The sequence below is a fragment of the Leucopleurus acutus genome (assembly GCF_964270905.1).
Source record: "Leucopleurus acutus genome assembly, chromosome: 5".
NCBI classification, from domain to species: Eukaryota; Metazoa; Chordata; class Mammalia; order Artiodactyla; family Delphinidae; genus Leucopleurus; species Leucopleurus acutus.
The window spans coordinates 107252598-107324686 of NC_139147.1; the positions used below are offsets into that span (position 1 = coordinate 107252598).

The following is a 72089-nucleotide window of genomic DNA, read 5'->3' on the forward strand; positions in this document are numbered from 1 at the left end:
CTTCCCGCTCCCCTTTCCTTTTGCAGAGGGAGAGCTTCCTGGGGAGTGCTAGGTGGTAGGGGACCAGCTGGGTCCGGGACCTTGGGGCTTCAGGCCTTCAGAGCAGAGAAGCACCACATGCAAGTAGGGCAGTGTCCCTTGTGGGTTCACTGGGGATTCTGGGGCTTGAGGTGCAGCTCCATTTTCTCCCTTCACTGAGCTGCCAGGATTAAGCAATCAGTGGGGGCCGCGCCTGTGCTCATGGTCTGTGTACACAGTCTCGGCCAGTCCTGACCTCAGCCCTGCAATGCAGGATGACGTTCACAGATGCGGAACCTGGGGCTCAGAATCAGTAAGTTCCTTGCCAGAGGTCACCTGGCTTATAAGTGGCAATGCCAAGCTTGAGTCTAGGTCTCTGTGTGATCCTGGGAATGCTGATTCCACTGCCATGGGGGACAGGAGGTCTGGGCTCCACACTGGGAAGCCGTGGTTCCCCGTCCTCTCCACAACTGATGTAGGCAGCTGGGCACAGAGAGCTCGGCCTTTCACCTCACTGGTAAAGTTAATCAGTTCCATTCTGCCCGATGGTCCTTTTATCAGCCCCAAGTCTCTAGTATTTATGCTATGATGCCCAAAGTTATCAACTCCAACCTTTGGCTTCCTTTCCTCCTAACCAACCTCTGAGAGTTTACCCCCATCAGAATGGTGGCCAGTCCTACCTAGGCTGGAGGGACTGGAGCCACTCAGTTATGTGCTATCGTGGGTCACAGATAGACACACGGAGGGAAGCTCCATCCCGTAAGGAGAAGAACAGATTCCCTCCCCTTCTCTCCTGTCTCCCTCAGGAACCTACATGACGCTTACGTCTGTAAGAGCAGATGGGCCACCTCTGTTCACCTCATACCTGAGCTAAAAAATATAAAAACTAGCCACCAGATGAGAAGAATAGCCAATTGCAAAAAAATAAAAAAAAAAATCAGAACAGCTGAATTCCTGCACGCATCTGAAATGACACCCACTGTACTGAGTTGGTACCGTGCATCAGGCAGTTCGCTAGGCAAGGCAGAGCAGAAGCAGCTGATTAGTACCCTCCTCCTGCTCTAAGACCTACGAGGAAAGATGCAAAAGGGATACGAATTACTACAATACAAGGTGGAGTACAGTATCATGTCACTTCCTTGCATCTTAGCGTTTTTCTTTTTCTTTGTAAAACGGGGATAGTAACACCACCTGCCCTGTAGGGTAGGTTTGAGGGTTCAACAGAAAAACCCATACACGTAACACATGACCTCATAAGTTATAATAAATGGTACACACCAACATCCTCCTCATACCAGCATCTGGAGAATGAAAGTGGTGGACTTTGAGTGACATTTGGGGTGAGCTTTGATGGCTGGATTTTGGCAGGTAGAGATTTGTGGGGAGAGCAGGGTGGCATTCTAGGTGAGGGAGCTAATCTGAAAAAAAGCAGGGAGGTGAGAAAGCTCAGGAGAGAAAGTGTTAAGTTTGGGAAACTGTAAGAAATATGTCTTGGCAGGAGGGCAGACCTGTGAAGGGAGTGGTGGGCCTATGGGATGGAGATCCTGCAATTTGGAGACGAGAGTTTGTTTGAATTGATGAGCAATGGAGATCCACCCCGAAGTCTTTGGATGGGGTTAAGATAAAATTGGCCCTTGTGTAAAGAAGGACAGAGAGAGGAAAATCAGGGGATGGGTGGCCAGTCAGGTGGCAGTGATGGCATCTAATGACAGCTAAGCAGATGGATCTGGTGTGGACCGAACAAGATGACTCAGGGGTGTAGACACCATTACCCTCTGTGTTTTCTCCTCTGAAGTGTGCCTTTTACTCAGATGGAACAGTGGGAGTCCCCAGCATCAGAATCTGAACTCACGTGCCCATTGCCCAATGCCCCCCAGGAGAACTTTAATGAAAATCCAAGTTCATTCCCCCTAAGACTGTGATTCGTAGTCCTTCCCAGAGGCCAAGTTCGGATGATGGTTTGTAGAGCACCACCACTGACCTCTCCAAATGCAGTGAGGATTACAGCACAAAACCAGCTCCTTGTCTGAGGACAGTCTGTCTCAGGAGACCCCTCCTCTCCTTTCCCCAGGCTTGTGTTTGCTGGGTGCAGCCTGAGACATGGCTGGTTGGACAGGTCACTTCGTGAGGGGATGGACAGGGGCTTCAGGAGAGGCCAGTCCCTCTGTCTCCCCTCCCAGCTGCCTGGCCATCCTCTCCTCTCTCTCGGTCTTCCCCAGCCCCCATATGGCTATGAGATAGGGAAATGAGTCTCTTGAGAGGCCCTCTTACAGTGCTTACGATGCCTGGGTAGATGTTCAAGGATTCTCATCTGGCTCATGAATGGGATTGGGGTAGGAAACACCTTAAGCCAACATGTCCGTCTTCACATGTGTGTATTGGTTGATTTTCACCTGGAAAGAGTGTCAGTGCCCCCCTTTAGAATGTTGGGATTCTAGGTCTGAAAAATAGGACAGTCAGTGATTATCTTAAATCCCTCCTCCTCCTGTTTCTGTCCAGTAGAGTCAAATAAAGAGAACTGTGACACTGGGCACCAAGCTGGGAGTCACGTGTTGGGACCCCAGACTCTGCAGGTCCCTGCGGTGCTCTTGGGCAAGGCATTTCACTTCCCCAGTTCTCACTTTCTCTTCTGCACGATGGTGGGGTCTGGGGACCTCACAGTCTAAAATTCAGTTCCAGTCTCAGAAAAAGCAAGCGCCAGACATAGTCATATGGTCAGTTTTAGTTTTATTCCCAATCCTTTTCCCTCACTGATAACTCTGGAGGACAGATTCGGGACTGTGGGAAAGAAAAACACGAGTCAAGAGAACAGGCCCTTGGAAGCAGGAGTCACCCGCCCCCCAGGCCCTCTGGGGCCTACGTTCACAGACTGCGTGGGTGAGGCTGACTCCGTGAGGGGGCAGCTATTGGTCAGATGTCTTTTCTCTCTGTTTGATCCCAAACCACAGAAAAAATAAACCTATGACCCTTTGGAAGATTGTTTTCAAGGACAATTATCCTCATCATCAACATCTTTATCAAATAAAGAAACCTCTTTTTCAAATCTCTGTCTCAGACTTAAAATAATCTGTGGATGGCGGTGCCAGGAACTTGTGATGCCCACTGAGCGCACACCCTCAACTGGCCCCCTCTGACATGGTGGGAACCAGGTCTCAGTCTTCAAATCTGCAGGGAATGTGGCAGCCGACGCTTGGCCTGAGGGACACTTTCCCGGAACACGGCACATTCCTGGATATGCGTTTACCTATGGCCTGTCCTGCATCTCAGCAGGGAAAGCAAACCATAGAGAAGGGATACTGGGCAGCCAGCCAGACCCACTCACCAGCAAAAGAACTCATGCCTGCCTCAGTGAGGGGGATCCAAATCCACCCCTCATCAAAATAGGCACGGTCCTTCCGCAGCCTACCTGGTGTCCACCAAAGACTTTCTGCCCTGCCTTACTCTGTGGGCGGGGGCGGCGAGCCCTTGAATATCCTGAGGTCCTTCCCACTGAGTTTGCAGAAGCCCTTGGCTTGCTGGCCCAGAATGTATGGGAAACGTGGTCCACCCTCTGAGCCCTCAACAGATGAGGGAACAGGCTCCGCGGGTGCGTCGTTGGTCCTTGGAGCCCCAGGGGAGAAGTTATGAGTCCCGGGCCTGTAAGAGGCAGCAGGGAGTCACATCAGCCTGTCTGTGTGCAGCTGAGGCCTGGATACAACCCTGGACTCCCGTGACTCACGCTGCTTCGTGGATGCTGATCCGCTTCTGCAATAAGCCTGTTTTCTGAGTATCAGAGCTGAGAGGGTACCAGGAAGATTAGCAGAGCTCCCTTTCATTTCCTTTCCTCCCTCAAGGACACCTCATGCAATAAGAAGCTGTCACCAGCTTTACCTGGAGTACCCTTGAGCAGAAAGACATCTGGTGCTACACCCTCCTTCAGGATAAATAGTTTACCTGACTTGTCAAAGCCAAAACCTTTGGCCTCTGAATCCCATGACTTTGAGCCGGTGTCTATCCTTCCTGCAAATCTGATATTGTATTTAAAATTCATTGCAGCTTCCTTTGTGGTGAGTCTGTGGGGGTCTCAGACCAGAGAGAGTAAGAGAGAGGCCCAGGGGTTATTTTACTTCAACTCCCCTAGAAGGAAGCTTCCTCTCGACTCTCTAGAGAACAATCACTATTGTTTTTACATTTGGGGCCTTAATCAGATGCTCGGGTATCTTTCTTTTATTGCCCATCCTCTTGTCATCCTTCATGGAGGCTGCCGTTGCATTAGATAATTGCATTCTCCCTCTCCAGGCTCACTCTTCACAGACATTCTTGGAAGGCTGAGCTCATGACTCATCCTTCTCTGATATAAAGTGACTCTCTGAATTCATCACTACCTGACAAGGACTGCCCCTGTCCCCATTAGGCACCCCATCATTGACTGGTTGGTTAATTTCAGAATTTGGTTTAGGGTCCTAGGAACGGTTGCAGAATTTTTTTTGACATCAGGCTCCTTGAGCCCATCAGTTTATTCAGAATCCAGGAACAACCCTTAATATTCAGTACAGTCAGTCCCTGCAAATGCCTGGGTGAATAGCACTCACTTGGGAATGAGCCATAAAAGTGGCCGCTGCTTCTCCTAACAAGCACTCCCGACCCCCAGTTCACAAGTTCAGGCGCAGTACGTGCAGGGGCTGCCTCGAGGCTGTGGCCCCTCCTTTCCTTTCTGGAAATGCCTGTCCCTCTACTCTTAGCCAGAACAAACCACTGCTAGAGGGGCCCTCATCTGTCTCAGCCCCCTCTCCCTCTCTCTTCCCATAGGAAGCCACATAATTCTGAAGGTTACAGGTGAGAACCCCAAGGCCCACAGAGGCGGCCTCCTTCGTGTTACTGGTAGAGCCCGGACGCCAGGTCTCTGCTTTCCCCAGCCCTTTTCATCCCACGAGGGCTGTGTGTCTGGAGTCTCCAACACCCCTGCCATGCCACTACCTCCGGACCCTTCCCGAGCTTGGGCCTGCACCCCACACCCCTACCTGCAGGAGCCTTTTACTAGGTGCAGCCCTCCTTCCTCAGCCCTTCCCTGTGAGATTCCCTGGATGAGTTTGCCTTGTGGGACGAGAAAGCCTTACTTTTATAGCGCCTATGGAAGAAGCGAGTTTGCCCTGCACTCCCAGTTCAAATTCAGGGTGTGTCTCTCATAGAGGCAATGTTTTCAAAGGAATGTGGGTTGTTTATTAATATGAGGAATGCAGTTCATCAACATTATGATGTCTGTGGAATGGTCTCGATGGCAGTCCTTCAGTGGGCTGAAAGCTGCCTGTAATACAGTTTTGCACAGGGTCCCACAGTCCTACTGACTGAGCCAAGCCCTGCACCTTAGGCTCGAGATAAACAGCCACCGGCAGTGTAGATGTGGGGTAAGAACACCCTGTGTTCATGAAAGGGGACGGAGTTCCACTTCCTGTCCTGTCCTTCTGGGAAGGTAACCCTGCAGCCCATTCACAGGTTCTCACTGCCGATATGTCAGCACTGACCTCCGTGCCCTGCCTCCCGGCTCTTCGGGAGCTGACCTGTGAGGAGTTGGATTCCAGGGTGTGTGGGATTTCAACTGGCCTAAGGTACTGGGAAGGCTAAGGGCTTTGAAGACAGAGCACCCTGGGCTTAAATCCTGCTCTGTCTCTGCCGTCCTGTGTGATTCTAGATCAACTGAGCTTCGATTTCCTCACCTGGAGCATGAGAGTGATGATGCCTCACTGGGCTGTCGAGTAAATTTCCTGCAATTAGGGCCTAGCAGAGTGTGACCGCTAGTAAAGGGTTTCACAAATCCTTAGCCCCTTTCCTGATTGTACTTTGCCAGTAAAACCCAGGGGACAAGGACGCACACCCTGGTATAATGCTGTCTGTGTACTAGCAGCTTTCACGACCCCTGTGTCTCACTCAGGCTGTAAGTCAGGCAGAGATCTTGTTAATTGATTCAGTAGCCTTGACCTGCAAGCTCTTTCTCCCACCTTGCCTTTGTCTTGGCTATCAAGAAGGTTCTGCAAAGAGTGCCATCAGCAAGGCTGTCCAGCCTTGTTCTCGAGCGGATCACACCAGTAACTTGCTGTGATGGAGAGCGTGCCTCAAACAGTAACTTGCTGTGATGGACAGCGTGCCTCAAACAGCCCGTGTAATTGTGGTGAGCAGGCGGGGTGGTGGAGCCACTGTGCTGAGGAAATTCAGACTTGCAGGGAACACGGCGCTGCCTAAGCCACAGTCATTCCAAAATTAGACCTTTCCTCCACTCCATCATTACAGGGGTAAGCAGTCAGAACACTTCCTGAATAGGAACCGCGTATTAGAAGTGATTTATAGAAGCATCCACATGTGTGTGTATGGGTGGCAGGGGGAGGGAGGGAGCCTTGGGGTTGGTTACCCAGACCTCACTGCCACTCTGCACATCTCAGGCTCAGCTGCAGCTCTGGTAAAACGACTGCACAGGGAAGGGCCACAGTCTACTGGGGAAAGAAATGTGAGGTTCTTTCTGTTCACAGACTTGCCAGGCATAAGGCTCCCTCGTTAACAATTCAGATGCCCTGGATTCTGCCCTAAAGGTATTGATTCAGTGGGTCGAGCTTGGGGCCTGGGCATCTGTGCGGTAACAGGCTCGCTCCGTCAGTGGCTCTCAGGCTATGCTGTGCATTAGATTCATGGGAACTTTAAAGTATCCCAATGCCCAGGGTCCAGCCCAAAGCAATAAAATCAGAGCCATTGGGTGTGGACCCCAGGCATGGGGGCTCTTTAAAGAGGTCCAGGTGATGGCAATGTGCAGTCAAGTTTGAGACCAATGCCTAGATAATTTGTGAATCAGGCGAGTCTGGGAGATAGAGGTTCAGGAATAAAAAACCTCATTAGGAGAACCAAGTGCCTCATTTATTTGTCATCAGCAAACTGGAACTCAGAGCCCCTGATGGTTTAGGCAGATAAAATCATGTTATGGGGCTGTTCCCAAACAGTTGTTCTGAAACCTGGCTCATCATTAGAATCACCTAGTTTGTGTATTTTTCTAATATAGCTTCTCAGACCTCAACTCAAATTCACTGAACCGTTTCTATATTTTTTTTTTAAAGATCCTAGGTCATAGGGATACTCCTCAGGATCTAGAGCCAATGACTTCAGAGAATTTTTTTAAAAGTTTAACCTTTTGATTTATAATTATGCAGGAGGCATGAGGGTTTGAAATCTGCTACAAGGAAATTTAAAGGTAACTGAGCATTTCTATACATATTTTAATTTTTTTAAAAGAAAATAAAATGTTTGGTTGATGAGTGGGAATTGTAAAATAAATGTCACACTCTAAATTTCCAACCTGGTGTTCCCTCAACTCTTGAGCCCTTAAATAAAAGATGTGGTAAGACGACTCAGCCCTTCAAGTTGATTTCCTCTTCTTGGTGCCACTTCTAGCCAAAGCAAGAAAAGGTTCAAACCTCCCTTCCCGGCCCAATCACCACAACAGGAAAGAAAGAGAAACAAATTACTGAATTACAGAAGTTCAGTGAAGTCCCCAGAGCCATCTCCTCGTTGTGGTTGCAGGCTAGCTGTGTCTTGTAGGGGGCTCCCCCTAGTGACAGATTGTGGGATAATTTCTCATTAGAAAAAGCTGTGGGCCAAGAGGGCCTCTGTGCTGCTTGCTTCCTGCAGTGGTCCTGGTGTGCTAGGCCTGAGTCCACCTCAGGGCTTTTCTGAGCCATGCATTTCTCAGCGAGTCCCTCGAATTTTATTTTCAATCCTGGCAAGGGCAGATTAAATGGCTACATGAATGGGAAAATGCAGGAGGCTTTGAAACAGATGGTTGGCTGGGCAGCCTCGGTGACTTGCCAGGCGCTGGATTGTGTTGCCATATGAATGAAAATCCCACTGCGGCTGGGTTTTTATTTCTCCAACCTATGGATGACAGTGGCTCCTGGGTCCCCCTGGCAGTGGGGCCTGGAGCGGTTACCTGCTATTATTCACCTCCCATCAGGGTTCAGTTTATTGCCTCTCTGGATCTTCCTGGTTCCTTTCTCTGAAAAGGAGTGTCATTCTAGACTAATTTCCTGATGGTGTAAATGATTTAGCAGGGCTGATGAATATCAATAGAGCTGCAGATGGGTTTAAGGCTCCTAATGAATGTGACAGCCACCAATGCCAAATATTTTTGCAGCTTGCATTTCCGATGAAAACAAGCTTAAATAATATCCACAAAGGTTACTTCTTTAATTATGCATTATAAATTTTAAAGTCAGTAGTCACGTGTCAACAAATTATGGCACAGATGAGAAGCTGTGTACATGGGCCTCGTGCTGAATGCACAGGAGCCAGAGAGCCCTGGGTTTGAATCCCAGCTCTGCCCCTAACAAACTGTGTAAATTTGAACAGGTTATATAATTTCTCAAAGCTTGATTAGAAAAGGTAGGTAATAATACTTGCTCTTGGGCATTTTAAAAATAATGAGCATAGGGAAATGTAGTGTTAACCGGCATTCTTAAGTCCACAAGTAATTATTTTGTACCTGCTATTCGGAAAGGGCAGTGCTGGGTGCTAGGAATTCAGAGCATTCTGGAAACTCACAGGTGAAAGATTCAACTGGATCAATGATATGTCAAACACAAACCAGGCTCAGACAGTAGGGGGGTGTGTTGTCTGTAGAGAATTTAAAGCCAATAATAAAGCTGACTGAAAGTTGATCTGCTTTTTATCATCAACATGTGCCAACAATTCTAAACAATGTCAGTGTCTTTCCCCCCCAAAAATCTCTTATTCATCTAAGTTCTAGAGAACTATTGTGTTACTATCGGGTTTTAATAATATATATGTAAGCTTCATAGTACCTCAGTTTTTAACTTACTTATCCTCTAACATTGTATTCTATATAGAAGTTAATTTGAAGAATTCCCAGTTATACAATGGGCCTCACCTCCACGCCCAACCCACATGGACTCAAACACAGGAGTTTGTTCTAGAGCAAGTTTGCAACCTTCAAAATTGCTGGAGCAGTTAATTTTGGTGCAGGTTTTGCCCTCAGCCCTGGTGGTACCACCTCTTCCTGCATTTAAACAATAAATTCAAAATAAACAAGAGCCGCTGAGTGATTATAAAAACAAAGAAACAAAGATGTTGAATTACATCTTGAATTCTGTCACTTCTGTGTAACAGCTTGGAGGTTTTATATTTCAAATTTAAAAACAAGAAAACTGTGAACTGGAGGTGTAATAGTTTTGTTTGGCAAGTACACGTTTTAGTGAGACATGAAATAGTTTACTGAGTTTTAGTGAGACATGAAATAGTTTACTGAATTTGAATATCTTTAAAATTGCAGTTTGCTCTTCTTTTTCAAATTGTTAATTATTTGGGTTTTAAAATTTTTTTACTGAAGTATAGTTGATTTAAAATGTTGGGTTGCTTTCTCATGTACGGCAAAGTGATTCAGTTTTATATATATATATATATATATATATATATATATATTCTTTTTCATATTCTTTTCCATTATAGGTTATTACAAGATATTGCATATAGTTCCCTGAGCTATATACAGTAGGTCCTTGTTGTTTATCTATTTTATATATAGTAGTATGTATTAATATCTGTTAATCCCAAACTCCTAACATATTCTTTCCCCTTTGGTAACCATAAGTTTGTTTTCTATGTCTGTGAGTCTGTTTCTGTTTTGTAAATAAGTTCACTTGTATCATTTTTTTTATTCCACATATAAGTGATATCATACGATATTTGTCTTTGTCTGACTTACTTAACTTAGTATGATAATCTCCAAGTCCATCCATGTTGCTGCAAATGGCATTATTTCATTCTTTTTTAAGGCTGAATAATATTCCATTGTATATGTGTACCACATCTTCTTTATCCATTCCTCTGTTGATGGACATTTAGGTTGTTTCCATGTCTTGGCTATTGTAAATAGTGCTGCTATGAACATTGGGGTGCATGTATCTTTTTGAATTAGAGTTTTCATCTTTTCTGGATATACACCCAGGAGTGGGATTGCTGGATCATATGGTAGCTCTATTTTTAGTTTTTAAAGGAACCTCCATATCATTCTCCATAGTGGCTGTACCAATTTACATTCCCATCAACAGTGTCGGACGGTTACCTTTTCTCCACACCCTCTCCAGCATTTGTTATTTGTAGACTTTTTGATGATGGCCATTCTGACTTGTGTGAAGTGGTACCTCATTGTAGTTTTGATTTGCATTTCTCTAATAATTAGTTAATGTTGAGCATCTTTTCATTTGCTTTTTGGCCATCTGTATGTCTTCTTTGGAGAAATGTCTGTTTAGGTCTTCTGCCCATGTTTTGATTGGGTTTTTTTTTTATATATATTGAGCTGTATGAGCTGTTTATATATTTTGGAAATTAAGCCCTTGTTATCCACTCCAGATGTCAAATATTTGAACTATGTCCCTGCAATGGATTACAAAGTATGTTTTTTAAAATTGTGATTGACATAAATGGTGGCCCTTCCTCGTTGAACATGGCACTCCTCTGATTAAGATAGAAGTTCATACAGAAGAACTATAAAACCTTCTAGGCCCAAGATGGAGCCGCTCCTGCTGGGGGAGCCATGTCAGCAAATCGAAACGTAGATATCTGTAGTGTCCCTGTACATACTCTGCTTGACCAGAAACCCGATACATCCAGTCAGCCATTCCCCAGACACCAAGCCAGCTCTGGACTCTTTTTAATTTCCTTCTTCCTTCACACCCCAAACAAAGGTGACTTTGTGCCTCCAGCCAATCAGGTATTTCCTCCTCTTCTCTTTCTTGTTCTTTGGGGTTTTTTTTTTTTTTCCTTTAATTAAAGTATAATTGACCTACAACACTATGTGAGTTCCAGGTATACAGCATAGTAATTCAATATTTCTACACATGACAAAATGGTCACCACTCTTACGTGTTTTTTATTGTTCATCCTGTAAAAGTTTCCCTCCTTCTGCTCCATTTTTCAGTTCTTAAAACAGAGCCTGTCTGCTTCAGGAAGGGTTAAAGTTTGTTTGTATCACCTAAATGATATTCTTTAGTCATTTTTTAACAGTATATAACAGACACAGAGCTGGCATCTTACAAACAGTATTTAGTATTCTCAACAGGACAATGAGATGGGCATTATTACCCTGACTGTTCCAGGTCTCACAGCTTGTGAGTGACAGAGCGGAGCTGACACTGGATTATCTGGTTCTAAAGCTTGTTCTCTTAACCACTGTGCCATCCAGAGGACATTTCAATTCCTGACTAGATTACAGGAGAGGCCTAAGGCCAGTGAGATTCTAGACTTGCTTGTCTAAACAGCCATGCAATTAGATAAGACACTGACACTCGCAAATCAAATCAGTCTCAGAGCTGAAATGCGGCAGAGGGATCATGGAGAACTTCACTCACAAGGAATGAAGCTGAGGCCCTGAGGAATTATTGCACCAGCAATCACACAGCTACTACTGGCATAAGAAACCAGATCGCTGTCTGCGCACACCATGCTACACACCCCATCCCCGCCCCCGGGGCCTAAATTATGCACAATAAGCTGCTTTTCCCTTTCCAATTCTCCCATTCTCTTATTTCCACAGATTTTGGCTTGGAAAGGGGAGGCTCCCGTCGTCGGTTGAAGCTTTAGCCTGGAGGCAACAGGCTGCCAGTGTCACTGATAGAAAGGAGAACTGTGGACCAGAGTTAGTGCAGGTACCCTGGCTGGAATGATTTTAGAAATCTACTGTTCTCCATGGGCTACAATACTCAACTTCCCAGACATAGCTTAATACTGACCTTGACAATGTGCTTACACAATGTGCTTAAAGGATAAAGGCTCACCTTTCAACATCCCCTAAGAAGGGTTTATGTAGAACCATGCTTTCTTCTCTTGAGTTGTTCTGTCCTAAAAGTTTTTCTAACTTTTTTGAAACTCAGTTCATTTGCCTGCCTTTCAAGAATTTGCATTATTTGCCCACAAGTCTGCTTCCCCATGTAGAAAATGTGAGCCCCTAGCTTAATCATTCTAAAATTGTAATGCATGTGACTATAACTAAATGCAGGTTCCTGGACTTCACCCCAGATGGTCTGATTCAATAGATCTGGGCGGGGCCATCTGATCTGCATTTCGAATGAAGGTTCATTGCAGATGTTCTGTAGACCCCACTTTGAGATGCTCAGAAGCAATGTTCTCGATGACATATGTTCTTCAATTCTTCCCAGTCCCTTTTGAGTGACAAGCCCTTGGTAAATATCTGCTGAATGAAAATTAAGGCCACTTCTATCCTTCTACTGTAAATATACACTATTTGGAAAATTTTGTGACTACTGCAGACTAGGCTTATTTTAATGATCACTGGTATTGATCCTTAAGGCCATCTTTCTCAGACATTGGTCATGGTTTTGTTTGTTGTTTCAAGGATCCAAAAGTTGTGTGTTAAAGGAGAAGTTACTTCATAAGCAATCTGTCTTAGAAAAGCATCAGCAATATTTCACAAGTATTTTATATTAACCGTTAGGAAATAAATTGAAAGGTAGACTATAAAAAAAGAATAGTCCATTTGCAGGTGCTTCTAACAACAAAAAAGATACAGCTTAAAAGAAACATTGGAGTTCCCTTTCCTGATAATATAGAAGCCTTTTAATATTTGCAATGTCGAAAAAAGAGTTGATTAGGAAGATTCATAGAACCCAATTTCAAAGGAGACCCAACAGTCATTTTTGCAATAATGAGACCTCCCAAGCATAATACAGATGTAGAAATTGGAATCTGCTAGAGTCTGGGAAATCCAGGATCTCCTCTTAAAATATAAAATAAAATCCTAGGGTTCTTCTGCCGGTTTTCGTGACAGTCATTATTTTTACACTTACACCAAAGTTTTAAAAGATGAAGAAAACAATAGGAAGCATATGTTTCCCTAATATCTTTGACAGTTTGTGAGACCAAAAAAAAAAAAAAAAAACCAGAAGACTTAGTGATTTGCTCTACAAATCATTACAGGGCATCAGACAAGGTATTCGCCAATTACTGTAGCATTTCTTGGAATTAGTTAACAGCTGGAGGGTTTTAGCCATTGTTTTCAAGAAATTCCACCTGGAAATCCATTTGTCATATGTGACTTCATGATCAAATTATTGTACGGCCCCAAACTGAACCACTTGGTAGTTTGGTGAGCAAAAGTAAATGTATTTCCCTTTTTACAAAAAGTTCATCTAACAGTCGAGGCAAATTATTCTAAACTAACCATCTGTGTGAGTCTCATGTACACACTGCTATATTTAAAATGGATAACCAACAAGGACCTACCGCATAGCACAGGGAACTCTGCTCGATATTATGTAACAAACTAAATAGGAAAAGAATTTGAAAAAGAATTTTAAAAAAATAATTAAAAATTCAAAACACTCAAGAGCCCGCCTTACTGTGATCTTCTAACCATGCCCTGTCTAACCATGCCCTGTCTAACCATGCCCTGTCTAACCATGCCCTGTCTAAAGTTCTCTGAACTTGGCATCTACTCTTCAGAGGTGTTGCTGTCCCCTGAAATGTTAGAGACAAGTTCCATCTGCTAGCTCCATCCCAGATTACTCCATCCCCATGAGGAGTCAGGTTAGGACCAATCACATATCTTGAAAAGAAAAACTCTAAATTGAACTCTAAATCCTAAGGTAAAAGACCAAAGACAATATATCATTTTAATTTCCCTTGATGTTAAAGAATATTCTGAAAAGACACTGGCTTATAAATAGAGATGGACTAATGAGTATCCACAACTTAAATAGAGTCACATTGAACTGAAGGAACCCCAGTGGGGGCAGTGGAAGAAAAATCAACTTCAGGACATAATCTCCACAGCCCTCAATTTCTCTAGATCAGATCTACAGAGGTGAGGGGAAATCGCTTAATTTAAGTTTTCCCCAAAAGTAATGCTGGATGTGAAGATCTCTGTCACCCGTGTTTTCAGGAAAAAAGAAAATGGAACAGGGGAACATTATTTTGGGTTTCATTACATGATGACTTGTATTTTAATTTACAGACAAAACAGACCTTTGGCAATTCATTCATCTAAATCAATGAATTGTTCCTACCTTACCTGATCAAAATTAAGTTATTCCAAAAGACTGTACTTTTATTCAGTCTTTAAAATTGAGCCCCAAACGGATATGGAGTTTTCTCTGGGTCTCATGGATGTTTTTCTCTTCCTTTAAGACGTTTAACACACCTTGCTCTTCTCTGGGGGTCTGTAGATGATTAGAGCAGTGCCAGAGGCCTTGCTCAGACAAATCTATAGGCTCTACCTGTCTGGTAAGTTCCGGACCTGGGCTAGTGGAAATCACAGTAGGCTCAGGGCCAGGGGAATTCATCGCAGGCCTTCCAGTTTACCTGTATAATTTTGTCTAAGCCATTTAACTTCCTGGGGCCTCAATGTCCCCATCCATAAAATGGGGGTGATTGGCTCATTCCTTTTAGCTCTAGCTTTCTAGATTGGGTGACATATCACTTGCAAAGTGCCTCCTCCAGTCAAGAGAAAGATATAAATCTCCAAACAACAAGAGCCTCTATGGTTTGTAATGATAATAACTAACTTTCAGTGAGGACCTACAATGTGCCAAGCAAAATGCTAAGTACTTTACACCTACCACAAAATTGGAAAATAGGAAGATTTTTGTTTGCTTGTTTTGGTTTTATTAAATTCTGCACATTTCAGCATAGAATGCCCCAGAAGCTGTAATTGCTTTTGTATATACTGCTGGACTCCTTGTGGATACACTACAAGAGGAATGAAAGTGAATAGGGGTTTTTGCTTCTTTCCTCCAGAACCCACCTGCATAACTCATTGACCATCCACACAACAAAACTACATCAGCTACTCATAGGAAAACACCCATTTGCAAATATGCAAGAGTATCCTACCAGACAGAGGGAGTGAGCCCACCTAATCAAAAATGGACACAGAGCAAGTAAGTCTATCCAGAATCCTGGGAGAATCCATTCATTTATTCACTTTTTAAATTTCAACGAATATTTATTGACTGCCTAGTAGGATGTCCTGGGGATACAACAAATAGACAAAGTCTCTCCCCTAATACATACTAATGGGGACACAAAGGAAATATACATAACCAATGCATTCATGAGAATGAATTGAACCAAGTTAATTTCTCCTATGGTAGTAGTACATTGGGTACCAAGATAGACTGGGCACTTGACCTGAGAAACTGAATATATCTGTGTCCTAATTCCTTGACTTTTCTCTGATCTATGTCCCCTTGGATGATATCACTCTGAAGTTGTGTATTTGCCACTAAGACATATTAGATAGACGTTTAAAATTCTGTGGCAGAATAATAGTACCGGTAGTAGCAAGTATTAATCAATGGCTTTTTCCCTTGGTATTTCCTTTTTTTCACTAGTGGAGAAAAATTCATGTTGCTCTTTAAAACTACTTCTGTTAGGGTCTTGGAGTTCTTCAAACAGGTTATAGGGAGAAAGCTAAGTAAAGGGCTTGATGCTTCTTAACTAAGTGAAGTCAAGGCCCTTATATAAGAATAAAGTAACAGAATGAAGTTAGAGAGGTCGCAGAGCTGGTGTGTACGTTACAACTTCAGGTGAGTGAACTTGATTTCCATAAATAAACATTCCATCAAATTTAATTTCCTTTCACAAACTTAGGGTGAGTAAATGCAATTTCCCGTTCCAAGCAACCATGTCTCTGAGATTAAGGATGTATGTAGTCCATAGAACATAACAATAAAGTTTAGAGTCAGTATTTCTCCAAGGAATTCTTGCAAACTAGTCAGCGAATGATTTAATGATAACAAGATACAGAATAAATATAAACATGGGGGGAAAAAGACCTTGACCCTAACCTTGCTGTTTATATTCTTAGTGTGTTTAAAGTAAACATCTTACATTTTCCAGCTATTATATATTAAGAGGTTCCGGCTAACTGAGTGCTTTGTATTCACCAAGTCCTGTGCCAACATTCTTGACAGTTCTTCATTAAACTGATCACGGAAGCTTATGACCCTCTGGCTTCGGTCACAATTTCAGTCAAGGCCAAATCAAACGAATTTCAGAGAAAGCCTAACTTTCTGTTTGCATTACTCTTTAGCGTCACCCTGATGCTTTCAGCTGGGTGCGTATTGCCTCAGGGAACAAGTGATGGTGCCTAAAGAGGAAAACAAGGCATTTTCTCTGATTTGTTCAAAAGCCCAACCCTCAAAGGAAAATTGAAAGGATGCTAGTGCAGAAACAGAACAACAGAGTTTGTGGGAATGCTTGACTATGTAAATGCAAGGCTTGCTGTCCCGGGAGATGAGAAGAGATTCCCTAGAGCAGAGGAAGGGACATTGAGGAGTAGATGCTGGGGGCCTTGAGGGAGGGGCAACTGCAAAGGAAAACACAGTGGAATGGATGAAACCCATCCGTCTTTCCTGGGCAGAGTGTGGGGAGTGGCAAGAACCCAGGGTAGAAATGGCTGCCTCATATATCAACATACGTCTGCCAGAGGCAGCCGCATAGCTCACCCCTGCCCAGGGTTGGTGGAAGCAGCAGACTCATCTTGTGCCTGGGAGATACATGAAAATTAATAGGTGCCTAAAACCTTGCAGGGGGTATGAGGGTGACACAACAGCAAGGACCAGACAGGAATGAGGACATTTCAGTGTTGCCAGCAGGAACCCATGATGACTCAGGTTAGATAGACAGGCTTCCTGCTGACCATCCACCCCTGTGCCCCTCTACCATTTAAATTCCCAATAACTTAGTGCAGCCCCTGGAAAGGAGACAGAAAATACTCTTTATTGACTAAAACTAAGATTTGCCTCCTATGGAATGGGAGCTTGAAACAGAAACCAAGTTGAGTTATAGAAAAATAAAGTTTCATTTCAGTTTATGGACAATGCATCTGCTAGGTTTTTATAAAGAGTTTGGTATTTCAGCTTAATTGAGCTTAGCTGGGGGTGGTTCTGGGCAGGGACTTGTTTAGGTAAATAGATTTTCTGTCTTTTGTTCAGGTGGTTTTGTTTTGTTTGTTTGGTTTGAGGGAGTCCAGAGAAAGAGAAGGGGATCTCTTTAAATTGGAGTGGAAAGCAGAAGTGGCTGCTTTGAAGTCACCTATTTGGATCCTGGATTGGCAAAGACTTTTTCTTGATAAGCTAATAAAGTTTGATAAAATTAGAAGCGTAAGGATTAAAATTCTTTGGTATCAAATTTAACCTTGCTCTTAAAGCTGTTATAAAAGTTTGAAAAGTTGAATGTAATCAGTGATTTTTCAACCCTAGCTACATGTCACAATCATCTTTGGAACTTTTTATAAATAGACATACCCAGGACTTACCCCAGAATCTTTCCTTTTGGGGCCTTGTACTTAACAGCCTTTCTGGGTAATCATTTTCTAAAATTTCACGAGGCTCTAGAATAGCTAGTGTGGATGGAGGCCTGAGAAACCTCTTCTAAAGCAGCAGGCTACATGCATTATCAAAACCCATGGGCATGCTCATTACTGCATTTATTCACAAATATTAAGCACCAGTGATTTTATAGGCTTTCCAGGAATTACCATATACAGATAAACCGGCTTTTAAGACTCACATGCAAGGTAAAATGCTGTTTCAATTTCAACACCTCAATGCGAGAAGCATCACATAAACCCAAAGATGAATTAAAGTCTAGGTTCTCCCTCATGAGTTAGGCAGTATCCAAGGAGCGTCGTCAGCCACGCCTGGGAGCTGGTCACATTCATACAGATGACAGCCACGAGGGACTTCAGCAGGTGCCCAGCAGCCTGTTCTGACAACTCCAGACTAGCTAACATCTCTAAAATGCTGCTTTGATCATGGCACTGTTCCAAAGCCTTCAGTGAGTCCCCATGGCCCACAGGCGGCCCTTAAGGCCCAAGGCTCTGACCTACCTTTTCTAGCCTATTCTTCTACTACCCTACAGTAACCCTCCTCCAGCCAAACAAGTCTTCTTACTAGATCTCAAATACGTACCCACCTTTAAGCCTTGCTCTTCCATCTGCCTGGAAGTTCCTTCCTCTAACCTTGATCTACTGCTAACCTAACCATCCTGTCAAGCCCACATCATATATTCCCTCCTCCATAGAGCTTTCTGTATTCGTTTGTGAGGGTTGTCATACAAAGTCCCACGGACTGGGTGGCTTAAATAACAGATATTCTGGAGGTTATAAGTCTGAGAACAACGTGTCAGCAAAGTTGGTTCCTTCTGGAGGCTGTGAGGGAAGGATCCGTGCCAGGCCTCTCTCCTTGACTTATAGATGCCATTTTTTCCCTGTGTCTTCATATCGTCCTCCCTCTGTCCATGTCTGTGTCCAAATTTCCTCTTCTTATAAAAAGACCAGGATTAGGGCCCACTCATTTTAATTTAATTTTACAGACCTATCTCCAAATACAGTACAGTCTGAGGCACTAGGGGTTAGGACTTCAACGTATGAATTTTCGGGGGGACACAATTCATCCCATGACAACTGCCTTCCATTTGCTCATTTCAGCCAGAAGTGACCTCTCTTCCAGTGTGCTAATTGTCTCCACTGCACATAACATTTAGCAGCAACTGGACTTCTCTCTTTTTTTCCCAACTAGGGACTGTCACATTGCACTCTGCATGGTAAGAATATACTAGAGTGGAAGCTGCTTAATGACCCCCACCTACAAATTCTGCAGATGAGTGATCACTTCCACCCCTGTAAGCCTCTCTGCTCCTTGCCACCAACACCAAGGGTCAACCAAGAGCAGGCCTCTCCCTGCTCTGACTGGTTGAGTTGTAAATTCACCAAGAATTGATTTTTTTAACTTCAGTATACTTAATTTACAATATTAGTTTCACGTATACAGCATAGTGATCCAGAATTTTGGCCGATTATATTCCATTACAGGCTATTACAAGATAATGGGTATAATTCCCTGTACTATACAGTATATCCTTGTTGCTTATCTATTTTATATATAGTAGTGTGTATCTCTTAATCCCATACCCCTGATTTGTCCCTCCCCACTTCCCTCTCCCATGTGGTAAAATGACAAGTTTGTCTTCTATGTCTGTGAGTCTGTTTCTGTTTTTGCATACACATTCATTTGTATTATTTTTTAGATTCCACATATAAGTGATATCATACAGTATTTGTCTTTCTCTATCTGACTTATTTCACTAGATGTGATATTCTCTAGGTCCATCCACATTGCTGCATATGGTGGTATTTCATTATTTTTTATGGCTGAGTAATATTCCATCATATATATATATCTAGACATAGATATATAGATACATATATATAAATATATATCACATCTTCTTAATCCAATCACTGGTGGGCACTTTCATTGCTTTCATATCTTGGCTATTGTAAACAGTGCTGCTATGAACATTGGGGTGCATGGATCTTTTAAGAATCAGTTGTTTTTGATTTGACACCTGTATGTGACCTGTTGGACTTAATATATTTACACAATTTAACTAAATATTATGTGAAGCCATGAAAGATGAGTGCAAAAGGAGGAATTGTTTTTAGGAAAATGAAGATGGCTGCTTTGGAAAGGCTTGCCAAAAGGGAGCTCCTAAAAATATTGTTATACTATGTGTGAGTGAGAGCTGTAAGACTCCAGCGAAAAAACAACAATTACAACCTGGAGGCCTCTGCTTTCAGAGTATTCTACGAGCATCTTTAAGTTCTTGCTCTAATGTAGCTATAACTTCAAAGGAACCCAAAACGGGGAATTGTATAAATGTGGTTTGTGAAAGACAACTCCAATATCAGAGCCAGATTTAAAGAAAAGAGTTTTCCCCTCCTGCATCAAGTGATTCCTGAATCAATACACAGTTTTATATTTTAAGTTCAAGGAAAATGTTTATAGTATGTATGTCTTAGTTTTCTAAAAATGTCTCTTCATTTTATTTACCGTTTCCAGTCAATGATCCGACTCCCCATCCCTCTTGCACAAGCTAAGAGGGACCCCCCTGAATGAGCTGCCATGTCAGTAAAGGATGGTACTGAGGTGTGGTTTTCATAAACAAAGAAGGTACAACAACTGCCTGCAGGATTTGTAAACTCTGGGCAGCAGCCGATAGACCTAAGGCTTGAGGAATAATAAAGTTTCTTTCCAAACAAAGGGCTCCAGGCCACTGCTGCTGCGGCACAGTCCTGAACAGAGACACACTGTCTGGAGAGTGGCTGCCGTTGTTATCACAGCCCATCACCTCTCTGGCCAGGAGAGGAATGTCTGTACTGGGGTCCCCTCCCAGCCACACCCACGCCCACCAGTCAGTCCACTCCACGGTGTTTCAGCCAGTGTTTATGGAATGCCTGCTCACACCAGCCAATTCCACCTTGAGAACCTTTGCCATCTTTTCCAGAACCAGTTCCCTACACAGTTGTATCAATATGTTACCACAGCATCCCCCCCCCCCCCCCGCCGCGACCCTCCAGGAAAAGAAATATTTTACAATTACCCACAACAGAAGGGATGCCTAATCCTCACTCAACCCCACCCCCTGGCCCCCATCTGCTTTAAGAGAGCAGGGTGCCACACAGAACACATCAGTAATTTTTGTTATTCTGTACATTAAAAGATAAGAACCACTGCTGTGTTAAATCTGAGATACAGGAAATTAATCTGCATCCCACCCTCACCCATTACTTATCTAGAAGCCTATTTCCTTTCATTCTCCAAGCTCTTTCTCATTCTTGTTTCCCTTTTCTGATCTTTGCCTTCCTTGTCTCCTCCCTGGCTTGCTTGCTTTCCTTTATGTCCTACACCCAAAGGAATGAAAACAAACAAACTCTGGAGTTGAATACAGAGAATAGCCAAAGAATTCTAAAGCTGGAAAGACTATTTTAGATGTAATTCAGTTCCATCCATTATTTTTTTTTGAAGTTAATGTACTTTATTATTATTATTTTTTGCATCTTTATTGGAGTATAGTTGCTTTACAATGGTGTGTTAGTTGCTGCTGTATAACAAAGTGAATCAGCCATATGCATATATATGTCCCCATATCCCCTCCCTCTTGAGCCTCCCCCCCACCCTCCCTATCCCACCCCTCTCGGTGGTCACAAAGCACCGAGCTGATCTCCCTGTGCTATGCGGCTGCTTCCCACTAGCTATCTATTTTACGTTTGGTAGTGTATATATGTCAATGCCACTCTCTCACTTCGTCCCAGCTTACCCTTCCCCCTCCCCGTGTCCTCAAGTCCATTCTCTATGTCTGTGTCTTTATTCCTGTCCTGCCCCTAGGTTCTTCAGAACCATTTATTTTTAGATTCCATATATATGTGTTAGCATACAGTATTTGTTTTTCTCTTTCTGACTTACTTCACTCTGTATGACAGACTCTAGGTCCATCCACCTCACGACAGACACCTCAATTTCATTCCATCCATTATTGACAAGCAAACTAAAGTGCTAAGAGATGGAAGCTAGTTATGGCAGAATTCTTTGGCTCTAGGAATTCCTGTTTGCAGCTTTCTGGTTGGTACTGCTACAGGGACTGACTAAAGCAAAGACCATGTTGCACTCTTTGGATTCACTGAGGACCCTTCCTCTGAAGAATAGCAAATCTGAGATGTCCTGTGTGAGATGGCTCTGTCACCCAGAAAAGGTTTTAAAACCATCAGTAGACTGCAGTGACATTCATGTCTCCTCAATTCTGAAATCACATATAGGCACAGTGAGGGCTTATCTGAAAATTTTATTTAATAAGGTGTCTGATGTATCTCCACACCAGAAGAAGTTCAATAAACACCTCCATGGGATGCACACGTTTTACATCCTCACATCTAAAACAGCCCCAGAACTCTCAGGAGAGCACTAATAAAAGACAGAGAGTACCGCTTGCTAGGACCATGTGTTATTCTTGTCAGCACCCTGGATCACATGCAAATCCATTTTCTCTTGAGGAATGGACATTTTTCTCAGTTTAAACAAGAATAAAATTCATCTTTTGAATTCTCTGAAGATTTCCCCTCCTCTGTGTATCTATTTATTATTTGTTTGTTTGGTTTTGTTTCATAGTTGGCCAAAGCACTTCCTGCCTTTGCCCTTGAATTTCTCATCTAAGAGATACTCTACCTTTGGCCCAGGAATTTCTGGAATTAAGTCATGGCTGAGAAGTGTTTTCCCAACATAAAATTCTATATTATGGTACAAGTAATAAAAAATACTAGAGAGAGCTCCTCATTCTTTTTCATCTGGTAATCAACCCCAGGGGATAGCATATTCATTGCTTTTCTTTCTTTTAAATAAAGGGTAAGTTTCGCAATTAAGAAATGGAGTGAAATTGTACTAACTCTCTCTCTCATCTAGGGTCAAATAGACCATGAGGAGGTGTTATGCCACTGGCATCCAACATTAGTTCGGATCAAGGTGACTCAATGAGAGGAAGAAGTGAGGGGAGAGAGAACCCCAGTCACCTTTTCAAGCTGGCTGAACTCAACTTGGCACCTCCAGGGCCTGAAATCGCCCTGCCATTCCTCAGCAGAGCTACAAGATCCAGGTATGATATGGATGTAACATGGGCTCTGAGATTCCACCCAGCGCTAGGGCGTGCTGCCAGCAGAGGACAAGGGAAGCACTAAATGCAGAGATCTGACCTAAAGTTGAGGGAGGAATGGAGTGAACACCCTTAAACTCAGCCATGGAATCAGAAATCAAAGCAGAAAGCTGGGGGTCAAAATGAATCCAAATCTCATTCCCTCTCCATTTAAAAGAATTTTAAAAGAGTTTTCTAAGAGCAGAAACTGCCACCAAGGGTGTAGCAGTCAGGCTGGCTATGGTCTGTGACTGGTCTGACAAAGACTAACTCTTACCCAGATGTCCAATAAAAACACTTAGCAAGTATCATTTCCATAAGGCTTTGTCTACTCGAAACACAAGCCAATTGTTTGGGTCCAATTTATGAAGCAAGGTCTTACGAAGGTTATGGGGTGAGGAGGCCTGATGACAACTAAATTGCCTTAAATGGAGCTCAAAATACCACCTTAAACATTCTCCTCTCCCAAGAAATGCTTAATCATAAATCAAGTGACTCAAAATGTATTAAAAATGACAAATAGAGGAAGCACTTACATCTCATTTTTTTCTTTTAATTCACCAATGCATCAAAGTTTTCTGAAAGATATTATTCCACACACAAAAAGATGAAGTGCACCAGGAATGCAAGATTCCAGGGATAAAAGAGGAGATTAAAAATCAAATGGTGGACCAGGCTTCACGCTGAAAATTATTCTGAAAATAGACATACTCAATTTAAGACAAGGAGATGAGGACTCTCTGCTCTGAACTTGTAAGGAGTGGTGAATCTCACAATAATTGGACACGTGTTTTTCATCTTAGAAGAACTTATGAATCCATTTTAATGCATTAAAGTTCATGGATACTATTTGTCCACAAGTAAGCTTTCTCCTCCTTTTCCCCACTATGCAAACGTTAATGGGGTTTTGATTCAGTGGGGAAAAAACCTCCCCAAACTCACTAATGTTCCCTGAATTGCCGTTAGGCTAGCTCTAGAAGGAATTTTAAAGCATGTGCTAAATGAAACTTTCTGTCTAAGAATATTTAATATTCTAGTACTTTTAAGAAACAAGTTATTTTTATGTGTCCCTACTTTTATTGGTAGAAATTCATTCTCAGCAATAAGAATTATGAAGTGCCTAACTCAAGATGCTTATCTGTCTGGACCTGGAATAGATTAGAAAGTGGATCAGGCAGAAAAGTCCAGCCTGGCAAATCATCATACACCTCTTCAAAATGTACTGATTCTGAGCCCTTGGAGGGCTCCGTGTGGAAGGAAAGAAGAGCGAACTCTCTGGAAACAACTTATTTCTTCTCCCTTCCCATTGATTACAAATACCTAGAATATTCAACTGATTGTCAAGGCAGTGAACCTGATTTTTTTTTTTCCACAATCTTTCAGTCTGATTGGAAACATCTGTTTTTAATTGCATTTGGATTTGAAAACTAATTTCGGGTGAGATTGGGTTCAGGCTCCAATCAAGTTGGAACTGAGAGATTATTGCTTATCCACGCATCCTGAAACTCAGGGAGGCTTGAGGCCAACGATACCACAGTTTCTGAATGCATGCACAAGGCACATGCATTTAGAAATCAAAAAGGAATGGCCTAATTCTCTCAGGGAAACTTCTTTAAGGCCAATGATTTGGGGTTTTAGGTTACAGCTTTTCGACTCAGGATTCGATTTTGGGAAAGGTCAGTTGGAGGACAACACCCTCCCATGCATTCCAATCCATGGAGCAGGAGATTAAGTATTCATATGCTCAAATCAAAATAAAAACAGTATTTTGGGTTGTTCATTGACGAGATATAAATCTAGCCCACTCCCTCAATTTGAAAGACGTTGAAACAAATAACACTGTCTCCTAACACAATGGCATGGGGTTCTCTGCCCTTCATCTTACTAGAAGTAGAAGAAAGGAGAATGACTCAAGAATCCCCCTTTGTGCGGCTTCTGGGACTGCCTTTCCCACTCCTGGGCCTGCTAGGGACAGGGGCTCTGGAGTTGGTCCCAAGTTTGTCACTCACTGAGTATTCCTAGGATCCACTCTCGGCCTCAAGGTATCCAGTTTTAAAATGAGGCTTTTATTTTTCTGCTTCACAGTAAACATTTTGGGAGTGCTCGTTAGTGATCTATGGCAAAGTACTAAAAATCATAAAGGGCTGCTAAAGTGCAAAGAGCTATTTTGATTTTCTTTAATGGCTGGGTCCAAAAAATAACTGTAAAATTCATGCCAAGAATTCTTAAGAGATTATTTGATACTTTGACAACCCCGAATATGAGCCCTAGGTCTCTTACGTTGCAATTCTGAATGACAACTAGTGTCAATTTTATCAAGCTGATCAACAATAAGCACCCCTATGTTTTCTGAAACTCCAACATCAATGAGTAAAAGAACACAAATATTTCAATTTGATTACATAGCTATTATACATTTTAATAAGCTAACATGTTTAATAAGCTAAAATGAAGAGTGCCCTCATATTTGTTCCTTACATTCAAAGGGTGTAGGTTTAAATACTATGGCTAATTTTCATTAAATTCATTACCCAGTTATTCCAAAAGTTGTATTACCATAAACTATTCATTCCTAAGAATCATTTTTATTGACACAAGGAAGAACACTAGTTACCATTTATGAATTCTAAGTGTTCTCTGGAAGGGTTTTCAGCAGTGAAAAAGCCCTTTTTCTTAATACCTGCCATTACAATCTAACAAGAATTTCATATCTAAAATACATCACTTTCAATGCTTAATCTTGGCTCAACTTTTTTATCTGATGAACCAAAGAAAACCAAGGAACTTGCATTTGAATTTGATCTCCTGCTACAATGCTAATAACCTAGAACACTTTGGAAAAAAAGAGAGCTTTCTTTATAAATGAATATCTAGACTTTAAAAATGAAATGGCTATACCATTAGCTATTTACACTTCTTAGAAGAGGCCAGGGCTTCCCTGGTGGCGCAGTGGTTGAGAGTCCACCTGCCGATGCAGGGGACACGGGTTCGTGCCCCGGTCCGGGAAGATCCTACATGCCACGGAGCGGCTGGGCCCGTGAGCCATGGCCGCTGAGCCTGCGCGTCCGGAGCCTGTGCTCCGCAACGGGAGAGGCCACAACAGTGAGAGGCCCGCGTACCGAAAAAAAAAACAAAAAAGAAGAGGCCATAAAAAGTACGTGTTTATCTCCAAATGGCATTCTGATGACAAAGGGTACCAAAAAAAAGTCAGGAAGTAAGACTCCAAAACTCCCAAGAAGCCAAGGAAGATGATGCACAATGCAGGTGCTCCTGTGACACTGGGCAGCTGGTGCCTTTAAACCCACACTGAGTCCCTATGTGCAGTTCCCAATCACAGCCAATGCAAACAGCAAAATGGAGTCCCCTCAGTAGACCTTCTTTGGTACTAATAGGAGTCAGGATGGTTATTAGTTGTTCTTTTCACTATACAATCCATCACCTCACAAAAGTTTTAAATTGTATTTCTTTAGAACTTATGACATCTTTTAAAATCTTTTATTTATTTATTTATTATTGAAGTATAGTTGATTTACAATGTTGTGTTAGTTTTGGGTGTACAGCAAAGTGATTCAGATATATATATACAATATAAATACATATTCTTTTTCATATTCTTTTCCATTATGGTTTATTATAAGATATTGAATATAGTTCCCTGGGCTATACAGTAGGACTTTGTTGTTATCTGTTTTATATATAATAGTTTATATCTGCTAATCCCAAACTCCTAATTTAACCCTCTCCCCCACTTTCCCCTTTGGTAACCATAAGTTTGTTTTCTATGTCTGTGAGTCTATTTCTGTTTTGGAAATAAGTTCATTTGTGTCATATTTTATTTATTTTTTAATTAATTAATTAATTAATTTTATTTTTGGCTGTGTTGGGTCTTCGTTGCTGCACACAGGCTTTCTCTAGTTGTGGTGAGCAGGGGCTACTCTTTGTTGTGGTTAGGGGGCTTCTCATTGCGGTGGCTTCTCTTGCTGCGGAGCACAGGCTCTAGGTGTGTGGACTTCACTAGTTGTGGCACACAGGCTCAGTAGCTGTGGCTTGCAGGCTCTAGAGTGCGCAGGCTCCGTAGTTGTGGCGCACAGGCTTAGTTGCTCTGTGGCATGTGTGGGATCTTCCCGGACCAGGGCTCAAACCCATGTCCCTGGCGTTGGCAGGCAGATTCTTAACCACTGTGCCACCAGAGAAGTCCCCTGTATCATATTTTAGACTCCACATATAAGTTATGTAATATGGTATTTGTCTTTCTCTGACTGACTTACTTCACTTAGTATGATAATCTCTAGGTCCATCCATGTTGCTGAAAATGGCATTATTTCATTCTTTTTTATGACTGAGTACTATTCCATTGTATATATGTATCACATCTTCTTTATCCATTCATCTGTCAGTGGACATTTAGGTTGCTTCCATGTCTTGGCTATTGTGAATAGTGCTGCTATGAACATTGAGGTGCATGCATCTTTTTGACTTAGAGTTTTCATCTTTTCTGCATATATGCCCAGGAGTGGGATTGCTGGATCATATGGTAACTCTATTTTTAGTTTTTTTAAGGAACCTCCATACAAATTGCTCTTGATACAAACTGCTAAAATGTCTTCCAGAAAGGGTATAATAATTTATACATCTACTTAGCAGAGTATGAGTGTGCCAACAAGCCCTGCCCTTATCAGCTTTGATCCCTACAGCTTCTTTGTATTTGCTCTTTGATAGATGAAAATGGTCTATTACTTTTGGTCTATTCATTTTGCATGTGTTCAATTCCTAGAGAGGTTAAATTATTTTCCACGTATATTCTAATTATTTCTATTTCTTCTTTAATTATCTGTTTTTAAGTCCTATGTAAATTTTTCTATTTAACTTTTTTCCTTCTCAGTTATGGAGATTCTTATTAACATTCTGTTATTCACCATATGTATTTCCTAATATGTCCTTTATATTTTGGTTTTATATCTATATTTGATGTCCAGACATGTCAAATATTTATAGTTAATTCTATAAATATTTCTTTTCTCATCCATTTCCTTCAAGATTAAAAAGTACTAAGTTTTAATATTTAAAATGTCTTCTGTGTGTGATACTGGTGTCAGTTAATGCCCTTTTAAGTGTCATTTAGCACCGATCTCTTAGCTCCATTATTGGATCAGGAGTTAGTAAATTACCTACTATGAAGCTGCCTTTGGGCTCATTTTCAAGACAGTTCTGAGGGAGAGACTATAGTAACCTCCTCTGAAGAAAGTTTTGTTTCCATGAAGCTTCTTTATTCAGAGTCTGCAGTGTGCTTCCCTGTTGCTAATTACTGGGTTATTTATTCCTCTTGATAGATATATATATTATACATTATATATATTGCTTTTGCAATACTTCATTTCAAAATATTGACAAACATATAAGAATATTTGGAACACGTAGAAATTCAAATGTATTAGTTAGAGAAAAATATTATTTTATTCCCACTAAGCATTCAAAAATTTAAAGTGTTCAATTTCCAGGACCTGACAGAATGAGAGAATATATTTGAATGGAAGTTCAAATAATCCTTGGATGGTTAAAAAATCGGGAAGATAAAATGCACATCCCCAAGTTGAGTCCTTTTTGGGTCGCCACAATGAAGTACATTAGCTGCAAAACGCAAGGGAATAGTGAGTTTTTCAAAAGTTGAAACAACCACCATATCTACTCCAAATGCTTTGTATAATTTACTGTGATTTCATTATATTGGTGTTAATATGCAAGCCCAGCAAAACAGACCGAGACTAAAATTCTGGTTGATCTGTATTCTGTTGCCTAAGCCGAAAGGAGCTTAACAAACAAAACAATCTGAGCGAGAATCAATTCAAGACTGTGACTTCCATATTTTTGGTCCCAAATGCACTCCTCAGAATTCCAAGTCATCTTCCAAAGGTAGAGAAAGAGATAAGAAGCACTTTTGATTGATCAGAGCATACAGAGCAAATGATGTACTTACATTTCTGTACAGTTAGGGGAATTGAGATCCTAAGTAGAATATACAAGAGAGATGGCCACAAATAAAACCTGCCATTTCAATTATGCCAAGAGCATCCTAATGCAGGAAGAATGATAGCATTAGGGGGCAATTAAAGCACACATTAGAATCTAAGTATTTTAAAGGAAATTGGGAGTCATTAAACAGAACCAGTGTGGAAATTTTTTTTCCGTCTTTGTTATTTTGGAGACCAATGAATATTAAGCATCGTCTTCTAGGATGGGTAGTAGTCCCCAGTCAGGTAGCAAAATCACTCACCTTTCCACTTGGATATGCTAAGTTGTTTTGAATAATGGCAATTAAAATTTTTTCTTAAATAACTTCGATATAGGTTTATTTACCCGATTTCCATGTGGATTTCTGGGTCAGCCCCATGGAACCCCTTCTTTGACCAGTATAAAATCATCTGCCTGGAGGAGGGATTATGTAGGCATGTTCACTGGCAGTTCTACTCACTTTGGGTCAGGCCTTCCTGCCCACCAGCCTCTGTTCCATGAGGGGAGAAGATGCCCTCCGATTTTCACGTATCTGGATTTTACAAAGCCCTGACTGATTTTGGTATACCAAAGTTCACTAGTTGTGAAATCCCAAAGGCTTGAAGTTTCTTAGATGTAATTTGACAAGTTAATAAAAATTATTTCATGATTTTTTTTTTATTGGGAGAACATGGAAGGGGGTGGGGATTGCGTCCTAGCACACTCTCATTTCTTCTTTGAAATAAAATGTTTCCTAGACTAACTTTAGCACATCCACAACATCTTTGCAGAAGTTATAAGATTAACAACAATGAAAAACTCTGCAAAAACATTTCTAAAGTGACTCATAAAATGGATCTAAAGGAAAGAGCTTATCGCTCTCAAATGAAGATTCCCTTTTTCACTCCTGTTGAAGTCCCATGTCGATTCTTCATCAGTAACACTGAGTATTGCCACTGACAGCACAATGAATGCCAGTACCCCAATCACACATAATTCTGCAGGCTTCTACTCCCTAGTGCTTAGAAACAAACAAACAAGGCAATGGTGAACAAACGCCACAAGCTACTGAGCTGATACCCGGCAGCACACTGAAAGGAATTACTGCAGCTAAATAGTCCTTATCTGGTAGTTAATCTCCAGATTACCTGTGCCTCTGGAATGGCTCCACAATAAAAGGTATCCAGGAGAAAAGAAAAGAAAAACGTATGTCCTTTTCTTAGAACTCAGTATCACCAAGTCCATCTGAGACCAGAGTAGCCACTGGTAGAACGTGATGGACTGTGGTAATTGGCTAGATCAATTATAGGAAAGGAAAGTGCTGTTTAATTGCCCAGCTACATGCTTATAAGCTCAGTGCCTCCATACTAGCGCTGGCAGGCCTTGGAAGAGGACAGAAGACAGGAATGAGAACACTGCAGAGATGGAGTGGGAAGACATTGCAGGAAAGGAGAGAGGAGATGAAATGTGGTGTGAGTGGCAGCAACAGTCAACGGAAATTAAAAGCAGTAACAGAGAGGGTGATCTAGGCCTCTGAGAGAAGGAGAGAGGCAGCCAAAAGACCTATTCTTGAGACGGAGAAAAAGCAGTGACCAAGAGAAACCTAGGCACCACTGGAACATGCCACGCAGAGGTCCTGTCATGGGGGAAAGAGGAGTCACTTAATCAACAATTCTTAATAAACACGTACATTTCAAGATGCCAGGAATGCAAAACTGAATACTTCATGCTGGTGCTCCAAGATGCTATAAACCAAGGCATTACATCCTAAGGACCACATCTCCTATATCTGCATCTAGATCACTCAACCTCCAGTCAGCAGTGCCAGCCAAGGTACAGTTTGGAAAGCTCTCCAAGGAAAAAACAAAAAGCAGCTGGTCCATAAACCGTTAACCATACAGAACAGAACGGCTCCTTCTCCATGGGCACTGGCTGGCCCTGGTCTTACTCCACCAGGTAATAATAGAAGCAAGAGAACGTCCAGGAATGAGGATCAAATTGAATACTCTTGTTTAGGGAGCTAGGAAATACTGGGATGTAGAACCTTAACAAATGTGACAGACGACACCAAAAATAAAAACAAACATACAAAAACCTATGTTGAAATAGAAAACTTGGTGCCTTACAAATCAGACTAATGTCCACCAGGGGTTACTAGGGGCAGAGTTAAATCCATGCAGTTTTAACTTCTGCATTCAATTTTTAATTTTGTAGTTATGTTACATCTGTATTAGGGTTGTTAGTATCAAGAGACACCAGACACCCAGATGTCTGACTGCAAGATTCTGGGTAAATCATTCCCACTTTAACATCAAATTGATGAAGCATTTATTTTAAAACATTTGTGGAGTTGTAACTGCAAAGGTAGAACTCACAGTTTTTTACATATTACAACCACATGTTAAGACAATAGACTTCAATAAAAAATTACCTTCAAACACATTTTGTACTTGGGGGATTTGCTTTATCCCTTAACACTCCGGGTGAGAGGAACAATTGAGCCCACGTTCCTTAGCAAAACTTCATTTTCTTTTGAACACTGCATTGACCCTAAGTTTAACATCATTCCAAATTCAGTCTATTTTCCTTGCACAAGATATTGCAACCAAGCAAAACTCTGTCCCAGAAACCTCATAAATTGTATGAGCTGCTCAATTTAGGCCTGAGGGAGTAAACTGAAGAGAGCTTAGCCTGTCATATTGAAATTCAGGATTAGTTCTAGATTGATTGAACTAGTGATGATGGTGACTATGTGTATGTATACATACACACACACCCCTATATCCCATTATTTTAGCAATTTTTTTCCCCAAGTAGTCCTTTGCTTTAGTTCTTGATGCCCTGCTTCATTTAATATATTTAAAGTGGGTTTGGTGTTGGGGGGAAGGGGGAGCAGGGCAGGAAACTGAATGAGCATCCTCTAAGTACCAGCTTTACTGGAAACATCCACATATTTTATAATTCATTCCATTCCACCACTCTTCACCAAATGCCTGCTATATGCTAGGTCCTAGGGACTCAATATTGAACAGACAGAGGCGGGCCCTCTTTTTATGAAGCTGTGATTCATGTGACACCAGTTAAACTGTGAATCAGTCAGATAAATTCCTGATGTCACCTTATTTTGATTTTGAAATCCAACACCTCTACTTACCAGTTGTGTGGCCTTGGTCCCATTTATCCATGCCTCAGTCTGCTCATCTGTATAACGGAGGTTTCTGTGAAGAGTAAGCGAGAGCAGAGAGCACATGTAAGAGGCCTAGCACAGAGCCTGGTGCACAACTGGATGGTGTCCCCTGCCTTCCTCACAATGGTGCCCAGTGGGCTTTGGAGTTGATTTTGCAGATTTGAGTGAATGCTCCCACCTTGTAATAGTTACAGCCACCAGGGGGCAGTAGAAAACGGGCCTCATGAATCCTGAGGAGAGACTGGCACTATTTTCATTGATAGATGGCTAAAAACAAATTTCATTTTTGTATTGGCTCATCAATGAACAAATGAAGAAATGAAAAAACTAAACAGTCATTGAAAGAAACAGTGATCAAAGCAAAAGTAAGAATGATGATATTCAGTTACTTGACAAATATATGCTGAGGGTCTATTCTGGGCCAGCGTCTAAAGATAAAAATAGTACCTGTTCTACCAAGTGGTGTGAAGGTTGTCTGAGTTACAACAGTGCTGACAAGCAGTAAACACTTAGGAGCCCTTTGCAGTTATGGTTTTGGGGAGGATATGTTTTTAGAGTAGGCAAGAGATAAAAAGTGGTACTATTTACCACCTATAGAAATCTCTCTAAGAATGTTTGACTTTTCCTGCCAAACTCTCTCTTACCTAGAGGAACCAAAAATTTTCTGATTTATCATTTCTGTTCATTTTTCAATCACACAGACCAACTGAAATAAAAGATAAAATAGCATGGAATCTAAATGTGTCACATCCCAAAATTCTTAAAGGAGTCATAGGGATGATTAAGAGAAATGTTATGTCTTATCAAAGTCTGCCTTATCACATTGAAAATAATTCTAAAATGTTCTATTGATTTTATTTTTTATTTATTTATCTTTATGTATTAATTGAAGTAGAGTTGATTTACAATTCTGTGCCAATCTCTGCTGTACAGCAAAGTGACTCAGTTATACTCATTTAAACATTCTTTATTTTCAATATTCTTTTCCATTATGGTTTATCACAGGATATTGAATATAGTTCCCTGTGCTATACAGTAGGACCTTGTTGTTTATCCATTCTATATATAATAGTTTGCATCTACCAAGCCCCAAACTCCCAGTCCATCGTTCTCCCTCCCCCTTCCCCCTTGGCAACTACAAGTCTGTTCTCTATATCTATGAGTCTGTTTCTGTTTTATAGATAGTTTCATTTGTGGCATATAAGTGATATCATATAGTATTTGTCTTTCTCTTTCTGACTTACTTCACTTAGTATCATAATCTCTAGTTGCATCCATGTTGCTGCAAATGGCATTATTTCATTCTTTTTTATGGCTGAGTAGTATTCCACTGTATATATGCACCACATCTTCTTTATCCATAGATCTGTCAATGGACATTTAGGTTGTTTACATGTCTTGGCTATTGTGAATAGTGCTGCTGTGAACACAGGGGTGCATGTATCTTTTTGAATTATAGTTTTGTCTGGATATATGCCCAGGAGTGGGATTGCTGGATCATATGGTAATTCTATTTTTAGTTTTCTGAGGAACCTCCATACTGTTTTCCACAGTGGCTGCACCAACTTACATTCCCACCAACAGTGTAGGAGGGTTCCCTTTTCTCCACACCCTCTCCAGCGTTTGTTATTTGTAGACTTTTTAATGATGGCCATTCTGACTCTTGTGAGGTGGTATCCCATGGTAGTTTTGACTTGCATTTCTCAAATAATTAGCAATGTTGAGCATCTTTTCATGTGCCTATTGGCCATCTCTATTTTTTCTTTGGAGAAATGTCTGTTTAGGTCTTCTGCCCATTTTTCGATTGGGTTGTTTGTTTTTTGTTGTTATTGTTGTTGAATTGTATAAGCTGTTTGTATATTTTGGAGATTAAGCCCTTGTCTGTCACATCATAAAATGTTCTATTGATTTTTAAATGAGAAAAGTGTCAATTATGAATAGAAGTATTAAAATGAACTGTTACCGATTTTACATTTTTTTTTCTTCTGATTCTTTAACTTATAGTTTGCAAATTGTGAAGGCATGATCATACTCATGTTCATGTAGCAGAGAGCTGCAAAAATCTGGAGTGGTAAATAAGGATGGACATTCAAAAATGTCAAATCCAAAGCCACCATTATCCAACGTCTATAATATGGTGTACGAAGATGACAAAGTTATTTGCATGATTAAATACATTAACAAGATATTTTAAAAGCTCACAATCTTCCACTTTATTTATTTTTTTCACATTTGAATATTGTCACAGAGAGGTTTGCCTGTAGCCACAAACTATTGGTAATGATTACTCTCTTTGTGGACTACCTGTCAGCATCTGTGGATCATTCTTCAGTCTTAGTATAGAAAAGAAAAGGTATCCCCTAATGGCAGCATATCATGTTCAGCTACCTTGAGGCAAGAAAATATTAAAACTGGATGAAGACAAGAAATTAAAACTGAATATAGATTAAAAACAAAAGAATGTCTGAAAACAGAGTGGCCTCTATTCTTGTCTAAACAAGTTGTAACATTAAGAGTGTTGTCAAGGGGCTTCCGTGGTGGCATGGATAAGAATCCGCCTGCCAATGCAGGGGACACGGGTTCGAGCCCTGGTCTGGGAAGATCCCACATGCTGCAGAGCAACTAAGCCTGTGTGCCACGACTACTGAGCCTGCGTTCTAGAATCTGTGAGCCACAACTACTGAGTCCACGTGCCACAACTGCTGAAGCCTATGTGCCTAGAGCCCGTGCTCCGCAACAAGAGAAACCACTGCAATGAGAAGCCCACGCACCGCAACGAAGAGTAGCCCCTGCTCACTGCAACTAGAGAAAGACCGTGTGCAGCAACGAAGACCCAACGCAGCCTATATATATATATATATATATATAAAGAGTGTTGTCAGGGACTTCCCTGGCGGTCCAGTGGTTAAGGCTCTATGCTTCCCACAAAGGGGGGTGTTGGTTTGATCCCTGGATGGGGAACTAAGATCCCACATGCTGTGTGGCACAGCCAAAATAAATTAATTTTTTTTAAAAAAGAGTGTTGTCAGATAAAATACAGAATTTTCATGTAATATTTAAGGCATGCTTAAAAGAAAAGTTAATTACTGTTTATCTGAAAGTCACATTTAACTGAGTGTCCTGTATTTTTATTTGCTAAATCTGGTAAGCCTATACATGAGGACTTCCATGCACACATAATCTTTCACTCTTTAAAGATTAATGCTGAGAAATGTTTAACTGAATAGGCAGGTAGCAACCTATGAAATTTGTCAGGTCCCCACCAATCCAGCACAGCAGAAGTCTCGGAGGGAGTGCTTCATCCACTTTTCATTTCTGTAGACCACTCAGATCATAGAGCTTAATGAGGCGACTAAGTAATAAGTACCAAAAAAACTGGTGAAGTACAGCATTAAACATCCCATTCACTCCCAGTCAAGACACCCTTGTCAAAAAACAACTGGCCGTAAATGTATGGGTTTATTTATGGATTCTCAATCCTATTCCATTAATCTATTTATCTATCCTTATGCCAGAACCAAACTGTTTTGGTTACTGTAGCTTTGTCATAAGTTTTAAAATTGGGAAGTGTGAGTCCTCCAACTTTGGTATTCTTTTTCAATATTGTTTTGGCTATGCAGGGTCCCTTACAAGTCCATATGAATTTGAGGCACATCTTTTCCATTTCTGAAAAAAGGCTGTTGGAATTTTGATAGGGACTTCATCCACTCTGTAGAGCACTTTGTGTAGTATTGCCATCTTAACAATATTAGGTCTTCCAAGCCATGAACATGTAAGTATTTCCATTTACCTAAGTCTACTTTAATTTCTCTTAGCAATGTTTTATAGTGTTCAGTGTACAAGTCTTTTATCTCCTTGGTTAAAATTATTCCCAGGTATGTTATTCTTTGGATCCTATTGTAAATGTAATTATTTTCTTAATTTTCTTTTTGGATAGTACAGTGCAAGAGTATAAGAAGCATAATTGGTTTTTGTGTGTTAATCTTGGACCCTGCAACTCTGCTGAATTCATTTATTAGCTCTAGTAGTTTGTGTTATGTGTGTGTGTTTGTGTGTGTATTCTTTGGAATTTTCTATTTATAGAACCATGTGATCTATGAATAGAGATAGTTTTTCTTCTCCCTTTTCAGTTTGGATGTCTTCTATTTCTTTTTCTTGCCTAATTTCACTGGCTAGAACTTCCAGTACAATGTTGAATAGCAGTGATGGAAGTAGGTGCCATTGTATTCTTCCTCATCTTAGGGAGAATGCTTAGCCTTTCATCATTGAGTACAATGTTTGCTATTGGTTTTTCATGAATGCCCTTTATCATGTTGAGGAAGTTTCCTTCTATTGCTAGTTTTCTGAGTGCTTTCATCATGAAAGGGTGTTGGATTTTATCAAACATGTTTTCTGTGTCAGTTGAGATGATACTGTGGTTTTTTTCCCCTCACTTGGTTAATGTGGTATATTACACTGATTGATTTTCTTACGCTGACCCACTCTTGCGTTTTTAGGTTAAATCCCACTTTGCTGTGTATAATCCTTTTTAATACGCTGTTGGATTCAGTTTGCTAGTTTTGTTGGTGATATTTGCATCTATATTCATAACGGCTATCACTGGTAGTTTTTTTCCCTTGTGGAGTCTTTATCTGGACTTGGTTTTGAGGTAATACTGTCCTCAAAGAATGAATTTTGAAGTGTTTCATCCTCTTCAATTTTTAGGAAGAGTTTAAGCAGGATTAGTATTAATTCTTTTTCAAATATTTGGTAGAATTCACCAGTGAAGCTGTCTGGCCTTAGACTTTTCTTTGTTGGAAGGTTTGAATACTGAGTCAATCTCTTGTTATAGATCTGTTCAGATTTTTGTTTCGTCTGAATCAGTTTTGGTTATTTGTGTGTTTCTAAGAATTTATCCATTTCATCTAGGCTATTTAATTTGTTGGCCTACAGTTGTTCATAGTATTCTCTTTTAATTCATTTTATTTTCTGAAAGGTGGGTAGTAACAATCTACTTTCATTTTTTATTTTAGTTGTATCTTCTCTTTTTTTCTTGGTTAGTCTAACTAAAGATTTGTCAATCTCATTGATCTTTTTAAGGACCCAACTTTTGGTTTATTAAACCCCTCTTTTGTTTTTATATTCTCTAAAAGAATAGATTTTTTTAATAGTATGAAGGACATAGAGAACAGAGAAATCAAGTCTCTAAGGACTCTTGGGAGGGTTTATTTGAAGGGTTAGAATGTAACTGGGCCATTAAATGCCTAAAAAGCAAAGTTTTACTTCACAACTCTTTCCCAAATTGAGAAAGGCCTAAAACAATTTGCCACTTTTGAAGATCTGCTGGTTTAGGAAAAGTGATGCAGTTGGAGAACTTTGGGTGTTTACTTTACCTTTTATTTAGTGGCTTTTTGGTAGTGGTAAACTTCTAAAACGCAACACTGAGGAAAAAAAAATCATACAAGCAAATCAGCTTACCTTTCTGTTCACTGCTTCCAACTTCCTGATCCTTGACAGCATGGAGCATGACTGTTGGTCTGGAATCTGAAATGATACAGTGGCATATCTTATTTATCAAAGTGCTGTATGCTTAGGTCCTAAAGAATGTGTTTTGAAAATGAGTGTGACCAAAAGAAATGGTATTCAAAAGAGAGCTTATGGGTAAAGCCTACCCACATTTCAGACTTAGGGAGGAAAAACAATTCATGCATAAGAGTCTTGGAAGCTTGTCTTAGAATTTGAACATTGAAACCTCTTCTTTTTGACCATTCCTTTAACTTCTTTTAACACATATATTAAAGAATAGAGTAGAGCAAGGAGGAAAAATCTACTTTTTTGAAAAAAGTAGATTTTCAAAAAGTTTTAGGTTATGTTTCATCATCGTATTTTTCATGAAATTCACTGTCCCCCACACAAAATGCAGCAATAAGTTATTAATTGCCTTAAGAGATGTTATCAATTTTATTAGTAAGAAAATTCAGGTCCTATCTATAAAACCACATAGGATTTTGTTTGAAGCTAATAAACAAAAGTTACATTTTTCTTTTTGAAATCACATTTAGCTTTGAGATACAGACACACACATACACGCACACACATGTCACTCTCCATTTTCAACTTCTCAGTAATCTTTTATTGCAAAACCAAAGCTATTTGAAAACGGAGTCTTCAGTTTAATCTTCTGTAAAGTCTCCTGATTGTTCTCTAAATAGTGTAAAATGAGGAAGCTCACACATCTCACACAACCTGCACGTCAGTGTCTGTCCATCACAGCCAGTAACTGTTAGTCACATGGGACAAGTACCACCCAATGTGTCATTAGTAGGCTCTTACTAATATTTCAAATGTGTGGATCTAACACCAGCCTGTTGTGCTCAGAAGTAAATCCCAGATATAAATTATGCATCAAAGATTATACTTGTCTTTAGCTCAGTTCAGCTTTCTGGCTGACCAGCACCCACCAGGTACGGTGGCCCAACAGATTTTACTGGTGTTGTTGATACTTTAAGTAATCTTCAAGAAAATGGCTGATAGTTAAAGTATAAACACGTTTCTGTAGCGGTCCCCACAGCACTTCTCCCACAGTGATGTACAGCTGTGACACCAGGATTTTCTCAGAGATTCTAAGCAAAACCCAGTCTCAGCAGATTGCAATCATACAAATGATCAAAGCTATTAAAATATCAAAAAAGGTAAATATTACCCACTGGAAATTCTGTACTGATCTTCTCACTTGCTTGAAGAACACACTTTCACAACTCTCTCAGGTCATATAAAAATAGTGAAATAAAGTCTGTTGGATGCAAGACACCAATTAAGACAAAGTTAGAAGTACATATCAGATAAAGAATTTCCATAGCAAAAAATATTTCATACCTTGTTCTTCATCTGAGCTGTGCTAGTCAAATACTTTATCACATACTATGTCCCCTTCTCTCTCAAGAGAGTCTGAAATTCATAATAGGGTACAAATGTTTTTGGCCGCGCCAGGCAGCATGCGGGATCTTAGTTCCCCAACCAGGGATCAAACCCGTGGCTCCTGCATTGGGAGCTCGGAGTCTTAACCACTGGACAGCCAGGGAAGTCCCTAATAGGGTACAGGTTTTAGACTTGGTGGTGTCTGATCACCACATACAAATTGCCAAGCACACAGTTCTCAATGCCAGACAATGTAGGACAGGCATGGTAAACACTTCTACCCCAGCAGTCAGTGATGTGAGGTCTAGGGCCACAGTCTAGGATAAGGGACTCATCCAAACAGATTTCCACTTTCCTCATTTCAGGGCACCCCTGTACCTGCCTCATCACCACCATACAAGGTCCCAGGCCAAAGATTCCAGTTCTTGAAAGGGATGTAAAGATACAACATGTGCCTGAGAGGGTTGTCAGCTGGCTTGGTGCTAGAGGGCTTTATCTAAAGCCATACAAGTGGGGTGGCTTCCCCGGGACCCACCTTGGGGAGGAGAGGTGCTCAGGGAACAGAATCTGGGGCAGAGTGCCCTTGGCAACCCAGAAACAGGCACTGGTGGACCCGGAGTCCCAGGCCACATCGCCAAGGCAGGGCTCCAGCTCACACCCTCCTCCTTGAACCTCTTCTGCTCCCAGCTTCAGTGTCTTATCCTGCTCTCCTAAGATCTATTTTGAGAGCACAATACCAGAGACCTGTGGTCAAATGCAGCCTGGAGCTGGATAATGTTGTGGCCTCTAGTTGTAAAAAGTTTTGAATTTGTTGCCAACATTTAAAACCAAAAATATTTCACACAAAAATAGAGAATGTGGGCTTCTCTTGGAAATGGGGAAATCTGGCAGCTGGAGCAGCTTTTCCTGTGACAGTGGGCTGGAGCTGAGGGACAGCTTCACCTTCTAAGACAGGACAAGCACCCTATGGACCCATTGGCATTTGAGTTGACAGCTGTGGCTCAACAGTTCCCCACAACTTTTGAAACACAGTCACAGATTCTGGACCATGAATTAGATTAGATGTTAGGAAGGTATTATTTTCTGAATGGGAGGCATGGTTTTGTGTGTGTCATGGTAAAACTGGTCCCTTATGAGTCTCTGGTCTCCTGTTCACCTTGTTTGCTCACTTCAAAAAAAGTCTTTGCTATTTTCTGGAGGAGCCATTTTTCTTTTAACTTTTTGCTCCTCTGTTCATTAAAGCCATTTGTTAAAAGGCTGCAGACACCTTTCCTGCACTGCTAATTTCTCTCTTCCCTAGAAGCTTGAGCAGTCTCAGTTTCCTCATCCTGAAAACCTAAACAGTAATGCCCACCGATGGGCAGGTTGTCATGAGGACTCACTCATACTTACATTCATGCTTTCATTCTTGATTAATGTCACCTCCTACCTTGTTGTAGGCATGTGCCAGGGGCTGGATTAAATGAGACACCTATATGTAGGTACAGAGTGTATGAACAGCTCTTAGAACCAGGCCTGTCTGACACACAGATGCTGCAATCATCACTGGAGTCCAGACACTGAACCTCACTTTAGTGGGAATTCACACCAGCACTTTATGGAAAGAGAATCTAAAAGGAACAGTAATGGAAAAAGCTGAAAGGGGCTTCTTACCCTTGGAAAACAATAACTCTTATCTCCACCCTCCTTCAACCCTGGTCAGTTTCCACATTTCCTTCCAGCAATGCTCCCCATGCTTCTGTTAAAGATGGAACCATCCAGAGAGCTGGGTGTGTGATTGACTCCCTGTGGCTCTGTCTGCTGATTGAGGTCATGTTCACCCCTTACCGGAAGCCCAACCTGTGTCCACACAGAGCTAAACCCCTCCCAGGTGGACTCCGTCTTCCCTCTGCTCCCTATTATACTTCAAACAGTCATTCCATCTCTTCCTTGAGCTATTCTCATAATCTAAATTCCCCTAACCTAGCTTGTAAGTGATAGGACATAACTCAGGCAGAAACCTTCCAACCCCAGAATCTGTGCTGCCTCTAAACCACATCTTTTCTCCAGCTGACATGTAAGCACCCCACAGAAGGGACAGCCTTAGTCTACTGTCACACAGGGATGCCACTGGATTTTTGAATGGGAAAATTCTTTATAGAGTCAGGCTGTCTCGGGTATCATAGAACATCTAGCATCCCTGGCTTTGATCAGTTAATTTGAGTAGTACCCCAGTATTCGTGACAATTGAAAATGACTACACATTTCTAGACAGAGGTAAGGGAAGTGAGGCTACGTGGGGGGCGGGATGGGGCGTGGGCAGGGAGCAGTCCTCATTAAATTTCAACATTTCAGTTGAATTTGGCCTCCACATTTTCTTCCCAATAAACTTAATAGTCCCTGGTTTAGCAATAGGTATCCATAATTATAAACAAAGCAAATTCCCAAGAACATGTGGTAATTTTTAAGATACAGAATGTTTCCAAGGAGAACAATGTGCACCACCACTGTGACCTCAGGCAAGTTGCTTAAATTCCCTATGCATCCGTTTCCTCAACTGCAAAATGGAGATAATAAAGGTCCTCAAGGACAGATGATTCTTGTTCCTCTTCCACTGTATAGAATTGTTCTGTGAAGTGGCTTCCTGGCCAGGAACTACATTTCCTGGCCCTCATTGTATCTGGGTGGGAATATGTGGTTAGTTCAGTGAAATGTAAGCAGAAGTGATGTGTGTTGCTTTCTGTTAATGTGGTTTGGAAGTAGGGGCGCCTTCTGCACATTTTTCTTCTTTTGCCAGCTAGATGTCAGTGTCCAGAACATCCTAGGAAGCAACACATTGGAAATGAAGGAGCAACAATGTAGAAAGAGCCTGGGATCCCTGGATCTCCATTTGGAGGAGGATCATATAGCTCTTATGCCAATCAGGAATATTCATTCTGGACTTAGATGAATAAAGAAGCTTCTATGGTGTTTGAGCCACTGTTCATTTTAAATTTTGTTAGAACAGGTAGCATTGCCTTAACTAATACAAATATTTACCTCTTGTGATAGAGTAAATGATGTAGCGCACTAAGGAAAGCCCCTGGTACATAGTAAACATTCAATAAATGCTAGCAATAGTTATTGTAATAATTATTATCGTCTCTCTATATTACTTAGTGGGGCCAAAGGCACTAAAGTTTGGGGGAAATTAGGTGTGTAGGATGCTTTTAGATGCAACAGATAACTCGGTCCAAAAATGGCTTAAATGATAAGCAAAAATATCTCACATTGTAAGTTCAGGGCCAATATTTTCATGATTGGCTAGACCATGTTGTCACAGACGCTAGTGCTGTCCATCTTTTTGCCCCATTATTCTGGTGTGTACTGATGTCTCTCCTCATGGGTGCAAGATGGCTGCCATTGCTCCAGAGATCACATGCAAACAGGACAATGCCCAGTGAAGAAAAGGGGCTTTCTCTTTAATTGGTGAAGAAGACCTTTCTTCCAGAAGACCCCCAACTCCTTATCCAGGATTGGCTTACATGCCCATGACAAAACTAGTCAGTCATTGGTAAGAATAATGAAATCATTATCGTTGGTCATCTTCCCTGAGCATATGGGAGGGTAAGCAGCCAAGATAAATGGAGGCTCTGTAACAGATGCTGTGGGTGCTGTTATTTCCCCAAAGGAATGCTTTATACTTCCAACACAAGGCTGTTCTACTAATCTTGCAAGCATCCTTTATTCATGTCTACCTCTATACTTTTGCTCACATTAATGTCCCCTGGAATGCCATCTGTTCTTCTCTTGTAACCAGTATTCAAGTGGCTCCTCAAGTTCTACTTCTTGTATGAAGCATTCTCTGAATGTGTCCTTCCTCTTCTTGGAACTTCTATAGCTCTTACGGTCAGTATCACATCTTGGTATTATTGTATCATATTATTATATAATATTTTTGTTAGTTTATGGTATATTACTATAGGCTCATTGTTTGTTTGACATATATGGATTTATTCACTCAAAAATTGTTTTTGAGCACCCACTGTATGCCAGGTATTGGGGGAAAAAAAGTTGAGTAAGACATGGCCCTTGTCCCCAAGTTCCTTATAGCAGTAGAAAACCCCATACCTTAGATGCCTACTGTGTCTTCCATGTTGATCAACCCAGAGCCAAGCATAAGGTGAACACTTAAAAATTTACCTACAATAATATACCCAGGGAGGGGTAGGTATATTTGGAAAACAAAGTGTCACCACCACACAAACCCAATTTGTAAAGTGTTCACCCATTATTGTACCTCAAGCCTCCCTATTAATCACCAAAACCACCCCATGTAGAAACCTCATCACTACAATTACACTGTGAATTTAAAAGTGACAGTTTCCCAGCAGTTCAAGAGACCCTGAGACATTGTGAATATCAGGTGTAATCGTGTGTTTCCTTTCCCAGAAGAATGTGTCCCCATTTGTCTCTTCTCTGTAAAGAGATACAGGACATTAAATCACAAAGGAGAGAAAAGACAGGAAGAAGAGTAGATTTAGAAAATCACTTAGTAGTTGCCTTAGGACTTGCACATAGAGTTTACAAGATGAAAGAAAGTGAAGACACAATCACTTTTAATAGTTCCTTGGAAAAACTCCATCCCCAAATGTCCTTCATTCTTGTTGCTATTTGTTGAAGGTTTGCAAAGCTGACTAAGTGTGTTTTATGCTAATTGGCTTTATCTGACATCTCTTTATCATTTGAAATTAATAGACAGCCTCGTAGATACAAGGTTAATGGAATATCTTCTCCTCCTCAGATTTGCAACTTGGCATTTTCCCCAAAACACCACTTTCATCTTTATATAAGCGATCGTGTCTATAAAGTCTTCTTAAAAAGGCATACTGTCTAATCCCATCAACCCATTTGTGAAACGTTCCAGAGGGAAATTGTTACACTGTTATTGTAGAAGCTGTTCTGCTCTTTGCATGCTCCTAAATGCCCAACAGATCTGACATCCTCTTAGCATGGTGGGGCGATAGCAGCTGACGTGCCAAGCACTAAGCAACAGCTGGCCCCATAGCAAAGCCCCTTCTTCTTTGCTTCTTTGGAATGGTGCCACCTGAGAAAAGGAACACTTAATGTGCACTAGAACCAAACTTCATCCCAAAGTGCACAGATGATAGAGGCCCTCTCTCCTCTCCTCCTCTCCTCCTGCTTCTCCCTTTCGAGGAATGGCTGTGGTGACATTTGGAAAGGAGGTGTGAAAATGTTTGGGAAGGCTTCTCTGTGTATCTGTGAGGGACAAGAGGAGAGGGGAGGAGCGGCAGTAGATAGGGTGACCGTTTTTGGCCTTTAGGGAAAAAAGTCGAGGGAATCAGCAAGTTTATTTCTGTTTGTCCAACTCCGGTCACCAAAGGGAATGAGAATTGAGGGAGGCAGATTGCACGCAGAGTCCATAATGATATTTACATGCTTTATGCTCCCAGAGCTCCAAGGGCTCCAAAGTCTTAAATAGCATTATGCCAGCATTTAAGACATGCAAAAAGGTATGAAGAATAAAACGAAACAAAATGAAACCCAATACATGCTGTATATACATGTCCCATCTCTCCCTCCTGCATCCCACCCCAAAAGTAATCACTATCCTAAATTTGTTGTTTACCACTGCATGCTTTCCAGGCTTTTGCTACATACTAATTGCTTTGCATCTTTTGAAACTTTATTTACATCTGTATCAGATGTAAATAGAAACAGATATAACAGAAAAACACAAAATGAAAGCAGCTTAAACAGAATACATGTTTATTCTTCTATCACATAGGAGAAAGTTGGGGGTGGGCCAGCAGTGTCGATACAGTGGTACCCAGGAATCTGTTTCATCCTAGCTCATGGTTTCCACTTTCCAAGGCACCTTAAAGTCTAAAGTTAGCTTCTGGCGTTTCAGCCACTATGGTCACCTTGTGGGCTAGAAGAAGGCGATAAGGCTGAAGGACAAAAAAGGGTCATTAGTGGCTGAGCGCAACTCCTTTAAAAGCTCCTGGAAGTCCTAGTCATCACTTATACTTACAGCTCATTGGCCAGAACTAAATCACATGACCACACCAAGCTGCAAGGTCCCCTTTATCTGGGAAGCAATTTACCAAGTAATATTGGTGTTCTATTGCTAAGAGGGAAACAGGAGTGGCTTAAGCAACTGTAGTCTCTGCAAAGATTCATGGTCTGTGTATGCTTGTTTTGCTTAATTGCATTTGTGAGACTCATCTATGTTGAAAGTTATAGCCCCGATGCATTAATTTTCACTGTTCTATACTATTTCATTTGTGAATAGTCTCCAACTTATTTACCCAGTCTCCTGTTTTGTTCTGTTTTGCTTGTTTGTTTTAATTCTCTTTTGGGGTTGGTGAAAACAAAGGTTTACAGAAATGATGCTATGAGCATTCTCATATGTGTCTCCTCATTCATACATATGAGCGCTTCTCTAGCACTCTTAATGGGCAGTGGAATTGCAGGGTCAAATGTATGCACTTCTCCAACTTTGCAAGGTATTACTGAATTTTTCTCAAGGGTGATAGCACCATTTCATTGACCCCAGTCAATGGTGTCCCTCAAACTCCGCTTTCTCAACAACCCTTGGTATTGAGACTTTTTAGATCTTTGCCTTTGATGAGTGTAAAATAGCTTCCCACTGTGGCTCTCTTTTCATTTTCTTGGATATTAATATAGATGAGTGTCTTTTTTTTTTTTTTGCGGTACGCGGGCCTCTCACTGTTGTGGCCTCTCCCGTTGCGGAGCACAGGCTCCAGATGCGCAGGCTCAGTATCCATGGCTCACGGGCCCAGCCGCTCCACGGCATGTGGGATCTTCCCGGACCGGGGCACGAACCTGTATCCCCTGCATCGGCAGGCGGACTCTCAACCACTGCGACACCAGGGAAGCCCTCGTGGTTTGTTTTTTCTTTTGGATGATCTATGTTTCATCTTCTGTAAACTGTCCATCTCTTTTGTCCATTTTTCAAACATCAAGTTGTTTGCTTTTTTCTTTTTGGTTCTTTATGTATCCTGGCTACCAGTCCTTTGCCAGTTATGTGTGTTGAAGATATTTTTCTCCCAGCTGGGATTTGCCCTTTCACTTACTCTATAGTATCTTATGATTAACAAAAGTTTTAAATTTTAGTGTAGATGAGTTCATTGAACTATTTTTAGTTTTTTTATCTTAAGAAATATTTTCTTCTCCAAGTTCAAAACATTTCTCTATTTTCACATTTTAATCTTCAATTTACTTATACATAAAATTTATTTTCTGAGATAAAGTTCCAATTTTCCTTTTTACCGTTTGACTAATCAATCATTAGCCCTAACACCACTTATTAAGTAGTCCTTATTTTCCTCATTAGTCTGCAATGCCAGGTATGAAATATATTGTTTCCAGATATTGATAGGACCTTTTTTGGCTCTTTCATTCTTTTTTACTAGTTTACTTTTCTGTCATTCTGTCAATAAGATGCTGTCTTAATTAGCACAGCTTTAATCATGAAGTTAGTATGGGATTAACAGCGTGATAGACAAGTGAACCAATGAAACAGAATAAAAGAGCCAGTGTTTTCCTGTGCTCTGTGTCCTTTTATGTGATGGTCAGTCAGGTTCAGCCACAAGAGGAGACACAGGAGACACTCAGGAAAACAAAGTCTATTATACTCACAGGTCCTACAGAGGGGTCACAACAGCTCTCTCCTCTCTGGTATGCAAGATGCATCATCTAGCCACCTTGGTCTCTCTGGATTGTAGCTCTATCTCCTCAACTCAGAGAGTCCACCTGGCTCCCCTTGGGTGAGCATCTCTGAAACTTGGTGTGGAGGCTCTCTCAAGGCAATAATCTGGGGCAAACATAGGGCTCATCTCATTTGTTTTTCATATTTCAGGAATCACTGTCCTTCATTGCCTGATGTCCAATGTCACGAAAACCATTTTTTCATATATATTGTCCATTGTTTTTGGTTTTTCAGGTATAGGATCAGTCTGGTCCTTGTTACTTCAGCCTGACTGGAAACAGTAATCTGGGCAATTCTCATTTTGTCAATATCCATGCAAACTCTAGTAAAGACTGTGACTGAAATAACATTGAATTCATACAGATGGGAATATTGTGATATTGGGTCTTCCTATTAGTGATATGAAACACATGCAAATAACTTCAACACAAATACGGTATATCTCAGACTTCCCTGGTGGTCCAGTGGTTAAGACTGTGCTTCTACTGCAGAGGGTGTGGGTTCGATCCCTGATCGGCGAAATTCCACGTGCCACAAGGTGAAGCCAAATAAAACCAAAAAAAACCATGGTATGTCTCTCAACTTTTAAAGATTTATAAACAAAGTTTTATAATTTTATTCATTAAAGTATTGCACATTTTTGTTAGATTTACTCTTAATACTTTTATCTATCCCTACTATTATAAAAGCTATCTTTTAAAAATTAATTTTTTAAATGTATTTCTATGTTTTCTATAGTGTTTTAGAATATAGTTGACTTATATACGTTGATCTTAAATCTAGCAACCTTGCTGAACTTTCTTATGAATTATAATACCTTATCTAGAAGTTCTTTTGGATTTTGTACATATATAATTGTATCACCTGTATATAATTACACATTTTTACTTCTTCCTAATCTTCATACTTTCTTTTCTTTTCTCTTTTCTCTTCTTTCCTTCCTTCCTCCCTCCCTCCCTCCCTTCCTCCCTCCCTTCCTTCCTTCCTTCATTCTTTCTTTGCTGTTCCCTCTCTTTTTTCTGTCTCATCGTGCCAACCTGAATCTCCAGCACAGTGATCAATACTGAATACAAGTAGTGGTAGCAGGTCTTCCTGTCTCACTCCTGATTTCAAAGAGAATTTTTCTAACATTTCACTAGTTTGAGGTTTGCTGTAGGTTTTCATAAGGTCCTGTATTGGACCTTTTTTCCCCCTCAGTTTAAATATTCATTGAACATTTGCAACATGAAAGGAACTGTGCTAGGCTCTATGAAGTAGACAAGGTTATACAAGACATGGTTCCTACCTCAAGAAACTGACAGGATCATTAGTGATATGAAATATCAATATATATAAATGTAACTTTAATACAGAGCAGGCTAGAAAGTGACAAATGAAAGATACAAACCAAGTGTTTAGATGTTGCATCAATTCCTTTCAAGATTCAGCTCAATAAATAAATTTTGAATACCTACTCTGTGCAAGAATTAAGGAAGGCTCTCTTAGACATGTTTCTAAATTTTAAATGAATAAACTCTTAGGTTAGTAGTAAGTTTAAGCTTGTGTTCAGTATTTTGATTATTTAATGATTTAGCTCTTAAAACCCCAAGGTTTTACGAAAAGGAAGAGGCCAGTTTTACCCCCATGATAGTGTTAAACTCTAAAATGTACAGTAAACCAAAAAAGGGATATCTTATATGTCAGTGTTATGGAAAATATTGTTTTAGGAATGAAAGATCAGCTAAAAAGATACATTTTAGACATAAATTTTAAAGAGATGTAAAAATTGCAATGCTGTCTTCAGAGAAATAAGGATAAAAAATACTGCCCATGAATAATTGCTTTTAGTGCCTTTAGAACTTGATTTTTTGTAATTTTGTAGTTCAATTCAATTCAGTAAGTTACAAGGAAGAAATCCTCTTCTAGGGCTTTGGATAAAGCCATTTTTGTATGTTGTTCTCATTGTATGAAATTAGAGATAAAACATGATTGTACCTGCTTCTCACTATTATAAAAAGAAGTGAATATTCGTATTCCTAAACCATTTGTCCTTGGCAATGTTACATATACACTACCACATAGGAAAAAAAAGACTTCTTCCAACATTTTTCTGTACAAAACATGCACCTACCTTATTATTGTTAATATTTTGTAGCTAATATCTTGCCTGGCTCAGTTGTATATGAAAAGTCAGAAAAACCGGAACCTAATTCTCTGGGGTAAAGGGTCATAACTCTAGAGAAAAAGGAAAAGAATGACAGGAATGATCAAGAATATCCCACACCAGTGAGAGGAAGAAAGATGCCTGAGAAGTACCCATTAGATTGGGTCAGTAAGAAGTCACCAGTGACCTTATGGAGACCATTTTTGGTGAAGTGACAGGAGAGGAAAGCCCTTACTATGAAAGATGAAGGGAAGGTGAGGAGAGGAGACAGGAGTATAGACAACTCTTTCCAGCACTGAGTCGGCTGCTTTGTCTCAAATTCCCTCAGGGGAGTTGGAGTCCTGAAATCAATGGCTCCCCAAAACCAACTGTTGATCCCATAGAGATACATAATAGAATTTTCATAGAGATGCATAATAGAATTTTCACTGGTCCAAATCAAAGTGAAAAAGGTACAGACTATGTAGGAAGTTGTTCATAAAACTACATTTACTCCATTTAAGAAGTCAGCTCTTGCTCTGAGATAAAGACCTTCCGAAGCATCCCCCATCTCTTTTGGAGGTGGGGAAAAACACTCTTTCCTCTAGGAAATAATGGGGAAAGTAGATAGAAATGTTTCAGTTATGACTTCTTTTTTTGTAAAAAGGGACTTAGTAGAATTTTAAAAGTTCGTAGCTGTATATTTTTCTTTTGTTTTTGTTTTGTTTTGTTTTGTTCGGTGGGGGGATTGGATTCCAAAAGTCTTAGAATCAGATTTCTTTACCTGAAGGACAAAATGCCTTGGAGAGACCATTACCACAGCCAACCCACCTGGATACCCAGGTTCCCTCTCAGGTGCCTGTCTTCTTTCTCCTGGAATCCGCTTCCTCAGCTGCCCTGTCCTAGGGAACATACAGGGTCCCACATGGAGGGCCACTTCCTTTTTTTCTCAGCCTAACGATAAGCAGCAGCAACACAGATGAGAGCTTAAACACACCTCTTTAGTTGTAGGATTGCTGACCATCAACTCTGGGCTGCTCAGAGCCCTGCACAGTCTTGACTGGGGTATATGTCTATGCAGCTATGCCAGGTGTGGTAGTACTTTTACAGTCCTGTGTTATGGGCAGTGAATTCCTGTAGAGTTCATGCTATTATCAGTTTGGTAGAACCTACAGGTTCTTTTATTTCTTCTCTCTTGCTAGAAGATGATGATGATGATGACGATGATGATTGTAGTTCCATAGACAGAAAGTCCTTTAACCTTATAAATCATGCCTATTAAATTACTCCTCATTTACCAAAACACAATTTGTTCACAAATGACAAGTAGCAAGAATAATGTGAACGTGTCCTAAGATACGTCAATTTGGAAGTTGTGACAGATTGTATTTTCCAAGGTGGCCACACAAGATCTCCCTTTTTACTTGATTTTCTTATGATGTGATGTTGATATTTTTCCAGCTAAGAGGGGATGTCTATTACCCCTTGAATCTTAGTGGCTTGGGACTGTGGCAGAAGTGATATTTTGTGACTTCCAAGGCTAGGTCATAAAAGATACACCTTCTACTTGCTTCTCTTGAGATGCTTACTCGTAGAATCCAGCCACCGTACTGTGAGGAAGTGAAGAGGCCACAAGTGGGTGATCCAGCCCATAGCCTCAGCTGAGATCCCAGCAGACTACCAGCCTTGACTGCCTGACATTTGGGTGAACAAGCACTCAGATGACTCTAGCCCCCAGCTGTTGTGTCACTCCAAGCCTTCAAATCTTCCCAGATGAAGCTTCAGACATTATGTGGCAGAAACAAGCTGTCCCCACTGTGCCTTGTCTTTGTTCCTGACCCACAGAATCTGTGAACATAGTATAGCTTTGTTTTAAGCCACAAATATCAGATGGTTTTTTATGCAGCAATAGGTAAATGACAAAGATGCTCGTTTCTTGGTTAAGAAGTAACAATAAAACCTAATATTTATTGGTTCTGACAACAGATAAGAAATTTACAGTACTTTCTTATTTAATCCTCAAAATGAGCCCTTGAAATAGGTATTACTTATGAATCCCATTTTATTGATGAAAAACCAATGCAAAAAGGCATGGGTACAACCTCATGGAGTACAGATACGTTTTATATTTTCATAATTAGTGCCATGTTATTTCTCTTCAATATTTCTCTTCTCTTTTTTCTATACACTAGTGATAAGGGATCATTCAATGTGGAATAACCTTTTTTGTTTTAGTTTGAACTACTTTTGGAAAAATCTAAATTCAGAGTAAACCTTGAAGTAAACCTATGAATGCAAACTCATAGTTTGCATTGTCTGTTAGAGACATTATAAAACAAGTTAATGGAAAAATCCTGGCAAATACTTTGATCATGGAGAATAGTATAATAAAATGATTTCTATAAAGAATATAAACCATAACATTCTATTCTAAATGAAGTATAATTGACCTTCAACATCATATTAATTTCAGGTTCACAACACAGTGATTCGATATTCTATACATTACAAAATGATCACCACAGTAAGTCTAGTTACCATTTCACCACACAAAGATATTACAATATTATAGGCTGTATTCCCCATGCTGTACATTTCATCCCTGTGACTCATTTATTTTGTAAATGAAAGTTTGTACCTCTTAATCTCCCTCACTTATTCTCTCATCTCCCCCACCTCCTCCCCTCTGGCAACCATTTATTTGTTCTCTGTAACTAGGGGTCTGTTTCTGTTTTATTATGTTCATTCATTTTTTTTCTTTTTTAGATTTCACGTATAAGTGAAATCATACAGTATTTGTTTTTCTCTGTCTAACTTATTTTACTTAGCATAATACTCTCTAGATCCGTCCATGTTGTCGTAAATGGCAAAAAAATTTTTTATGACTAATATTTCATTGTATAAGTATGCCACATCTTTATCCGTTCATCTACCTATGGACATTTAGGTTGCTTCCATATCTTGACTATTGTAAGCAATGCTGCAATGAATATAAGGGTGCATATATCTTTTCAAATTGGTATTTTCGTGGTTTTCTTTTCTTTTTTTCTTTTTTTTTTTTTTGGAAAAATACCCAGAAGCAGAATTGCTGGATCATGGCAGTTCTATCTGTAATTTTTTCAGGAACCTCCATGGTGTTTTCCATAATGGCTACACCAATTTACATTCCTATCAACAGTGTATGAGGGTTCCCTTTTCTCTGCATCCTCACCAACACTTGTTATTTGTCTTTTTGATAATAGCCATTCTGACAGGGAGTGAGGTGATATATCCTTGTGGTTTGGATCTGCATTTACTTGATAATGAATGATGTTGGGCATCTTTTCATGTGTCTGTTGACCAGTTGTATGTCTTTTTTGGGAAAATGTCTATTCAGGTTCTCTGCCCATTTTTAAATCAGGTTGCTTGTTTCTCTGATGTTGAGTTGTATAAGTTCTTTGTATATTTTGGATATTAATCCCTTATCAGATATATTGTTTGCAAATATCTTCTCCCATTCAGTAAGCTGCCTTTTGGGTTTGTTGATAGTTTTCTTAACTGTACAACAAGCTTTTTAATTTAATGTAGTCCCATTTGTTTATTTTTGCTTTTTTTGTTTTTTTGGGTTTTTTTGGTCTGAGGAGACATATACAAAAAAATATTGTTAAGACTGATGTCAAAGAGTATACCGCCTGTGTTTTCCACTAAGAGTTTTATGGCTTCATGTCTTACATTTGCCTTTTATTCACTTTGAGTTTATTTTTGTATATGGTATGAGAAAGTAGTCCAATCTAATTCTTTTGGAAGTAGCTGTTCAGTTTTCCCAACACCATTTATTGATGAAGCTCTTTTCCACATTATATATTCTTGCCTCCTTTGCCATAGATCAATTGACCATATAAACGTGGGTTTATTTCTGGGATCTCTATTCTGTTCTGTTGATCTATGTGCCTCTTTTTGTGCCAGTAGCATATTGTTTTGATTACTGTAGCTTTTTTTTTTTTAACATCTTTATTGGGGTATAATTGCTTTACAATGGTGTGTTAGTTTCTGCTTTATAACAAAGTGAATCAGTCATACATAAACATATGTTCCCATATGTCTTCCCTGTTGCATCTCCCTCCCTCCCACCCTCCCTATCCCACCCCTCCAGGCTGTCACAAAGCACCGAGCCAATATCCCTGTGCCATGCGGCTGCTTCCCACTAGCTATCTACCTTACTACGTTTGTTAGTGTGTATATGCCCATGACTCTCTCTCGCCCTGTCACAGCTCACCCTTCCCCCTCCCCATAACCTCAAGTCCGTTCTCTAGGAGGTCTGCGTCTTTATTCCTGCTTTACCCCTAGGTTCTTCATGACATTTTTTTTCTTAAATTCCATATATATGTGTTAGCATACGGTATTTGTCTTTTTCTTTCTGACTTACTTCACTCTGTATGACAGACTCTAGGTCTATCCACCTCATTACAAATAGCTCAATTTCGTTTCTTTTTATGGCTGAGTAATATTCCATTGTATATATGTGCCACATCTTCTTTATCCATTCATCCGATGACGGGCACTTAGGTTGTTTCCATCTCCGGGCTATTGTAAATAGAGCTGCAATGAACATTTTGGTACATGACTCTTTTTGAATTTTGGTTTTCTCAGGGTATATGCCCAGTAGTGGGATTGCTGGGTCATATGGTAGTTCTATTTGTAGTTTTTTAAGGAACCTCCATACTGTTCTCCATAGTGGCTGAACCAATTCACATTCCCACCAGCAGTGCAAGCGTGTTCCCTTTTCTCCACACCCTCTCCAGCATTTATTGTTTCTAGATTTTTTGATGATGGCCATTCTGACTGGTGTGAGATGATATCTCATTGTAGTTTTGATTTGCATTTCTCTAATGATTAATGATGTTGAGCATTCTTTCATGTGTTTGTTGGCAGTCTGTATATCTTCTTTGGAGAAATGTCTATTTAGGTCTTCTGCCCATTTTTGGATTGGGTTGTTTGTTTTCTTGTTATTGAGCTGCATGAGCTGCTTGTAAATTTTGGAGATTAATCCTTTGTCGGTTGCTTCATTTGCAAATATTTTCTCCCATTCTGAGGATTGTCTTTTGGTCCTGTTTATGGTTTCCTTTGCTGTGCAAAAGCTTTGAAGTTTCATTAGGTCCCATTTGTTTATTTTTGTTTTTATTTCCATTACTCTAGGAGGTGGGTCAGAAAGGATCTTGCTGTGATTTATGTCATAGAGTGTTCTGCCTATGTTTTCCTCTAAGAGTTTAATAGTTTCTGGCCTTACATTTAGGTCTTTAATCCATTTTGAGCTTATTTTTGTGTATGGTGTTAGGGAGTGATCTAATCTCATACTTTTACATGTACCTGTCCAGTTTTCCCAGCACCACTTATTGAAGAGGCTGTCCTTTCTCCATTGTACATTACTGCCACCTTTATCAAAGATAAGGTGTCCATATGTGCATGGGTTTATCTCTGGGCTTTCTATCCTGTTCCATTGATCTATCTTTCTGTTTTTGTGCCAGTACCATACCGTCTTGATAACTGTAGCTTTGTAGTATAGTCTGAAGTCAGGGAGACTGATTCCTCCAGTTCCTTCTTTCGTTCTCAAGATTGCTTTGGCTATTCGGGGTCTTTTGTGTTTCCATACAAATTGTGAAATTTTTTGTTCTAGTTCTGTGAAAAATGCCAGTGGTAGTTTGATAGGGATTGCATTGAATCTATAGATTGCTTTGGGTAGTAGAGTCTGATTACTGTAGCTTTATAGTATGATTTGAAATCAGGGAGCATGATACCTCGAGGCTTGTCCTACTTTCTCAGGATTGTTTTTGCTACCCAGGGTCTTTTGTTTCCATACAAATTTTAGAATTATTTGTTCTAGTTCTATGAAAAATGTTATTGGTATTTTGATAGGGATTGAATAGACTCTGTAGATTGCCTCGGGTAGTATGGACATTTTAACAATGTTAATTCTTCTAATCCATGAGCATGGTGTATCTTTCCAATTGTTTGCATTGTCTTCAGTTTCTTTCATCAATATCTTATAGTTTTTATTTGTAGATATTCTTTTCTGTTTAATTTGTATATGTGTTAATTCATGTAGTAATGCTACAATGTTTGAATTGTAGTGGCTTTATAGTAAGTTATATAGCTGCCTGTTAATTAACAGATACTCAACTTCTAATAAAATTTATTACATGTATCCGAAAAAAAAAAATCTTATAGTTTTCCCAGTACAGGTCTTTTACCACCTTGGTTAGATTTATTCCTAGGTATTTTATTCTTTTTGATGCAATTCTGAATGGGATTATTTTCTTAATTTCTCTTTCTAATAGTTCATTGTTATTGCATAGAAACACAACAGATTTCTGTATGTTAATTTTGTATCCTGAAACGTTACTGTATTTATTTATTAGTTCCAATAGTTTTTTGGCAGCATCTTTAGGATTTTCCATATATAGTATCATGTCATCTGCAAAAAGTAACAGTTTTACTTCTTCCTGTCCAATTTGGATTATTTTATTTCTTTTTCTTCTATGATTGCGGTGGATAGGACTTCCAATACTATGTTGCATAAAAGTGGTGAGAGTAGGCATCCTTGTCTTGTTACTGATCATAGAGGAAATGTTTTCAGCTTTTCACCATTGAGTGTGATGTTAGCTGTGGGCTTGTTATATGTGGACTTCATTATGTTGAGGTATATTCCCTCTATACCCACTTTGTTGAAAGTTATCATACATGGATATTAAATTGCTCTGTATCATTCAGATACTGTTGATCCCTTAGAGTGCATTCTTTATTTCAGTTATTGTATTCTTCAGCTCTGTTTTGTTCCTCTTTATATTTTCTAACTTTTGTTAACCTTATCATTGCATTCATCCATTCTTCTCCCAGGTTCATTGAACATCTTTATGATGATTACGTTGATGTCTTTCTTGGGTAGATCACTTATCTCCACTTTGTTTAATTTTTCTTCTGGAGTCTTATCTTGTTCCTTCTTTCAGAATTTATTCCTTTGTTGCCTCATTTTGCCTGATTCTCTCTGTTTTTATTTCTATGTATTAGGTAGGTTAGTTACATTTCCCAGTCTTGGAGAAGAGGCCTTATGTAGGTCCCATATCGCCCAGCAACACAGGCCCCTCTGGTCCCCAGAGCTAGATGCTCTAGGAGGGCCTCCATGTGGCCCTTCTGTTGTAGCATGGCCAACTACTGTGAGCATGCTGATAGTCAGGGCTGGCCCCTAGCCTGATTGGCTGCCACGAGGTGCCTCCTGGGGTGCTGCTCGTCCACTGGTGGGCAGGGCTGTGTTCCAGAGCGGCTGGCTGCAGGGCCTGGCATCACGTTCTTATGTTTTGTTATAAGGAGCTCAGAGAACTCTTCTAAGTGGCTGTCATCATCTGTTGACCATAATCCTGTCTCTATTTTGAAGGCTTGGAGTGGTATAATTAATCAGCGGTAGAGGATCAGACACTCAGCCGGAGGGTAAGGAATAGTACTTGTACCTCCTAATTTGTCTTCTGGCCTCTCTATTTACCTAACTGCAGTTTTCTGACCCTATTGAGTATATATTCATTCAGTTATTCATCTATTAATAATTTTCTAAGTTATGAACACCTATTACACACCAACAGTGTACCAGGCACAATCCTAGTGTGATGAAGAAATATTTTTGAAGCATTAGTTTATTTAAAAAAAATTCTGCCAGACTTCCCTGGTGGTCCAGTGGTTAAGACTCGGCACTTCCACTGCATGGGACACGGGTTTGAGCTCTGGTCAGGGACCTAAGATCCTGCATGCCACAAGGTGTGGCCAAACAATAAATAAATAAAATAAAAATAAATAAGGGAGTTCCGGGAAGATGGCGGAAGAGTAAGACGCGGAGATCACCTTCCTCTCCACAGATACACCAGAAATACATCTACGCGTGGAACAACTCCTACGGAGCACCTACTGAACGCTGGCAGAAGACCTCAGACCTCCCAAAAGGCAAGGAACCCCCCCACGTACCTGGTTAGGGCAAAAGAAAAAACTAAACAGAGACAAAAGAATAGGGACGGGTCCTGCACCAGCGGGAGAGAGCTGTGAAGGAGGAAAAGTGTCCACACACTAGGAGCCCCTTCGCGGGTGGAGACTTCGGGAGGCGGAGTGGGGGAGCTTGGGAGCCGCGGAGGAGAGCACAGCAACAGGGGTGCGGAGGGCAAAGCGGAGAGATTCCAGCGCAGAGGATCGGGCCGACCGGCACTCACCAGCCGAGAGGCTTGTCTGCTCGCCCGCCGGGGCGGGCGGGACTGGGAGCTGAGGCTCCGGCTTTTGTCGGAGCGCCGGGAGAGGACTGAGGTTGGCGGCGTGAACACAGCCTGCAGGGCGTTGGTGCGCCGCGGCTGGCCGGGAGAGAGTCTGGGGAGGGGTCTGGACCTGCCGAAGAGGCAAGAGACTTTTACGTCCCTCTTTGTTTCCTCGTGCACGAGGAGGGGGGATTGGGAATGCTGCTTGGGAGAGCTCCGGAGACGGGCGCGAGCCGCGGCTAAGAGTGCGGAGCCCAGAGACGGACATGGGACGCTAAGGCCGCTGCTGCCGCCGCCAGGAGGCCTGTGTGCGAGCGCAGGTCACTAGCCACACGCCCTTCCGGGGAGCCTGTGCAGCCCGCCGCTGCCGGGGTCCCGGGATCCGGGGACGGCTCCCCCGGGAGAGCGCACGGCGCGCCTCAGGCTGCAGCGTCACGCCGGCCTCTGCCGCTGCAGGCCCGCCCTGCACTCCGTGACCCTCCCTACCCCCCGGCCTGGGTGAGCCAGAGCCTCCGAATCAGCGGCTCCTTTAACCCCGTCCTGTCTGAGCAAAGAACAGACGCCCTCCGGCGACCTACACGCACAGGCGGGGCCAAATCCAAAGCTGAGCCCCTGGGAGCTGTGAGAACAAAGAAGAGAAAGGGAAATCTCTTCCAGCAGCCTCAGAAGCAGCGGATTAAAGCTCCACAATCAACTTGATATACCCTGCATCTGTGGAATACCTGAATAGACAACGAATCATCCCAAATTAAGGAGCCCTGTGGATGAAAGGCTCTTGGTGCTGCAGCCAGGACTCAGTGCTGTGCCTCTGAGGTGGGAGAGCCAACTTCAGGACACTGGTCCACAAGAGGCCTCCCAGCTGCACATAATATCAAACAGCAAAAATCTCCGAGAGATCTCCATCTCAACGCCAGCACCCAGCTTCACTCAACGACCAGCAAGCTACAGTGCTGGACATCCTATGCCAAACAACTAGCAAGACAGGAACACAACCCCACCCATTAGCAGAGAGGCTGCCCAAAATCATAATAAGTCTACAGACACCCCAAAACACACCACCAGACGTGGACCTGCCCACCAGAAAGACAAGATCCAGCCTCATACACCAGAACACAGGCACTAGTACCCTCCACCAGGAAGCCTACACAACCCACTGAACCAACCTTAGCCACTGGGGACAGACTCAAAAAACAACAGGAACTACGAACCTTCAGCCTGCAAAAAAAAAAAAAAAAGGAGACCCCAAACACAGTAAGATAAGCAAAATGAGAAGACAGAAAAACACACAGCAGATGAAGGAGCAAGATAAAAACCCACCAGACCTAACAAATGAAGAGGAAATAGGCAGTCTACCTGAAAAAGAATTCAGAATAATGATAGTAAGGTTGATCCGAAATCTTGGAGATAGAATGGACAATAGAATGGACAAATTGCAAGAATCAGTTAACAAGGACCTAGAAGAACTAAAGATGAAACAAGCAACGATGAACAACACAATAAATGAAATTAAAAGTACTCTAGATGGGATCAATAGCAGAATAACTGAGGCAGAAGAACGGATAAGTGACCTGGAAGATAAAATAGTGGAAATAACTACTGCAGAGCAGAATAAAGAAAAAAGAATGAAAAGAACTGAGGACAGTCTCAGAGACCTCTGGGACAACATTAAACGCACCAACATTCGAATTATAGGGGTTCCAGAAGAAGAAGAGAAAAAGAAAGGGACTGAGAAAATATTTGAAGAGATTATAGTTGAAAACTTCCCTAATATGGGAAAGGAAATAGTTAATCAAGTCCAGGAAGCACAGAGAGTCCCATACAGGATAAATCCAAGGAGAAATACGCCAAGACACATATTAATCAAACTGTCAAAAATTAAATACAAAGAAAACATATTAAAAGCAGCAAGGGAAAAACAACAAATAACACACAAGGGAATCCCCATAAGGTTAACAGCTGATCTTTCAGCAGAAACTCTGCAAGCCAGAAGGGAGTGGCAGGACATATTGAAAGTGTTGAAGGAGAAAAACCTGCAACCAAGATTACTCTACCCAGCAAGGATCTCATTCAGATTTGATGGAGAAATTAAAACCTTTACAGACAAGCAAAAGCTGAGAGAGTTCAGCACCACCAAACCAGCTCTACAACAACTGCTAAAGGAACTTCTCTAGGCAAGAAACACAAAAGAAGGAAAGGACCTACAATAACAAACCCAAAACAATGAAGAAAATGGGAATAGGAACACACATATCGATAATTACCTTAAATGTAAATGGACTAAATGCTCCCACCAAAAGACACAGATTGGCTGAATGGATACAAAAACAAGACCCATATATTTGCTGTCTACAAGAGACCCACTTCAGACCTAGAGACACATACAGACTGAAAGTAAGGGGATGGAAAAAGGTATTTCATGCAAGTGGAAACCAAAAGAAAGCTGGAGTAGCAATTCTCATATCAGACAAAATAGACTTTAAAACAAAGACTATTAGAAGAGACAAAGAAGGACACTACATAATGATCAAGGGATCAATCCAAGAGGAAGATATAACAATTGTAAATATTTATGCACCCAACATAGGTGCACCTCAATACATAAGGCAAATACTGACAACCATAAAAGGGGAAATCGACAGTAACACATTCATAGTAGGGGACTTTAACACCCCACTTTCACCAATGGACAGATCATCCAAAATGAAAATAAATAAGGAAACACAAGCTTTAAATGATACATTAAACGAGATGGAGTTAATTGATATTTATAGGACATTCCATCCAAAAACAACAGAATACACATTTTTCTCAAGTGCTCATGGAACATTCTCCAGGATAGATCATATCTTGGGTCACAAATCAAGCCTTGGTAAATTTAAGAAAATTGAAATTGTATCAAGTATCTTTTCTGACCACAATGCCATGAGACTAGATATCAATTACAGGAAAAGATCTGTAAAAAATACAAACACATGGAGGCTAAACAATACACTACTTAATAATGAAGATATCACTGAAGAAATCAAAGAAGAAATCAAAAAATACCTAGAAACAAATGACAATGGAGACACAACGACCCAAAACCTGTGGGATGCAGCAAAAGCAGTTCTAAGGGGGAAGTTTATAGCAATACAAGCCCACCTTAAGAAGCAGGAAGCATCTCGAATAAACAACCTAACCTTGCACCTCAAGCAATTAGAGAAAGAAGAACAAAAAAACCCCAAAGCTAGCAGAAGGAAAGAAATCATAAAAATCAGATCAGAAATAAATGAAAAAGAAATGAAGGAAACAATAGCAAAGATCAATAAAACTAAAAGCTGGTTCTTTGAGAAGATAAACAAAATAGATAAACCACTAACCAGACTCATCAAGAAAAAAAGGGAGAAGACCCAAATCAATAGAATTAGAAATGAAAAAGGAGAGGTAACAACTGACACTGCAGAAATAAAAGAGATCATGAGAGATTACTACAAGCAACTCTATGCCAATAAAATGGACAATCTGGAAGAAATGGACAAATTCTTAGAGAGGCACAACCTGCCAAGACTGAATCAGGAAGAAATAGAAAATATGAACAGACCAATCACAAGCACTGAAATTGAAACTGTGATTAAAAATCTTCCAACAAAGAAAAGCCCAGGACCAGATGGCTTCACAGGCGAATTCTATCAAACATTTAGAGAAGAGCTAACACCTATCCTTCTCAAACTCTTCCAAAATATAGCAGAGGGAGGAACACTCCCAAACTCCTTCTACGAGGCCACCATCACCTTGATACCAAAACCAGACAAGGATGTCACAAAGAAAGAAAACTACAGGCCAATATCACTGATGAACATAGATGCAAAAATCCTCAACAAAATACTAGCAAACAGAATCCAACAGCACATTAAAAAGATCATACACCATGATCAAGTGGGGTTTATTCCAGGAATGCAAGGATTCTTCAATATACGCAAATCTATCAATGTGATAAACCATATTAACAAACTGAAGGAGAAAAACCATATGATCATCTCAATAGATGCAGAGAAAGCTTTTGACAAAATTCAACACCCATTTATGATAAAAACCCTGCAGAAAGTAGGCATAGAGGGAACTTTCCTCAACATAATAAAGGCCATATATGACAAGCCCACAGCAAACATCATCCTCAATGGTGAAAAACTGAAAGCATTTCCACTAAGATCAGGAACAAGACAAGGTTGCCCACTCTCACCACTCTTATTCAACATAGTTTTGGAAGTTTTAGCCACAGCAATCAGAGAAGAAAAGGAAATAAAAGGAATCCAAATCGGAAAAGAAGAAGTAAAGCTGTCACTGTTTGCAGATGACATGATCCTATACATAGAGAACCCTAAAGATGCTACCAGAAAACTACTAGAGCTAATCAATGAATTTGGTAAAGTGGCAGGATACAAAATTAATGCACAGAAATCTCTGGCATTCCTATATACTAATGATGAAAAATCTGAAAGTGAAATCAAGAAAACACCCCCATTTACCATTGCAACAAAAAGAATAAAATATCTAGGAATAAACCTACCTAAGGAGACAAAAGATCTGTATGCAGAAAATTATAAGACACTGATGAAAGAAATTAAAGATGATACAAATAGATGGAGAGATATACCATGTTCTTGGATTGGAAGAATCAACATTGTGAAAATGACTCTACTACCGAAAGCAATCTATAGATTCAATGCAATCCCTATCAAACTACCACTGGCATTTTTCACAGAACTAGAACAAAAAATTTTGCAATTTGTATGGAAACACAAAAGACCCCGAATAGCCAAAGCAATCTTGAGAACGAAAGAAGGAACTGGAGGAATCAGGCTCCCAGACTTCAGACTATACTACAAAGCTACAGTTATCAAGACGGTATGGTACTGGCACAAAAACAGAAAGATAGATCAATGGAACAGGATAGAAAGCCCAGAGATAAACCCACGCACATATGGTCACCTTATCTTTGACAAAGGAGGCAGAAATGTACAGTGGAGAAAGGACAGCCTATTCAATAAGTGGTGCTGGGAAAACTGGACAGCTACATGTAAAAGTATGAAATTAGATCACTCCCTAACACCGTACACAAAAATAAGCTCAAAATGGATTAAAGACCTAAATGTAAGGCCAGAAACTATCAAACTCTTAGAGGAAAACATAGGCAGAACACTCTATGACATAAATCACAGCAAGGTCCTTTTTGACCCACCTCCTAGAGAAATGGAAATAAAAACAAGAGTAAACAAATGGGACCTAATGAAACTTAAAAGCTTTTGCGCAGCAAAGGAAACCATAAAGAAGACCAAAAGACAACCCTCAGAATGGGAGAAAATATTTGCAAATGAAGCAACTGACAAAGGATTGATCTCCAAAATTTATAAGCAGCTCATGCAGCTTAATAACAAAAAAACAAACAACCCAATCCAAAAATGGGCAGAAGACCTAAATAGACATTTCTCCAAAGAAGATATACAGAGTGCCAACAAACACATGAAAGAATGCTCAACATCACTAATCATGAGAGAAATGCAAATCAAAACTACAATGAGATATCATCTCACACCAGTCAGAATGGCCATCATCAAAAAATCTAGAAACAATAAATGCTGGAGAGGGTGTGGAGAAAAGGGAACCCTCTTACACTGTTGGTGGGAATGTAAATTGATACAGCCACTGTGGAGAACAGTATGGAGGTTCCTTAAAAAGCTACAAATAGAACTACCATATGACCCAGCAATCCCACTACTGGGCATATACCCTGAGAAAACCATAATTCAAAAAGAGTCATGTACCAAAATGTTCATTGCAGCTCTATTTACAATAGCCCAGAGATGGAAACAACCTAAGTGTCCATCATCGGATGAATGGATAAAGAAGATGTGGCACATATATACAATGGAATATTACTCAGCCATAAAAAGAGACGAAATTGAGCTATTTGTAATGAGGTGGATAGACCTAGAGTCTGTCATACAGAGTGAAGTAAGTCAGAAAGAGAGAGACAAATACCGTATGCTAACACATATATATGGAATTTAAAAAAAAAAAAATGTCATGAAAAACCTAGGGGTGAAACAGGAATAAAGACACAGACTTACTAGAGAATGGACTTGAGGCTATGGGGAGGGGGAAGGGTAAATGGTGACAAAGCGATAAAGAGGCATGGACATATATACACTACCAAACGTAAGGTAGATAGCTAGTGGGAAGCAGCCGCATAGCACAGGGAGATCAGCTCGGTGCTTTGTGACCGCCTGGAGGGGTGGGATAGGGAGGGTGGGAGGGAGGGAGATGCAAGCGGGAAGAGATATGGGAATATATGTATATATATAACTGATTCATTTTGTTGTGAAGCTGAAACTAACATACCATTGTAAAGCAATTATACTCCAATAAAGATGTTAAAAAAAAAAATAAATAAAAAAAAAAATAAAAATAAATAAAAATAATTTTACCACCTCCTATTTTTAGCTCTTTCCCCCAGTTCAGCTAGTTAAGTTTTTCTGGGTTCATAGAATCATGGAAATTATATGAAACAGTAAGTAGAGAAAAATAGTTTGCCTTTGCTTTTGAGTTTCAGAAGATTAGGCCCTCAGGGGAACACACAGGACTCCATATAGACAAAATATTTGAGAGAGGGAACTCAAAAATAAGAGTGAGGCTTCTATTTATCCCATCTCCTTTTAGGAAAAGATTCTCTTAACTGAGAGTACAGAAGATCTGGAGGAAGGTAATAAAAGTGCAGACATTGATGGGTTCTGGAACAGGGCCCTGTTCCTGTCCCCAGGTAGGAATGACTGCAGAGCCAGATTGAGAAGACCAAGCTTCAGCCAGCAGCACAGACTGCCCAGACTCCCAAGTGGTGTAGAAACTGCAGAATAGTTTGTTTTGCATCTAATAGAAACGTGGTGTGAACTACTGGATTGAAGGGCCTTTGGATTAGGAAGAGGATGTCTCTCTGGTGGCCTTTGTGAACCAAAGGCCTGACAGAGGCTCAGAAGAACAACAGGTGTCCTGGTAGGTACTAGTGGATGGAGAACATGGAGATCTTGAGGGGGCACCCATGTAATCCCCCTACCACTTGGGTGCAACCCCAGGAAAGTGGATGGGGGACCACCTTGATTCAGATTAGATTTGCCTGCCTTGGTAGAGTAGGAATTTGTGAACAAAAAGGAATCATTTAAATAGTCATATTTTTGCACACTGGTGTTAAGGACAGTGATTTTTCTTGAACAAACTAGGTTTGGAGATTACATCATTGGAGAGTGACATAATAAATGAGCAAGCATGTAAATAAATAAAATAATTAGAGCCTGTGAAAAGCATCAGGAAGGAAGTGAATAGGGTGACAGAGAATAATCAGGACACCTGCCTATCTAAGATCAGGAAAAGCCTGAAAGAACAGCCAGCACAAGGCCCTGAGGTGTTGCAAGCGGTTGTTCTGGATTCCACAGAAGGCCAGCTGAGTGGACTGAGGATTGGGATAAAGTTGGACAGATGGGCAGGGACCAGAGTTTAGAGGGCCTTGTGGGCCATGATACAGAGCTGGGATTCTATTCTATGTGCAGTGAGATGCCACTGAAGGGTTTTAAGCAGGAGAAATCAGAGTCAAATCTATAATTGAGATTTAAGAAGATGAATCAGGCTGTTGTCTGGGGACTGGATTGTTGAGGAGAGGGACAAGAATGGGAGCGTGGAGCCAGCGAGTACAGTGGTCCGGACCAGAGATGATGGCATCTTGAACTAAAGTGGAACAGGAAATGGAAAGAAAACAGTAGAAAAATATAAGATATATTTTAGATATGGGATCAAGAGATCTGGCTGGTTCATCTAGGTTTGGGAAGAGGCACGAGTGGGTATCAGGATGACTTCTAGGTATCTGGCTTTAATAACCAGGTAGACGTTAGGGGCGTTTCCTAAAATTGGGTAAAAGGTGATGCTGGGATGATGGTGACACCTTTTCTGGGTTGTGGTGCAAAATCCATTGTTCCATTTGGACTTGTTCAGTTTGATAGGACAAGAAGTCATCCACATGGAACTGTCAAGAAGATATTTAGGTATGAGCCTGGGGTTCAGAGGAGATGTCTTAGGAGATAGAAGTTTGAGAGTCATCACTCTATAAATATTCTTCAAAGTCATGGTTATGAATGAGATCGATTAGGGAAAGAGTGTGATGGAGAAGAAAAGAGGGCAAAAAATAGCTGGATTCCAGCATTTAGAGGTCTGGCAGGTAAGGAGGACAAGGGAAGCTGGACTTTAAATTAAAACATGTACTCATAGTTCTTCACTCTTTGTGATAGCTCTGCTTGGTGAATAGTGTAGCTGACAGGGAACCAACACAAACCAGCCTGTTCTTCATATATGACTTCCTCCTAAAGCTCTAAGTCTCCTCCACTATTAGTTTCCTCAGCTACACAAGAAGGGCCCTGTGGTAGCAGCCACCTTCCTTACAAGGTTTGGTGAGAAGTGTCAAGATGGAATGAAACTCAGGCACAAAGATTTACATTCAAATGCCAGCCATTTTCTCGGTCCTTATGAATAGTCCAGACTTTGTATTTTAGGCCTTTAGAAATACTAATAATGCAAACGGAATCAAAATCATTTCATATTATTAACAAGCATTTTTGAGTAATGTTTTGAGTAAGCGCCTAATAAAGTTTAAGAAATAAAAGTAACTCATGTTTATTAAAGAGGAATTACTAGGTCTCCATTCATAAGCTTCAATATCCTGCTTAATGGATTCCATACAACATAACAGAAATCCAGTGAATGAATTATGGAGAAACAGTCCACAAAAATTATACAGTTTCCTTTTTTTTTTTTAACTGTTGTTCCCCCTCCATGAAATAACAATGAGGACTGTAGCTTGAATAAAGCCATTTCTTATAACAGAATGAAAGCATTAGGGTGACACTGGTTGTATTTTATAGCTGCCTGGCAAGAACATCAAAAGCTTTACGGTCAGAATGTGCCCCCTAGTGGAAGATGTGAGTAAGAAAAAGTGGAGAGGAAACGGTACTACGCTCAAGATCTTGTGAGAATTGAGGGTGGGGAGAGGCCTAAGGAGACAATGAATAAAATGCTTGTTGACCACAGTTTGTAAAGAGCTGTGTAAAGAAGCAGGCACGTCATCAAATGAGGAAATGAGTGTAGCCGGGTGGAAAGGAGCGCCTGGGACAATTAAGCCTGCGGCCTTAGGTTCTAGAAAACTTGAATCATTTATGATGAATTATAAATGAAAAAGCCACTGAATGAGGCCTCATAAAGTGGTGGAGAGGTGTGTTGCCTGGGAGCTCAGGCTGCCTGGGTGCAGATCTTGGCTCTGTACATAGCTATGTGACTTTTGAGAGTCACTTTGCTGTCCTCTAAGCTTCAGTCATCTCATCTGTAAAGCAGGATGATCACAGTGCCCTAGGAGGTGTTGGTTGTTGTGTAGATCAGGGTTGCTGCAAGGCACAAATGAAAAACTGTCTAGAAAAGTGTTTTTAGCATAGTGACTGCTGTACTACAATAGCTGTCACTGTTACCTGCCAAGGGTGCATTTAAAATCAGGAACAGGCATTTGCATTTCTATTTTTAAAAATGCCTTCAGATACAGACATTCAACTACAGAGGGAAGCTCTGGGGCTCTGAAAGTTGTGAGACCGGAGATTTCTGAACCATTCTGTAAGACACCCAGGTATAGTAAACCGGGTTGCACTTGCTCATCTGCCGTGTGTGTCCTAACAGAACAGTGGCCAGACACATTTGGATCTGCGTGAGCAATTTGTTTTTACAGTTTTACAGTTGAGGTGAAGCCAGTCAGGGCTGGAGAGTTGACTGAGCAGGGCTGGTAGGGTGGGTGGCATGGGGCAGGGGTCAGCTTTCTGTGAGTGACAGCTGAAGGGGGAAATGGAACATCAGCTGGGACCACAGGTAGGGCACAGGTTTACAGGAACCCAGAAGAGCTGTAGTCCAGGAGAACACATGAGAACATTCTCAGGGCAGTAACCATTTCCACTCAAGGGTTGACATGGTGGAGTGGGCAAACAAAAGAATAGCAGGTTATTACAGGAAGTTTTCTGGGTTTTTGGAAACTTGCTTTAAACAAACAAAAAAAAGTGTGTGTCTTTTAATTCCCTCAAATGTGCTGCCAAAAATTCAGGTATTTGAAAAGGTCAAGAAGCACTGGTGCGACTGAGAATCTCCAGCTGGAAAGAGGGAGGTTGGGCTGTGGTTGCCTGGAGTCTGGGGCCTAAGGCTCTGTCTTACAAGGAAGGAGGCTTCTGGGAGCCGTGCTGATGGGCTGGTGGGCTCTGCCCATCTCTCTCACTCAATGAAGGAGTGCACAAGCTGGATTTTAAATACATGTTAGTGCAATAGTTTTCAGATGGGGAATTCCACACACACACACGGCAGCCACTTCATGCTTCCCGGATGCATCTCACATCACCCAGAACCCTGTGCAAGCAACAATGCGGTTAAGAATGTGTCATGGCAAATCAACAAAATATGTAGTTTGATCAGCACATCCTGAGAGCAGATTATTAAAATATGCAACCAGATCCCCCAAGTGCACGAAAAGTTAACTAACAAGTTTTGTATCTTGATCAGTTTAATGAGTGAGAAGTCGATGAACAAGCGTGTCAAATTGTACACTCTGGCAAGGGGGTAGATGTTTGAGAGAAGCGGGAAGGGCCAGAGCTAATACTGTTGGTTTTCAAACTACCAATCCTTCGAGTTCGATGTCAGAGAGAGCTGATTAGTAGTAAGATGTTATCCAGCCTGTGTCCAGCATGATGTGATGAGAGGGAGAGCCTTCTGATGAAATGAAACATTGATCCTCCCTTTGAGGCTTCACTACATCCTAATGGACTCAGCCATGTTCCTGGAAGACCCTGCCCATACCATTATATTCGCATGTGTGCAACTAAGAGGCAGTGGCAGCCTCTTGAAATATCTAAACTACCTGACCTTGAAGAGCAGCTAAATGGAAGGGGGAAAAAAAAGCTCTTTAATCACACTGTATTACAGATGCCCCATGCCACTGAGAAAGAAGCAGGACTTCATAAACTAGGAATGCCCAGCTAGAAAGCTGGTGGAGAACTCGAGTAAACTAACCCAAGTGGTTGATGATCACTGAGGAGATGTGAATTGGATTGTCACTGAAGACTGTGAGGTCTGCTGTCACACTGCTATTGGCAGGATGCTAATGGGGAGCTTGGCAATCCACTTTCAACACAGCCATACACACCCCCAGTGACTTGACCTGCATATAAACAGGGACGTAGGCACCAGTCTATCAATTCTGCTCTGCTACTTTATCTTGGCTGACTGACTGGCATTGCAGCTGTGGGAGTGTTGTTTTCCCCAGGCATAAATTTACCCCCTTCTATAATGAGCCAGGCAACAGAGAGATGGCAATCCCAAATAAAAGGCATAAAGCAAATCCAAATGGGAAATATTCTGCAGACAAAGGAGAAAATTGGCAGTCTGGCAAATGCTGACGTTGGAGCTGGCTGCCAGTTGCCCTTCTGCTGAACATGTACTGTTGGGGCAGAGGAGGTGGGAGAGAGACTTTTCTTTGTCTTTCTAAATTTGGCTAGATTTTCCCAAAGTATAGCACATGGTCATACCTAGAATGATTTGGGGTCTTATGTAGTATATGGACAAACATTAAAAAATGGTAATAGTTATGATTCTGTTTCCATGAATATTAGATAAAACAGAAATAGCACATCAAACTCATGATTTGACTAATATTGTTAGAGTGAGGTAAAGATACCAAAAGTAAGTCAAATTAAAGCAAATTTAAAGAAAAATACCACATTTACAACAAGACATGATAAATGGATATGTCAAAAATCATAAAATGTTTTTCAAGTGGCTGGAGTTTAGGAAAATTTGGGCTAGAATATTTTTTTTTGGTAAGAAGTTTTCATGTAATTCAGCCTAAGAAACAGTTCTGTGTATGTGTTGAAAAGATGTGTGTTTCTGTTTAAAATGATTTTAAATAGAAAAGGAAAACTGGAGGACAGGAATAAACAAATTAGAAATTAAAGAAGGATTTCAAAAATTGTCACTTATCCCATTTTCATCTGTTGAATGAGCTAAGGGAAGTTCTCTAGCCGTAAGCCTGGGAAAAGAAAAAGGTCAGGGTCAACAGATATTTTTTCCACACTGTGTTTCAATGACACACGTTACACATGGCTCAATGCTGCCATGGGGGCCAGACCCAGGTCTGCATGAGGGCCCTGGGAGCCTCTGTGAATCTCTTTCTTAGATAAATCAGGAAATGTAACTTAACAAAAATTTATAATACACAGATGAAGGGATCTGCAAACATACCACAGTTAGCTTATTACCTCGCTGTATAGAAGGAGACAAAGAAGCTCAGACCAAGAACACACCCTTGAGGCACTAACACATTAATGAGCTGTCATAAAACCATTAAAGTACTCTTTGAATTACCAAAAAATAACTCTCGATTATTAAAAGTTTTAATTAATTTTTTATGAAGATTTTATTATGTTATAGCATGCATCAAAAGTATGTATACTGTGTATGCATGTATGGAATGTATAAACATACACACACATATGTATATTTTTAAAATAATAAGATACACCTGCACCCTCCAACCAGCTTAAGAAATAGAAAATGACTAGTATTTTGGAGTGTCCAGTGTGCCCTACGAACAGCAACCCCATTCCCTCCTATCCCCAGGTACCTACTTTACTGAGTTTCATGTTGATCATTCCCTTGCCTTTCTTCATAATCTTACTATGTGTGTATGTACCCCTAAGCCATATTTTATCTAACGTTTCCTGTCCTTCAATTTTACATTAAAGGAATCACACTGTATGGATTCTTTACAATTTGATTTTCTCCCTCAATATTATGATTCTAGTATTGACACATGTTAATATGCATAGATTTGGTTTATTCATTTTCACTCATGTGTACTATTCCAGTGAACATACCACAATAATCTGTTTACTATACTGTTCATGGACATTACAGTTGTTTTCACTTTTTGTTATTATGCACAATGCTGCTTTTACAGGCCCCCTGGTGTTCATGGGCAAGAGCTTCCCTTGGGTATACACTTAGGACTGGAATTGCTAGGTCCTAGGTATGTGTTTCTTCCACTTCAAAAGATAGTGTCATTGTTTTCCAAAAATAGTTTTATCCCTTGTTGGTTGCACTGTTTGCAAATATTTTCTCCCATTCTGTGGGTTGTCCTTTTGTTTTGTTTATGGTTTCCTTTGCTGTGAAAAAGCTTTTGAGTTTAATTAGGTCCTATTTGTTTATTTTTGTTTTTATTTCCATTACTGTAGGAGGCAGATCGAAAAAGATACTGCTACAATTTATGACAAAGAGTGTTCTGCCTATGTTTTCCTCTAAGAGCTTTATAGTATCTGGTCTTACATTTAGGTCTTTAATCCATTTTGAGGTTTTGTTTGTTTGTTTTTTTGTGGCCTCTCACTGTTGTGGCCTCTCCCGTTGCAGAGCACAGGGTCCGGAAGCACAGGCTCAGCAGCCATGGCTCACGGGCCCAGCCACTCCGCGGCATGTGGGATCTTCCTGGACTGGGGCACAAACCCATGTTCCCTGCATCGGCAGGCAGACTCTCAAACACTGCGCCACCAGGGAAGCCCCATTTTGAGTTTATTTTTGTGTATGGTGTTAAAGAATGTTCTAATTTCATTTTTTTACATGTAGCTGTCCAGTTTTCCCAGCACCATTTATTGAAGAGACTATCTTTTCTCCATTGTATAGTCTTGCCTCCTTTGTCGTAGATTAACTGACCACAGGTACATGGGTTTATTTCTGGGCTTTCTATCCTGTTCCACTGATCTACATTTCTGTTTTTGTGCTAATAACATACTGTTTTGATGACTGTAGCTTTGTAGTATAATCTGAAGTCAGGAAGCCTGATTCCTCCAGCTCCATTTTTCTTTCTCAAGATTTCTTTGGCTATTTGGGTATTTTCTGTCTCTAAAAAATTTTTTTTGTTCTAGTTCTGTGAAAAATGCCATTGTAATTTGAAACGGATTGCATTGAATCTGTAGATTGCCTTGGGTAGTGTAGTCATTTTGACAATACTGATTCTTCCAATCCAAGGACATGGTATATCTTTCCATCTGTTTGTGTCATCTTCGATTTCTTTCATCAGAGTCTTATAGTTTTTGGAGTTCAGGTTTTTTGCCTCCTTAGGTAGGTTTATTCCTAGGTATGTTTTTTTTTTTTTTTTGATGCGATGGTAAATGGGATTGTTTCTTTAATTTCACTTTCTGATCTTTTGTTGTTAGTGTATAGAAATGCAGCAGATTTAATCTCCAAAATTTACAAACACCTCTTGTGGCTCAATATCAAAAAACAAACAACCCAATCAAAAAATGGGCAGAAGACCTAAATAGACATTTCTCCAAAGAAGACCTACAGATGGCCAAAAAGCAAATGAAAACATGCTCGACATCACTAATTATTAGAGAAATGCAAATCAAAACTACAAAGAGATATCACTTCACACCAGTTAGAATGGCCATCACAAAAAGTCTACAAACAATAAATGCTGCAGAGAGTGTGGAGAAAAGGGAACCCTCCTACACTGTTGGTGGGAATGTAAGTTGGTACAGCCGCTATGGAGAACTTAAGGAGGTATGGAGATTCCTTAAGAAACTAAAAACAGGGCTACCATATGATCCAGCAATCCCACTCCTGGGCATATATCCAGAGAAAAACATTTTTCAAAAGAATACATGCACCCCAATGTTCACTGCAGTGCTGTTTACAATAGCCAAGACATGGAAGCAACCTAAATGCCACTGACAGATGAACAGATAAAGAAGATGTGGTACATATATACAATGGAATATTACTGAGCCATTAAAAAGAATGAAATAATGCCATGTGCAGCAACATGGATGGACCTGGAGATTATCATACTAAGTGAACTAAGTCAGACAAAGAAAGACAAATATCATATGATATCACTTATATGGGGAATCTAAAAAAAATTGATACAAATGAACTTATTTACAAAACAGAACCAGACTCGCTGACTGAGAGAACAAACTTACGGTTACCAGTGGGGGAAGGATGTGGGGGAGGGATAGATTGGGAGTTTGGATTGACATGTTTGCACTGCTCTATTTAAAATAGGTAACCGGGACTTCCCTGGTGGTCCAGTGGTAAAGAATCTGCCTTCCAATGCAGGGGACGTGGGTTTGATCCCTGGTCAGGGAACTGAGATCCCACGTGCCGCGGGGCAACTAAGCCTGTGCGCCTCAACGAGAGAGCCCATGTGCCGCAAACTACAGAGCCCATGAGCTCTGAAGCCCGCTCACCACAACCAGAGAGAAGCCCATGCTCCGCAATGAAAGATCCCAT

General features: G+C 40.7%; 1 pseudogene across 1 annotated transcript; it reads right to left on the reverse strand.

Annotated features, from left to right (window-relative positions):
- Window positions 1–25847: 25847 nt before the first annotated feature.
- Window positions 25848–37214, reverse strand: LOC309962530 (lysosomal amino acid transporter 1 homolog; annotated as a pseudogene). The gene is made up of 5 exons: window positions 37166–37214; window positions 34929–35013; window positions 31676–31739; window positions 28508–28603; window positions 25848–25918 (listed from the first exon to the last, which is right to left on the reverse strand). The product of its transcript is annotated as a lysosomal amino acid transporter 1 homolog (transcript).
- Between the last annotated feature and the right edge of the window lie 34875 nt (window positions 37215–72089).